Raw genomic sequence first — 72,089 nt, forward strand, 5'->3', positions numbered from 1 at the left:
TGACCGTGATTAATTAAAAAAATACTTTCAATTAAAATTAATGGGATCCCAGGCCGGAGTGTATACATGTCAGTTTTGTGCGGCTGCTATTCATTGAATAGCGGCCGCACAGAACTGACAGTTCACTCAATGGAGAGTGCGGTTCCAGCCGCACTTTTCATTGTGTGCAATGGTGAATTGGGATGCAAGCACACACAGATGCGCCCGCATCCCAGTTCACCAGAAAATTAGTTTATCCGGACAGTACTGCAGCACTAGCCGCGTTAAACTTCACTGACATCGGCCGTTCTGTGACATGGCCAGGTCACAGAACGGCCAGTGTCTTATGATGTGTGAACCTGGCCTTAAAAGGGTATTTTAGCTCAGCAGTCATGCCCTGCAGTTATGCTGTTTGAAAAAAAACATACTTACCTAGCCTAAGTACCCAGCTGCTCCCCTGCTCTTCAGATACTTTTTTCCTCCATCCAGTCCCCTGATCTTCTCTCTTCTTCCTTCTTCCAAGATAAGGGCTGGGGGGTAGGTGAGGTGACAGGTCCTAAACCAAGTGTTTGTCTCCGAAGGAGGAAGAAGAAAGAAAATCATGGAACCCAACAGAAGGTAACAGAAGCTGCAGGGTGGGGAAGCAGTGGGGAACTCGGGCTAGGTAAGTATGTTTTTTTTACTTACCCCTAGTCCTGGCAGAATATTCATTTAGACTGTAATAGTCCTTTTATAGGTGGATTTTTATTCATCCCATAATGCTGAGTTTATGAAGTGATGTGAGAAGGGTTTTATCTAAAATAAACCCTCTACAGAAATATTCATTCAGATATATTCTTCATTTCCTACTTCATCTCTCCACTTGGTTAGTTTTGCCCTCATTCAATCTTTTTGACAAGTTTTCTCCAATGATTTCCTCTTACTAGAGGTGCTTGCGTTTTCCTCTAGAGGTGTTCAGCAGAGCAAGGACATCACGCTTTATGCAAGACGTCTCCACTCCAGAAACTCAATTCACTGCCTTATGTCTTTCTCTTCCAGCTGAAAGGACCGATGTGAAGAAGCTGTTCTGCCTTCTTTCATCTTTCACTATTTCAACCTTTTCTGTTCTTTTACAGAATTCTAACAGACTTTTATAACCTTACCGTGTTCTCAGAATTATTGTGAGAAGTTTTAACTTCCTAATAGAAGAACTGATTGATGAGTAAAATAGATTTTATACAAACTTACATGTGGTATTCATAAAGCGGGTCTGTGGCGGACTGAAAGTGCTCGGCCCGGGCTCGGTCATAGGCGCCTAACCAACCACCTTAGTTACCATGTACTTGAGCCAGGAGAATACAAAGCCTTTCCTCTTGTTTCTATGTTTTAGCTTTGTTACTTTTACTTACAGTCTAGTGCATCTAGGGCTATGGGCCATTTCTGGCCACGAACTCGCTAACTCCCTAATGAGTGATCAGTCAGCCATCCAGGTAATGTATTTACTAAGATGGAGATGCTGTACACAAGCAGTTTACTATCTGGACAGGACTACTGTCTGTCTAAAAGCTTTGGCATTCACTGCTACAGATGACAACTCTTATTTTTATCTTGAGGGCATAAATGTCTATGTGTATATATATATCTGCATGCTATTGCAGATATATATCCGGGGCGCTGGATACTGGTGTTGCATCAGCTGGTGGGCTCTGGTCTTTTGGGGGCATCTTGTCACAGTGGCCAGGACTGGTTATACCCACCCCAGACACACGGGCACCGGATCTTGGTAGAGCTGGTGTGAGGTACAGGTTAAGGTGCAAGGTTAAGGTGAGGTCAAGATTAAGGTGAGGTCAAGATTAAGGTGCAAGGGCATAACTTTACTTAAGAGAGCTTCAGTGCAACACAAAATAAAATAAAAATGCTGCTCACAAGTGCTAGTGCAAAAACATGTAGCACAATACACTTTTGACAGACTTTGGTAGTAGGAGGTAGAAGTAGAAGAAAGCTGTCAGAGTGGTGTAAGGGTCGGATAGGAGCCCTTGTCTAACTAGTAGTCAGTACTCTGCCAAGTATGTGTGTGGCAAGTTTAGAATCTTGAGGAACTCCTCGTAGTCATGTTTAGATATACTTTGGATATCTGACCGCCTTCTGCCTACACAGTCTCAGTCACCACCCTATGTGGTAGTACGAGTCCTAGGCCTTTGTCTCTAGGTTAAGATAACTAGTAAAGGCTTCAAAATGTAGTTGAGCGTAGTGTCAGTAAAGTACTTCAGCTTAGCGCACTTTTGCTTTACTGTGGACCATAGGGGGTGACTGTCTTGACTATAGACTCTTGTAGACAAGGGTGGTCCTGTTTGCCGATTGCCCCACTGCTAAGGTCTAGCAGCGCATAGCTGCTGTTGTTCTCTCTTTCTGGAACTAGACTGAAATCCTGACTACTGGCTGGAGTAGAACTCTCAACTCAACTGAACAGGAAGCCCCTAAGTTATATAGTGTTGTGTGATAGGAAGTGTAAATGAGTGTGGTGTACAGAGTGTACACACAGTTAAGATGACACACAAGGACATAGTTTAACCTTTTCCATAGACTGCAGCTGTGTACAGGGGGAGTTAGACACCTAGTGGCTTGAGTAGAAATCACAGCTCACAGTACTTAGTGTGACACCTAAGAGAGTTATTTTACCTGGGTGGTATAAAACTTTGAGAACTACCTGTGGTATTGTATACATGTTTTACTGCTTCATCATCATGAGGGGACCCAGAATTTAAATAACATGTGTGGTGTATGACCACTGGTGTTTTTCTCTCTTCTGTGCACCTGTCGAAAAAGTCTTTTTCTCTCAGGTTAAAGTGGTCATGAGGTATTCTAAAGTTTTACCACTAGGTGTCAGTATTTTATATTTGTATGTATTGCACAGCTGTAGTCAGTAATGGGTTAATGTTTTATGTATACCATATGCTTTTTGATGACCAATAAGAGGTGCTCTTTTCTTTTGGTCTATTATCGTTCTCTTTTCTCCTGCACACACTCATCCCTACCACCCACAGGCAGGTATACAGAGCCCCTGTAGGAGGAGTTTTACTGGTGGAGGAAGTACAGTTAGTCCTAGTCAGATTCTTAGAGAGGAAAGACACAAAAACACGCAGTCCCTGCAAAAGTTAAGCCAGGGTTTGGCTTATGCCAGGACCACTGTCCTGTTCATTTGAGTATAGTCACCTAAGTGTACGGATGCAGCAAAAGACCAACAGTTTGTTTACTACTGCAACTTTATCTCTTATGCAGTGCTAAGCACACTAAGGGGGGTAACCAAGGAACACCCTGACCCACGCCAGAAACACGTCTACAAAAAGCAGGGCAGTATCCTGACTACAGAGGAACTAGGACAAAGCTACCGTAAAGAAGGTCTATGTATCCTATCACGCAGTGCAGGTAACTGGGACACCTCAGACACCTAGCTACACCCATATAACCACAGCTGGGTTTTCTACTACCCTACTGTGATGGATCCGATAATACCAGGGGGCACAAGGTGGTCTGACCAAAGTCAATACACAAGTACAAGTATCACTTTACTATTGAAGATATCTCCAGGTTACGGCAGAGTACATAGCTACAATGGGTTGGGGCTCCTCTGGCCAACTCCTCTACTCTACTCTACAAACACCTCTACAACTAACTTACACCTCTGGCTGAGCTGACACAACCACAAGTACTAACATTATCCGGTGTCACACCACACATGCACCCGACCTAGACAATCTTTATGGTCCCTGGATTTACAGTCTGGGTGAGAGGGAAGACAGGAAATGTTGATGGATCTTGTTCTTGGGTTTGGTCAGTCTCTGGCGGGATCGGTTCATCCTGTAGTCAGGCAGCCCATTTGACAATTGAAGGATAAACATGTAAGCTGCAGCACTAAGCACATGCAAGGGACCCATTGTGGACTAATGGCCCTATTACACAAAACGATTATCCTCCATACTTGGCCGATTACCAATTGTTCCAGCCAATAATCGTTTCGTGAAATAACTCCCGTTGAAAGGCAACGATCAGCCGACATGCACAATGTTGGCTGATCACCGTCTTTCAGCATGTTCTAAAATCACGATAACCATCAGTCTGCCGCCCGTTGATCTGTGTAATAGAAGTGGCGGCAGCAGACTATTGAGACCTTTCTCATTGTTATCCGTGCACTGTGACTATTAATCCTGTGTTATAGCTTCACAGTGGTTATTACTAGAGATGAGCAAATCTCAAGCCTACTAGGGTTCGTCCAAATCCTATGTTTTGCAGGCAGCCTTAGGGCTTCATCCAACTTCTTTAGCCACCAGTGATCAAATGTAACATGCTCAGGTTTGGACCCTTATGCTATGACATCAGTATTACACCTGTATTATCTCTGCATTGTGATGGCACTGTATTCATTATCTCTGTACTGTGACATCACTGTGCTCGCTATACTCATATCGCGACATCACTCTGTTTATTATCTATGTTGTGGGATGGAACTGGCTGCATTATCCAGGTTCTGTGACATAATTGTGAGAATATATCTTGTACAGTAAGTTAACACATGCATACAAAAGCCTCTACAGCTGCAAACGGAGTCCCTATGGGTCCTTATTACACAGATCTATCCACAGTACGGCCTTATACAGCAATGAATTTTTTAGTTCAAGTACGTCTTTTTGTGAATGATTCGGCATCTACAGAACACATGACTGGCAGTTCTTAAGACAACGGCTACGTGTGCGGCAAGACCAAATGTTTTTGTGAAACAAGAACATCAGATTCCACATTTTGACAAAGGCTTGAACGCGTTCCCAATCCTCTCACATTCTACATAAAGCACTTTGCTTGTCGTCGAAATGTCATCTTTTATAATCTTGCTGACAATGGACTTGCGGTACAAATCCATTTAGAAGAGCTGCCAAGTCCTCCATTGGGACCCCGCTAGTTAATATCACTCAAACCATCATCTGTGAGTAATTGACAGTAAACTCAATGTTCTCCCTCTAGTAAAGAAGGAAAAATAGCCCTGCCTCCTTATAATGATTGTTAATGTCTACCCCGAGGCCGTATGGTAACGGAAGGTTACGTGGTTGCCAATGAGAGCAAATTAATAGGCAATAGATTTTGTTTGAGCAATGAACTTTAATCAATTGATTCTTTGGAGACGACAATTTGGGGTTGCAAATATGTGATGTGTAGATGTTTCCTCTGTTCAGGATTTCATCATGAAATATAAAGGACAGCATGAATATTAACTGAAGGTGCACGCCAAGGATGTATAGTCAGGGCTGACGCATGCCAAGTCGTGCATTTTTTATCATGTTTACTGAATAGCTGCGTATTATTAATAAATGAGAGATTTCATTAAGGAATATGAGATGTGCATTACCAGTCAATGAGGAACGTAATGATCCTTTTTAACATGCATGGCATAGTTATCCATGCTGCTCGTGCTATGCCTCAGATGGTGCTGTAAGTTGTAATGCCAACAGCTACTGCCGTACAACACCTAGGACACGGGAAGACAAGGACATTAGGTCCCAAAGCTAGAGCTACCCAGCTGTCCTTACCTACTTGCCACAACTACCCTGGAAGTGGTAGTGGACAAATGGTCGACTTGCCATCCCTGCGCCAATGATGAAAACACAAAACGCAGAAAAGACAAACAAAAACAGGCTGTAAATAAGCCATGGGTCAGAATCGAGTGACGAAGTACAAAAATTTGAACCAGAATAGTCAAGAGTAATAGCAGAAGGTCAGAATAAACAAGATAGAAAAGACAGCCAGCACGTTTAAAAAAAGACTAGTAGCAAGCACTGGAATCTGAGATAAAAAACTATTTATAGGATGTGAGGAACCTGCCCAGAAGTGACTGGACTGGTCCTTGACATCCCAGCCTCACACAGAAAGGAACAGGAGAAACAAGAGTGGTAGAGAAAGATGTCAATTACAGAAGCAAAACTTAACTGTCTAAAGCGAGGCTATAGGAGGGCTCATGCGCCTCCGCTCTCCTCCTCTCTCCGCTCAAAGAATTGACATGACAATTCTTTGAGCGGAGACGCACGAGCCCTCCCATAGCTGCTCTGTTTGACACTTCCAACTTTCACCGGATTTGCTCAGTGTGAACTGGCCCTAACACTGGAACCAGGCAGAATGTCTGGGTAGGCAGCAAGCGAACAGAAAAAAAAATGTGCACAGGATCTATGGTATGTTATTACACAGGCAACTTGGGCTTCTAGAAAATAGATTATAGTACCAGGACATTGATGGCACTGGCCCTTTAAGTATGTAAGATCCAGCATTCATGCTAAGAATGTCTAGGAAGGACAGCTAGAATAATGCTGCGGCGGATGCAGCAGAAGAGGCCTGGCAGACTTGGATCAGTAAAGAGGAACCCTGCATCCATGAGTGTGACAGCAGGTAGCCTGAATTTTATATTTTACGCCTTTATCCATGCAGATGCCGTGAAGCGCTGTGTCAGACAAACTAAACTCTGTCGGGCACAGGGATATATGAAGAAATTAAAAAGCACAGAATGTTGGACCAACGTTAATGAGATTTCATGGTTTGCTTACTGCTGTGAATAGTAGGAACGAGTCCAATGTATGAGGCAGGAAGCCAATGTTGGCCCTCCTCATTGCTTGCTACATTTAGATAGCATTAACTAACATGAATTGTATCCTTATCCTTACTAGTTTCATATATTGTCATCGGAGCATCTGCGTCTCTTTTCTTATATGATGTCTGTGCTATGTATTTGCAGCAATAGGAGATGTGACTGGGGAGGCTATAGCTTTGTGGCTCTTGCCTTTCCCCTTTTATGTTTGTGTTTCATGTGTAAATCTATTACGGGGCTTTTGTTGAGCATTATCCACATCTCTCTTTCTTCGATGCAAAATTTTTCTTTTTGCGTTAGTTAATAAATGAAACTTTATATGGTGTCAATTACATTCTCAGTTGGTAACTAAGTTTTCTACTACAGTGTCTGAATACACTTTATAATACTATACATCCCTTAGGAGGATTAGCTGTCTGGAGAGCTGCAATTTTTCATGTACTCATCTGTTTATCTAAAAAAAAAAATATGGATTTGTATATCAGACATTTTGCAGGGAAATTACATTTTCATATTGTTTGTCCAGTTATCATGACTCATGGCTGTGGGTTATTGCAATTGTGTACAATTTTATAATTTCACCATAATCTGGTTTATTACTCTTAATTTATATTGTGCCATCCTGGTCTGTATCTACTGTATATAGCATTGTCTCTATTTTTCCTCTACCTTGAGCACTCACAGACACTAAGGACTATGTATTGTAAATCAATGACACTGCAGAGGGAGAATGTGGCCGGTGTTCTCCTGTGTGTTCCCTCTTCCTAAACCATACACATGCTATGCAGTAAGTTGTGCTAACTGTGGTGTCGCCTTACGGAGGTCGACCAGTTACTAGTTAGGTGGTAACGAGTGACGCCGCTGCTGTGGTGGTTGGTCGAAATATAGCTCTGCCAGATGGTAAATTGTTGTGACATCAGTGCCAGGTGGGTCCACAGGTATGGAGGCACACCTGCTTTTAGTTTAGAGTGGCGAGCTACACCCTTTCCCTATTGGTCGTTAACCTGGCGGGCTGTGAGGTGGTCCCTTGGGTACTTATCACGGAGGTCAGGAGTGGAGTTATGACCCACCCGGACTATCGGTACCACCACTCACAGAAAGAGGAGATGACCCAAGGATGTAGTCTCTACTGTGTAGGTGCTTGAGCAATAACCACTGAGTCCCGTTAGCATAAATAAAGTTCAGAGTAGTAGAGAGGAGTGTGTCCTGAGAGTCCCAACCCAGGGTAGAAGTGTGCTCTGCCAGAACTAGAAGAAGAAGTAGTAGTAGAATACTGAAGACTTGAAAGTAGACGTCTACTTGTGCCTGTGTTTCGAACTTTGTTGCTATACCACTTTTGCCCACCAGTGTGGGGTGACCCATCCTTTGAGGGTGACACAAGCCCCAGACCTTGTTACCTGGGTTGAGCAGAGTGGCCAAGATTTCCTGGTTACACAGGTGCTGCGAGATAGAGTACGTAGGCTTCTAGCAACTTTGCTCTATTCGGATCAGTTCCTTTGCTATAGGATACCGTCCTGAACCTTTAGACTTGTTCTCGGCATGGGTTGGGGTTTCTCTGACTTGGCCTCTCCCTTGAGTAGCTTAACACTGCATAGTGTGTAGAAGTTCTGCTTTCAAGAAAATGGTGTCTGGGTCTCCTATGTGCATCTGCTCTACACAGGAACCTGACCAAGAGTCAGTGTTTAGTAATTAGTGATTAGTGTGGGTGTATACTTCCTCTCCCCATGTGACAACTTCCTACATGTGCTATAATATCCCCTGTGAGTGGTGAAGAAAGCATGGAAAAGAAAGGAGTTCTGAAATAGGTAGAGAAGAAGAGAAAGTCCTCATTGGTGTACAGATCACAATAAACAATAACCCTTTGGTGACCTGCAGCTGTGCAAAACATAAGTACAGTTACATACAATAGTGAAATCTTGTGGCAAAACTTAGGTACTACTTCATCACCACAGTTACTTGAAGTACCGACTTTTGTGAAGGGTGTAACATACTGGTAACACATGTGGTGGGACATCACACTAACTACTGAGCCACTGTGTCTCCCATAGTCTTAGGTTATCAATCTGTGATACATGAACCACACTGAGTACGTGCCTCCAAAGAGAACTCATTATGTACAAAGGGAATTTTGCGTTAAAGGGGTACTCCAGATAAAAAAATTTCTTTCAAATCAACTGGTGTGAGAAAGTTATACAGATTTGTAATTTACTTTTACTTAAAAATCTCAAGTCTTCCAGCACTTATCAGCTGCTGTATGTCCTGCAGGAAGTAGTGGATTCTTTTTAGTGTGACATAATGCTCTCTGCTGCCACCTCTGTCTATGTCAGGAACTGTCTAGAGCAGTAGCAAATCCCCATAAAAAACCTCTCCTGCTCTGGACAGTTCCTGTCTCAGACAGAGGTGGCGGCAGAGAGCACTGTGTCAGACTGGAAAAAATACACCGCTTTCTCCAGGACATACAGCAGCTGATAACCTTTTTTGCCCTGTGCATTGAAGCTGATGTGGCAGAACACATTATTTTTATTTTTAAAGAGAAAAAAAAGTTACCAAAATGACAGCACATAGATAAAGAATGTAAATGTTTTTGTCTTTCTATTTTATATAATTCCATTAAGATGACCAGGGATTAGATTAGATAGAAGTATAAATGGTCAGTTACATGTCTATGAAATTTATTATCTGTAATAAAAGAAAGCAGTTGTGCTCCTGACTTGGCCTGTGTGTGTTTCCCACTGTGGGAGATCTTCAAGAGAACTACAATTTATTTATGACTATAGACTTTAAGAATACAATTGCTTCTCTGAGCATTAAAATTGCCAGGAAAGCCTATTCTTATGGTATATTAAAGTGGGCTGGAAATTGTTTTTAGTGAAGCTTATAAGTCAATAGCTATTTCTATTCTCTATTATGCAATCTAAATCCCTTATTATCTATCTAATACTACAGTAAATATTTATTTTAAAAAAACAGAAAATACTTCAAGAAAATTCATTGTCATTGTATATTAAAGGGGTTGGCCACTTGATAGTGAAATAGTTTAGTGTACAGCATTAGTAAGTCTACTCACTGTACAGTCATGGCCAAAAGTTTTGAGAATAATACAAATATTAATTTTTACACAGTCTACTGCTTCAGTTTTTAAAATGGCAATTTGTATATACTCCAGAATGTTATAAAGAGTGATCAGCTTAACAGCAATTACTTGCAAAGTCAATATTTGCCTAGAAAATGAACTTTATCCCCCAAAACACATTTCAACATCATTGCAACCCTGCCTTAAAAGGACCAGCTAACATTGTTTCCGTGATTGCTCCATTAACACAGGTGTGGGTGTTGATGAGGACAGGGCTGGAGATCAATCTGTCATGATTAAGTAAGAATGACACCACTGGACACTTTAAAAGGAGGCTGGTGCTTGGCATCATTGTTTCTCTTCTGTTAACCATGGTTATCTCTAAAGAAACACGTGCAGTCATCATTGCACTGCATAAAAATGGCCTAACAGGGTATCGCAGCTAGAAAGATTGCACCTCAGTCAACAAACTATCGCATCATCAAGAACTTCAAGGAGAGAGGTTCCATTGTTGCCAAAAAGGCTCCAGGGCGCCCAAGAAAGACCAGCAAGCGCCAGGACCGTCTCTTAAAAGTGTTTCAGCTGCGGGATCAGGCTACCAGCAGTACAGAGCTTGTTCAGGAATGGCAGCAGGCAGGTGTGAGTGCATCTGCACGCACTGTGAGGCGGAGACTCTTGGAGCAAGGCCTGGTCTCAAGGAGGGCAGCAAAGAAGCCACTTCTCTCCAGAAAAAACATCAGGGACAGACTGATATTCTGCAAAAGGTAAAGGGAGTGGACTGCTGAGGACTGGGGGAAAGTCATTTTCTCTAATGAATCCCCTTTCTTATTGTTTGGGACATCAGCTCTCTCACAGTCTTGCCTAAAAACACAGCCATGAATAAAGACTGGTACCAGAATGTCCTCCAAGAGCAACTTCTCCCAACCGTCCAAGAGCAGTTTGGCGATCAACAATGCCTTTTCCATCATGATGGAGCACCTTGCCATAAAGCAAAGGTGATAACTAAATGGCTCAGGGAACAAAACAATTTCTGGTCAATCATCAAAAGACAGGTGGACAAACAAAAACCAACACATTCTGACAAAATACAAGCATTGAATGTGCAAGAATGGACGGCTATCAGTCAGGATTTGGTCCAGAAGTTGATTGAGAGCAGCCAGGGAGAATTGCAGAGGTCCTGAAAAAGAAGGGTCAACACTGCAAATATTGACTTGCTGCATTAACTCATTCTAACTGTCAATATAAGCTTTTGTTACTCATAATATGATTGCAATTATATTTCTGTATGTGATAAAAACATCTGACAAACACACATAAAAACCAGAGGGCAGCAGATCATGTGAAAATATAATATTTGTGTCATTCTCAAAACTTTTGGCCATGACTGTATATACTGACAGCAGCTTCCTGTGTACCTCATAGAGGTAAAATCAGACTCCTCTCCTCCAAGCTATGCTGCCCTGCTCTGTGGTGATTCTGTCCATAAAATGGTCGTCATGGAGGAGCATGTGACCATGCCCTGCCATCAGTGTCCTCCATAGGCATATACACGCTCAGTGGTGGACACTGGGGGGCGGGGCATGGTCACATGCTCCTCTATGTTGGCCATCTTATAGACAGCTTCCCAACTGAATAGCGGCCGCACAAAACATGTCAGTTCACACAATGGAGCGTGCGGCTCCAGCTGCACACTCCATTGGGCGCAGCAGGGAATTTGGATGCAGGCGTGCATTCAGAAGAAATGAAGATCATCCGGATGATTTTCAGTAACACCGGCCGTTCTGTGATTTGGCCGGGTCACAGAATGGCCGGGGTTGTACTAAATGTGAACATGGCCTAACAGTTAAAATAATTGAATTACTGCAGTGATACAGATGATGATCACAGCACTGTCCGGATGATCTTTGCTACTAATGAATTCGGATGCGGCCGCACCCATGTGCGCCCACATCCGAATTGCTCGCTGCACACAATGTGACATGCGGCTGGAGCCGCATGATCCATTGTGTGAACTGACAGGTTCAATGAATAGCGGCCGCAGAAAACTGATATGTCAGTTTTTTGCGGGGCCACTAGCAATCCCAGCCAGAGTGTATACTATGGGGGAGATTTATCATCATTATAGACCATTTGTTTGGAGTGAAAATGTCACAAAATTTTGCGCACCTGCATAGCTGCGCAAAATTTTGTGACATTTCACCTACTTAGACTGATCATGCCTACTTCAGCTTAAGCTGAAAGTAAGCATGATTTATCATGTGCGACTATCTAAAATAGTCGCACATGTGTCGCAAACTCACTCCACACTAGAGGTGGTCTATTTCACCACCTATACTGTGGAGAGAGTTTGCTCCGTGGGTCGGGTGCAGTGCACCCGGTCCACGGAGTGTAAAGGGTTAAGTAGTGATGCAGCAGCATCACTACTAACCCCCTGGGGCTGTACAGTACAGCAGGTAACTCCCAGCCCCTACCATTACCCCCCCCCCCCCTCGGAGAGTACACTGCACCAGCAAGGAAGGGGGTTAAGTGCCCCCTCCTTGCTGGTGCACTGCACTCTCCAAAGTGGTAATGGTGGTGGGTGATGGTAGGGGCTGGGAGTTACCTGCTTCTGCTCCCGGTAAGCCCCGCCCCCGTAACGGCCCGCAATGGGGGCAGGACTTACTGTCATGGAGGCAGAGCCTAGCAGGACAGCGAGAAAGCAGGAACAGGTAACCCCCAGCTCCTATCACCCCCCCCCCTCCCCCCATTGGAGAACGCACTGCATCTGCCCCAGGAAGGAAGGGGGCACTTAACCCCCTTCCTTGCTGGTGCAGATGCAGGGCCACAACAGTCTGGTCCCCAGGGGGTTAAGTCCCTGGGAGCCAGACTGTAACTCCCATGCCTATGCTGGAGATCACCCAGCTTTCCCAGCATCCTGTAAGGTTAACCCTTACAGGATCCTGGGAAAGCTGGGTGATCTCCAGCATGGGCATGGGAGTTACAGTCTGGCTCCCGGGGGGTTTACCCCTTACTTGTTGTTTGTTTTTGCTTGTGTTTTTTCTTTTTTTTATTTCCAGATACCGACATGCAGAGGATTACGTTGGATTTGTTTGGACTACGTCGATGACCGGCGGACTTTACTGTTCAATAAAATGGTCAACGAGGGGTGTGGGGGTGTTTTTATTTGAATAAAAACATTTTCTCGGTGTGTTGCGTTTTCTTTCATTACTTTACAGGCTTAGTAGTGGAAGCCGTCTAATAGACGGAATCCATTACTAAGTTGGGGCCTAGTGTTAGCCGGTATAAAATGGCTAACACTAACCCCCCATTATTACCCCAGTACCCAATGCCACCAGGGGTACTGGGAAGAGCCGGGTGCCAGTGGTGCCGGAGCGTCAAAATTGGCGCTCCTGGACCGGGCGGCAGCAGGCTGGTAAGATTTAGGCTGGGGAGGGCCTAAAACAATGGCTCTTCCCACCCTGGTGTTACCAGGCTGCTGTCGCTTGGTTTTTAACCCGGCTGGTTATGAAAATAGGGGGGACCCTATGCGGTTTTAAAAAAAAAAAAATAATTAAAAAAAAAACGCATAGGGTCCCCCCTATTTTCATACATCAGACAGAGAAAATGGTTTTATTCAAATAAAAACACCCTCACACCCCTCATTGACCATTTTATTGAACAGTAAAGTCCGCCGGTCATCGACGTAGTCCAAACAAATCCGACGTAAACCTCTGCATGTCGGTATCTGAAAAAGAAAGGGTGAAGAAAATGCTCATTACCCAGGAGGCAAAGCAGGGCCAATGAGACTATTTAGAGACAATTCTGAGACTATTTAAAGAAAATTCTGAGCCAAACAAATCTGCACCACAGAAAATAGACCAGGCGGGTTAGGGCGCGTTTACACGGACAGATTTATCTGACAGATTTTTAAAGCCAAAGCCAGGAATGGATTTGAAAAGAGGAAAAATCTCAGTCTTTCCTTTATGACCTTTTCCCTGTTTATAGTCTGTTCCTGGCTTTGGCTTCAAAGATCTTTCAGATAAATCTCTCTGTGTAAATGCACCATTATCCCTGATAGTAAATTGCACTTTAAATAGACCAGTCTATTGTTGCCAAAGCACAAATAGACCACATCTAGAAAAATCCCCTGTTGATAAATCTCCCCCTATGTGTATACACTCCGGCCAGGATTCCCTTTGCCTACAGCACTATGTAAATTTATTTGTTGTTGAAAATCAACAACGGCCGTGAATACTGAACTTACGTTGTGTGAACATAGCCTTATTGTGTATTAAAACATTTTATATACCAAATATAATACCTTTTACAGCCCAAGTATCTGTCACTAGCCACAGTAAGAAAAGGCTCCACTACCACCCAACCTGGAAAATAGCCAGCAGAAAGTTTTTCTTCTGCGGAGGTGTCCCATCTGTCCCTTCATGTTGGTGAGTGAAATCTTCCTATTTCAGTGACTGCATTAATAACACATTTATATGTCATTCAGAACACTTGCTAGGTGCATATGTTTATCTCCATGTGTGTGAAGGAACCATATTAATCCCCATCCAGCAGAGATACAACATACAATATGTGTGAATTGCTTAGTCAGATATGGTAATTTAGGCATTTTTCAAGCGGGCTAAACTTATATATCAAAGTTTGCATCACTTTAAAGAAGTTCTGTTCAGACTGGGGAATAAGGGGAATATGAAGAAACATCATTTAAAGGAGAAATCAGGCCGTTTTGAAAATCCGGCCGGCAGGGGTAGGGGGCAGTTTGACAACAAGTATGAACTTACCTCACCCTATGCCCGCGGTGAGTGGTGGGACCGGCCTAAGAACTCCACTGGAAGGTATTTTTTGCTGTCTATAAACCTATGCCATCTGCCACACCTCTTGTTTCTGATTCTGACTATGCTGTCTTGCCACCTGCCGTGACCTTAAAGGGGAACTTAAAGGGGTGAAATATAATTTTATTTATTTATTTTTTTTAAAATCAACTGGTGTCAAAAAGTTATACAAAAAAAATATGTAAATGACTTCTACTGAAAAATCAGTTTTCTTTCCAGTCTGTGCTCTCTGCTGCCACCTTTGTCCACAGTGGGGCCGGCAGGAGGGACGGCTGGAGCGGTCTGGTCGGCCTCCAGAAGATGACGTCGATGATGTTGTCGACCCAAGTTGGCGGCATGGGTCGACAGTGAATACGTAAGTATAATGCACCACACTTCTGGGGTGGGGGGAACACGGGGAAGGGGGCCGTTCACTTAAATAACACACATTACAAAGTTGTATAACTTTGTAATGTGTGTTATTTAGTGAATAAATATAAAACGCCGCACTACCCCTTTAACTTTTCTTGTCTGACCTCTTGGTGCAAACATATGTGTCTTCTGGTCTGCTGGGTCATCCACTACCCACCCTGGAACCACACTTGGCAAGTGACCTGGTACTCTCTAAAACCTAAATCTAGCTTCTGCATCAAGATGAAGGATGAAAACCTAGAAGGCACTCTGCACCTGAATGTGGTCCTAGGCCAAGCCAGTTGGGTATCACAGCAGGTCTACACTCTTTACCCTGTTACAAATAGTACAGGTTCTTATTACCTGCATCAATTTACACAATTGCACTGGCTCCTAGAGTTCTCTGGCTAGCTTCTAAAATCCATTTAATCTGTGCCTTTATATATATATTTCTATAACTAATCTACTTGTAGTATCCCACTATGTGTTTTCTTCTTCTCTATACACCTAGTCAAAAGTGTCTCTGTCAGGTGTCACAATTAGTGCAGTTAACTGCTGTGCTCTATTCCAACCACTAGGTGTCACACTCCCCCAAAGCACAGCTGCAGTTCTAAAGGAAGGTTTAGCTACTCACACACCCCTCTCTCTTCTACACTTCCTATGTTTAGGGAGTTGGTGCCTGGCAGGACCTGTGGAACCTATCTCCAGAGCTAGTGACCGCCACAGTTGTGCATTGCTAGACTCAACCTCAGGGTAGCCAAAGATAAGGGAGCCCCCCCCCTTGTCTACGCAGATGATTCTTCTGAGGATATTCACCCCCTAAAGCAGGAGAGGAAAGATAGAATGGTCCCCAGTAGAGCACAGTGCAAGATAGCCGCTCTCTACTAAACTTCGCTGAGAAGACAGGAAACAACCAGTTAGCCACACCCAGAGATAAAGTACTGGGACTAGTACTACCAATCAGGACAGAAACCCGACACTGAGTGGTAGAAGGCAGTCAGATAAGATAGCTGAGACTGAGGAGCTCTTGAAGTCTCTATATACACTTCACCAAATCCTGTCAAAGTACTCACTATATTAGGCATGGGGCCCCCCTATCTGGCCCCTGATACCCATGTGTCCGGGGGTAGGTGTTACCATTTCTGGCCATTGTGACAAGTAGCCCCCAAAACGCCACCGACCACCGTCTGGTTCAATACCAGTCAATCCATACACATTGAAAGTCCGGCATAGAACTGCACTATTATGTGGACTTTCACAAGAGAATTTTTACACTTCTTTAAAGTGAAACAGATTGCTGAACTCAGGGAGACCAGCCAAATGACAACACTGCCGGCTGCTAGTGAAAGCGCTCAATGCAGTGAAGTCCTAGATGCATTGCCCCCTGGGAAACATGAATATGCAAAAGAAGAGCCCGTGTAGCCTCATTGAAGATTCTCAAAACACAGGACTAGCCAGATATCCCTCCGGGAAGGACCCAGCCAAGGGGTAGCTCCTGTTAGGAATCCACCAAAACCACCATATTAAGTGGCCCTATAAGTCAATGTAATGACAAGGGATAGACCAAGGCTAGGTAACCATCCACATACAGCTGTTTCAGGGTGTTGCCCCTCATCAGTGTGGAGCAGGATTCTGGCTAGGTGGGAGCAATGCCTAGTAGAGCCATAAGAGAAACAGATTGCTGAACTCAGGGAGACCAGCTAAATGACAACACTGCCGGCTGCTAGTGAAAGCGCTCAATGCAGTGAAGTCCTAGGTGCATTGCCCCCTGGGAAACATGAATATGCAAAAGAAGAGCCCGTGGAGCCTCATTGAAGAGTCTCAAAACACAGGACTAGCCAGATATCCCTCCGGGAAGGAACCAGCCAAGGGGTAGCTCCTGTTAGGAAACAGGTGGTTTCCTAACAGGAGCTACCCCTTGGCTGGGTCCTTCCCGGAGGGATATTTGAGTTCAGCAATCTGTTTCTCTTATGGCTCTACTAGGCATTGCTCCCACCTAGCCAGAATCCTGCTCCACACTGATGAGGGGCAACACCCCGAAACAGCTGTATGTGGATGGTTACCTAGCCTTGGTTTATCCCTTGTCATTACATTGACTTATAGGGCCACTTAATATGGTGGTTTTTGTGGTTTCCTAACAGGAGCCACCCCTTGGCTGGGTCCTTCCCGGAAGCATATCTGGCTAGTCCTGTGTTTTGAGACTCTTCAATGAGGCTCCACGGGCTCTTCTTTTGCATATTCATGTTTCCCAGGGGGCAATGCACCTAGGACTTCACTGCATTGAGCGCTTTAACTAGCAGCCGGCAGTGTTGTCATTTGGCTGGTCTCCCTGAGTTCAGCAATCTGTTTCTCTTATGGCTCTACTAGGCATTGCTCCCACCTAGCCAGAATCCTGCTCCACACTGATGAGGAGCAACACCCCGAAACAGCTGTATGTGGATGGTTACTTAGCCTTGGTTTATCCCTTGTCATTACATTGACTTATAGGGCCACTTAATATGGTGGTTTTCTTACAGGAGCTACCCCTTGGATGGGTCCTTCCCAGAGGGATATCTGGCTAGTCCTGTGTTTTGAGACTCTCCAATGAGGCTCCACGGGCACTTCTTTAAAGTGACAGTCCTGTAATCCAAATGTCGTATTCACAATTATCATGTCCTAATTACACCAGATAAAGGAGTTTTATTGTATCAGTCTTGTTCTACACAGTCATTTCTTACTAATTTTTTAATTCTACATATAATCTTTATTAATAGGAAAAAGGACAATTGACTGGCACCCTCTACCTGGCACTGTACAGAGCGGCACCACACCAGGGCGAGTGACCCACAAGACTGTAGAATCCATCTCCATGTGCGGCACCTCATTAGCAGGCTACGGAATCCTATCTGTTCTCTGCACAATATGGGCCATCGCTGGCAGTCATAGTCAGGACTGTGTGAAAGACAAATGGAACAGCTTGACATTTTGGCTCTGTTAAAGAAAATGAGTGAAAAGAAAAAAATATCCATATAACTTGTCTTTAAAAAGAAATGAATGAACTGAGTTTAACACGTAATTATCACTTGGTGAATGGCCTCTGAGACGTCTTTCACTTATTCTAAAGAACAGGTTTAATTTTGTGGAAAATCTTGAACAATTCAATTCCCTCATTTTTTAATTATTATTTCAGGATTTGTTATTTAAACCAATAGCAGACAAGCCTGGATTATTCACATACCTTGTGTATCTCTGTAGGTCCATGAAGAATCTACATGTTCTTTTCCACAATGTCAGGATGGTAAAAGGAGAGGTAAGCTAGCCAAGATCTAGGTTAAGTAGTAGACAAATTAGATGAAGCATAGTGTTGAGCGGACTTCTCCAACTATTCGTGTTTAGTAATGTTCTTTGAACCCGAACGCTCAGCATTTGACTCCCTACAGCTGGAGAAGTTGAATGCCAGGAAAACACGGATACAGCCTATGGCTATGTTCACACAAAGTATTTCCATCAGTCTTCTGGTCAGTATTTTTTCAACCAAAATCAGAAATGGAACTGAAAGGGCAAAATTGTAATAGAAAGATTTGCGCAGTTTCTGTGTTTTTAATCCACTCCTGGTTTTGGTTGAAAAAAAGACTGACGGAAATACAATGTGTGAACATAGCCTATGACTGTATCTATGTTTTCGAGGGCTCCTTAGGGCGACAACCAACTTCTCCTGCCACCAGAAATTAAATGACAAATCTGGACAGTTCAGCAGATCGATACTATTGAACAACTTAAAAAACTTCCATTGCTTTTTGCTATGTCACAGAATAACCATTAAGGGTGAGTTCACGTGTGCCGTATCCACAGCGGATTTCACACTGCGAGTTTGCAGCGAAATCTGCTGCGGATACCTTCCCAGTCATTTTCAATCCGAAGACATACTTGTTATTATCCCGCTGCGAGTATGTATATGCCAGCCCCATAACCCCCCCCCACCCACCGCCTGGGCATACGTTAACTAATCCATGCTCCGACTGCATCTGAGGCTCCTGGAGGTCCCACCCAGCCAATCAGTCACTGCGGTGGGGCCGTACACTGATTGGCTGCACAAAACCTACAGTTGGAAAGCCTCAGATAGAGCTGAAGCGTGGAATAGGTAAAGTATGTCGCCGGTGGGTTAAGGGGGCCGGGATTACGTACTCCATGCGAGGAATCACATTGAAAATGACAAGGAAGGTATTCGCAGCGTATTCTGCTGTGAACTCACAGCGTAAAATCCACTATGGATACAGTACGTGTGAACGCACCCTAAAGACATTTTCCAGGAAAATCTTGATGGCCTATGTAACCTATCAATAGTTGATCAGCAGGACACTCACACCCTTCATCCTCAGCTGTTCAGCACTTGCACTACAGTGAGAAGGGGGCCAAAAACAGGGGACACTGTGCCCAGTGTAGCGTCAGTACCGCATTACTGTAGTCTCAGTCTCAGGGCCCGGATAAGGAGTTTTGGTGCCCTAGGCAGAGAAGGCAAATGGCGCCCCCCCGTTGTAGAGCCCACACATACAATATAGCCTCCTGGCTGCCCCCACTTATTGTATAGCAGGGGTCCCCAAACTTTTTACACAGGGAGACAGTTCACTGTCCCTCAGAGTAGTGGAAGACCAGACTATATACTGCTGCTATATCTGGCCCGTGGGGAGCCGTTGCCGCTGGAAGATGACACTGTCTCTGCCCATGAGGAAGAGGTGGTGTGGAGGATCATACTGCTCAATTGTCTCTGGTCCGGAGGAGGAACATTGGGGGTGGCTTAGGATGATGGAGTTGTAGTTCTACCACAGCCACACAGGATCATGCTCGGAGTTGTAGTTCTACCACAGCCACACAGGATCATGCTGGGAGTTGTAGTTCGACCTCAGCCACACATGTGCATGCTGGAAGTTGTAGTTCTACCACAGCCACACAGGATCATGCTGGGAGTTTTAGTTCTACCACAGCCATACAGGAGCATGCTGAGAGCTGTAGTTATACCTCTGCCATACGTGAGCATTCTGGGAGTTGTAGTTATACCTCTGCCACACAGGAGCATGCTGGGAGCTGTAGTTCTACCTCAGCCATACAGGACCATGCTGGGAGTTGTTGTTCTACCTCTGCCACACAGAAGCATGATGGGAGTTGTTGTTCTACCACAGCCACACAGGAGCATGCTGGGAACTTTAGTTCTACCACATCCACACAGGAGCATGCTGGGAGGTGTAGTATTACCACAACCACACAGGAGCATGATGGGAGGGGAGCTGTAGTTCTACCATAGCCACACAGGAGCATGCTGGGAGCTGTAGTATTACCTCAGCCACACATGAGCACTAACACACACACACACACACACACACACACTCCATTAGCACACACATTCCACTAACACACACACACACACACGCACATAAACACAGATGCATACATATACTCACCCACACAGCAGTAGCAGTGGAGGATGACACTGTTTCTCAGTGGAGGATCAGACTCCTCATCTCTTCCGGTCGGGAGTGGGGGAGCAGGGGTTGTCCCTGCACTTCTCTCTCCTGATTGACTCCGGACGTCATGTGACATCGGTCAGAAGCTTTTCTTCAGCTCCAGAGTCAAGCAGAAGAGAGGAGGAGAGTAGGTCCTGCCGCTGCGGGGCTGGATCCTTCAACAGCTGCAGGGCAGGGCGGGGAAGGGATGCTGCCGTGGGTGAGGTCGGGTGGGGGGATTTTTACTTAAGCATACATTGCACCCCCTGTAATTAAGCAGGACATGGCGCCCCAGGCCAGAGCAAGTAGATCAGCAACTGTTTCACAGAGTTAAACTCCCGTGGCCAGGCCTAGATGTTCGCAAGTCTGGAGGTTCTTTAAAGAAACTGCGGATGACTGACGGACTGTAGTGTGCAACAATTGCCATGCCAGGATCTGCAGGGGAGCCACCACTACCAGCCTAACCACTACCAGCATGAGCAGGCATATGAGTGCTAAACACCCCACTCAGTGGAACAAAGGCCATTCAGTGACTAAAAGTCACACCCCTGCTCCTTCCCCTGTGTCACGTGCTGGCTCTATCAGTCCCCCCGCCCAGGCTCCAGGCACGAGTGCCTCCCACCCTACACCCACCCCTTCACCTCCACTATGCTCCACACCCTTCAGCAAGGTGTCTAAGCGCAGCATTCAACTGTCCCTACAACAGACCTTTGAACAAGCCTTAAATGTGCACATAGGTAAACTGCTGAGCCTGGAGATGTTGCCCTATCGGCTGGTAGAGACAGAGGCTTTTAGGAACCTCATGGAGGTGGCTGTCCCTCAGTCCTCTGTCCCCAGCCGCCACTACTTTTCACGGTGTGCTGTCCCAGCCCTACACCAGCACGTTTCAGATAACATCTTCCGTGCCCTGACCAACGTGGTCAGTGACAAGGTCCACCTAACCACGGACACGTGGACAAGTGCTGGCAGGCAGGGACACTATATCTCCCTGACAGCAAATTGGGTCAACTTGGTGGTGGCTGGGACAGAGCCTGACCCTGGTTCCGCTCATGTGCTGTCCACACCGATGATTGCGGGGCCTACCTCGGTCACGGTCTCTCATAATTTGTATACCTCTTTCTCCTCCTCCTCTTCCTCCTCCTCTCTATTACCCTCCATGATCATGTCGCCTCCATTTTGTAGTGCTATCTGCATAAGCACTGTGGTGGGTAAGTGCCAACAGGCGGTGTTGAAACTACTGAGCTTAGGCGACAAAAGGCACATGGCTCAGGAGCTGTTGCAGGGCATCACGGTGCTGACAGGTCTTTGGCTCGCGCCACAGAACCTCAAACCAGGCATGGTTGTGTGTGGCAACTGGCGGAACCTGGTGGCGGCGTGTTGTCAGAGCGGCTCTTCAGTGCAGCTGGTGCCATCATCACTGATAAGCGCACCTGCCTGTCAACTGACAGTGCTGACAGGCTGATGTTTATAAAAATGAACAAAGCCTGGATTTCACCTGAATTCAACTGTCCACCCAGGGAAAGCAGCTCAACATGAAGATTCTTGGTATCTCCTCTCCTCTCCAATTTTTCTTCCTCCATGCTGTGTCTGGCATAATTTTTGGGAGGCTCACCTGCTACCGCTTCTACCTTGGTCAATCCGTCATCACCGCCATGCTGTGTGTGGCATAATTCTTGGGAGGCTCACCTGCTACCACTTTTACCTTGGTCACTCTGTCATCACCGCCATGCTGTGTGTGTCATAATATTTGGAGGCTCACCTGCTACCACTTTTACCTTGGTCAGTCTGTCATCAACGCCATGCTGTGTGTGGCATATTTTTTGGGAGGCTCACCTGATACCGCTTCTACCTTGGTCACTCTGTCATCACCACCATGCTGTGTGTGGCATATTTTTTGGGAGGCTCACCTGCTACCGCTTCAAGCTTGGTCACTCTGTCATCACTGCCATGCTGTGTGTGGCATAATTTTTGGAAGGCTTCCTCACTAACTTTTATTGGTTCTCTTTGTCCTCACTGCCATGCTGTCTCAGGCCTAATTTTTAGGAGGCTCACTTGCTACCTCACTCACTTTTATTGGTTCTCTGTGTCCTCACTGCCATGCTGTGTCAAGCCTCCTTTTTGGGAGGCTCACTTGCTACCTCACTCACTTTTATTAGTTCTCTATGTCCTCACTGCCATGCTGTGTCAGGCTAAATTTTGGGGTGCTTCATATGCTAACCCTGTTTTAATGGTTCCCTGTGTTCTCAATGCCATGCTGTGTCAGGCTAAATTTTGAGGTGCTTCATATGCTAACTCTGTTTTAATGGTTCACTGTGTTCTCACCGCCATGCTGTGTCAGGCTAAATTTTGGGGTGCTTCATATGCTAACTCTGTTTTAATGGTTCCCTGTTTTCTCAACGCCATGCTGTGTCAGGTAAAATTTTGGGGTGCTTCATATGCTAACTCTGTTTTAATGGTTCACTGTGTTCTCACCGCCATGCTGTGTCAGGCTAAGTTTTTGGGGTTCTTCATATGCTACCTCTGTTTTAATGGTTCCCTGTGTTCTCAACGCCATGCTGTGTCAGGGTTAATTTTGGGGTGCTTCATATGCTAACTCTGTTTTAATGGTTCCCTGTGTTCTAAACGCCATGCTGTGTCAGGCTAAATTTTGGGGTGCTTCATATGCTAACTATGTTTTAATGGTTCCCTGTTTCCTCAACGCCATGCTGTGTCAGGCTAAATTTTGGGGTGCTTCATATGATAACTCTGTTTTAATGGTTCCCTGTGTTCTCACTGCCATGCTGTGACAGGCTCAGTTTTTAGGTGGTTCATATGCCTACCTTTGTTTTAACCAGGCTGTTGCCCAGAATTTGGCATAATGGTGCGATTAGGTAGCCTCAGAGGCATCCAAGCATGCTGCCCCTTCTGTTTCCTGTCCATTTACGTGGTGTTTCCATCATTTTCTAAGGTTGACAGGTTTTCACATGACCTTCCCTCTACCGAACTTGGGTCCCCTGCAAAAATGTTTGAGTTTCTCATTGACTTCAATGGGGTTCATTACTCGAAACGACCACTCGAGTATCAGGGGATATCTGTCTTGAGTAACGAGCAACCGAGCATTTTAGTACTCGCTCACCACTATTGATAACCTATCAAATGGATAGGATACTGGAAACCTCTTTAACCGTTAGGTGTCAGCAGAACACACAACATAGTTTGTCATTTAAGCGTACATATGCATTGTAGAGAAAATGCTAAAAAAACATGGTGATAACTAGAAATGAGCAGCCGGACTTTGGGATTAAAAAAACGAGCCTTCTGCTTCATACAAAGCTTAATAAATCGTGTTTTGCACATGTGTAATTATAATATAATGCAATCTTAAGAAAGAGTGCTATTTTAGGGGACAACATGTCTGACAGCCATGGGCTCCTAGAAATTGACTCTTGATGTCCAGAGTGGACTGTACAAGATTACCAGATGCCCTTAAATCACGTAATGGTTAAGCACACAGTCAGGCTCTCCAAACCGGTATCCAAATTTCTCTAGATGCAGATAATATAATATAGGTAGCCGTTATAGACATTTTATCACATTAGTAAAGGTTTGGATTTCCTTTGCCTTGATGTGACATAACATTTATAGAGTCTTGTTATTCATATTTGAAGTGAGTCTGCGATAATATCAAAGACATCTGCTGTAAAAAAAATCCCTTGCATAACTTTCGAGTTCCAAGTTAATTACACTCATAGGTCTGAACATCCCATCCTCCCAATATATCAGACAGTCATTAGCAGAGCAAAGCTCCGGCGCAGGAAAAAAACACTATAAATCATACTTCATGAAAAGCGTTGATTCAGAAACACTAAACATTAGAGAACTGCATTATGGGCAATTCCTTATGTTTTTATTGGATTGCTAGAAGTATTTAAAATGGCTCTAAACCATGAAAATAAAAAAATGTCGATCTTTATTTTGTTTTATATTTCTTCCAACTTTAAATTTAAAGGGGTACTCTGGAGACTCAAAAATTATTATAATTAATACAAACTACTATATATATATATATATATATATATAACAATATACAGAGGACAAGACTCTGCCCTGCATAGCGCTGTGCCAAGCAGGGGATCGGGAATTGCAGAGCTTAGATAGCCCTGCAGTTCCCAGTTCCCCTTTAAACTTTAATGCATCTGACCCAGGGGCTTTAGACTATGGGTCTTTGGACATAGCTGTAAAACCCAATGGCCAGTCTCACCCTCCCTTTCACCATCATCGTCATCATCATCATCATCGTCATCAAAGGTTGGCCCTACATGCAAGATAGATGACGGTCAAACACTTTTTTCCCCAATAGCTATCTTTCCCAATCACTCTAAATAAGTATCGGGGACAAAAGCCAACAATGGCAATGGTAGATTTCTCTAGCATTGAACTCCTCTTCTCCCCAACAGCTGGCATTGGGGGAAGTTGGGAGGTCACCATACATTTAACAGTCGGCTGCTCCTGCTGAAATCAATGTGTTTGATTTGACTGACACTTTATTCAGGTCAAGGCTACACAGCGATTTGCAGTTGCAAGACCAAGAACCACCTCGTAACAATGCCCATCATACTGCCTGGTTGCTTGACTCCATCACTCACACAGGGTTGTGATTCAGTGACTCACCGTGTGGTGGCTAGTCAGCCAGTGATGGCGGTTGTGGTGCTGCCAGTGCTAGTCCAGCACACAGGTGTGATGTTGGTACCTGTTTTGTATATGGCCAGAAGTGTCCACAAGTGTCCCCAAGTGCCGGGTTGTTGCGGGTCCCTTGGGCTCTTGTAACGGTAGTCCTGAGTGGCAACTGACCCACCTGGACTGTCTTTACCACCACCCACAGAAGGAGGAAAAATAACCCAAGATGTGCGGTGGAGTGAGTATAGGTGCAGGTGCAAACTGAGGATGACAGAGACCTGTTAGTATAAAAATATAGCAGCTTTACTGTAAGGTTTTTCAGTATAACAATACTCGGTTTCACAAGTAAATAAATCTTGACAGACTTGAGTACTTTACCTTAGTGCTTGAAGGAGGTGCTTGAAAGAAGCAAGAGAGGTAGTTGTAGCTGTGCTTGTAGAGTAGGAAGTAGAGGAGAGGATTTTTAGAGGAGCCATAACCCAGTGTAGCTGTGTACTCTGCCAGAACCTGGAGATATCTTTGTAGCACTGTATAGTGAACGTAGTGATAGTTATAGAAGAAGCGTTGGTCTCTAACTGCATCTGGACACGGTGACTAGACTCAACCAAAATGAACTGCCTTGCTGTCCCTGACAGGGGTCCTGGCATCAGCCAGGCCTTGGCTTAATTACAGCAGGAACTTTAGTTTTGTGTGCCCTTTCTCCCTGAGAATCTGGAGAAGACTGAAGTGAAGTCCTCCTCCACCAGTAAAACTCCTCTTACAGGGGAATTCTGTATGCCTGCCTGTGAGTGGTGGGGATGAGTGTATGCAGGAGAAAGAAGAAAGGGGATAGGCTTAAAAGCAAAGAGCACCTCCTATTGGTCAGCACAAAACACATGATAAAAATAAAACATTAACCCATGACCTTCCTCAGTTGTGGAACACATAGGAATACATATACATAAAGAATACTGACACCTAGTGGGAAAACTTAATACCCTTCATCCACCACTTTAACCTGAGAGAGAAGCTTTTTGACAGGTGCAAAGGAGGAGAGGGAAAACACCCGTGGTGGGACACCACAACCGTTTAACCTTAGACCCTATTTACACATCCTGTAATCTACAGATCCGTATTTATGTGTTCGAGTTAGTGCACATTGTTGTCTACTGGGCTATTCGCATGATCAGTAGATTACAAGGATGCAAACTAATACTGAAATAAAAAAGGACATGTCCTATTGCAGACCTAGATTTCTTTAACGGCTCCTGTCATAGAAATCATTGGGATCCGCTATTTTTTACGGATTGTAACCTGTTTGGCATCCGTACTTCCGTAAAAAAAAATATGGATGAGTTATAATCGACATGCTAAAAAAAAAAAAAAAAAAAGCATTTACAGAAATACGGATGCACTACATATGCCCAATCTGTAATTTTTAGCTGATTGTACAGGTGGATAACAGGAGGCATCTATAGACTTAAAAAAGATACTGAATGGCGACGCGTGCATGCAATGATCAGCTAAATCGACGCTCCTTATCAAGAGCCCAGGCCTGTGTCTCTTTTGGCACAGATATGGCCACAGACCCATGAGATACAGCCTATTAGTATAGCTCTTTAAGAAAATCCTCATGTCACCTTAAACTGACCAGTCAAGAAAGCCGTATCATGTGTCTGCCCCTTCACCGAACAGATGATTCTGCCTCCTTAGTGCCAAGTGTACAGATTATTACTACGCTCCTCGCTGTCAATGGAGAATAAACAACTATAAAGCCATGTTGATTTAATTTATTAGTCTGTATTCCCAGGGAACATTTTACTCATCATTTGTCAAGACCTCAAGTAATCAGTCTGACTCCATGTCAAGCACAGCATCTGTTAGCACAACATCACTCCGCTCAGCACCATTTGTTTTTTAATGACTGCGATGAGAGATAAATCACAGGTTTACACCTTGGCTGCCAGATAAACCCCTAGCAGGTGTATGGCGGTGTAGTCAAATCTGTCACCAACGCCATTCAGGTAATTAATGACCTATAGGAACTATAGACATACACATAGAGCACGTCTGTAATCAGGAAAATGGCTGTCATCTCAGCGCCTGGGGTAGTGATACTATGATGACAAATCTTTAACTATATTACATGTAGTATCATTATGTTATTACAGGATAAGTGCGCAGCGCCAGCAAGTGACTGGCTGTAAGTCCCGTCTATTATCTCTAAACCTGAGGCACAGATGTAATACATTACGGCAGACTCATTTATAGAGCGAGAGATGCGAAAGTAGGGTTAATGGTTCATTTTATATGGCACCATCAAAGGGCAAGTGCTTGAGTGGTTTTAAAGACTACACTGGGAGCGATGGAGAACAGGGGATCATCTATAATCCTAATGCCAGGGATGTGTGCTTTGATCTGTGTGATAACCAGGACTTTAAAGGAAAAAATTGGTATTTATGCTGAATATTTTGGGGAAGCACCAAGAGAAATCTTTCCAGAATACCTTGGCTGGTATTGATGCCTTGCAGCATTTGGTTAAAGGGTTTAAAGGGAACCTGTCACACCAGGGGCATAGCTAATGTCTCCTGGGCCCTGGTGCGAGAGGCCAACTTGGGCCCCCCCTCCTTTCACGACCAAGTGATGCTATTGGTGTATATATATATATATATATATATATATATATACACACCAAGACAGATATTACCAATAACACCAGCATATTATAAGAGAAAGTATTATCACCGTACATATTACCGCCATACTGTTACCGACCAAATCCTGTATACTGAGACCAATATTACCAGTAATACCAGTATATAGGAAGGAAACATTACCGCCACACTACAACCACTACCATCGCCACCATATTGTTACTGACCAAATCCAGTATACTAAATCACCTCATCCAGTCATATAGAGGTGGCCCCAGCTCTACACAGGTTCTATACACCATATACAGTACAGTGCAGTTATATCAGGTGACTCACAGGGGACGTCTTTTCTGATCAGAGTTCTTTCCTTTTCATCTTCTTCTCCATCCGTCCTGGGCCGTAATGAGAACTTCCCCGAGCCACAAATCCACAGAATCTGCCAGAGAGACATATTAGTCTCCTCACACTGGCACCATCCACATCTCTATACACACTGCACATCTGTATTGGCCCCTTTACACCCTCATTTAGTGGGTAGCCCTGACTCTATGTGACCCCCTAATAATATATGCCCCCCTCTGTGTATTCCCTCTCCCCCTATGTTGCCCCCCCAAATAGATGGCCCCTCTCCCCCCATGTTGCCCTCCTTATAGATGGCCCCCTTTCCCCCCACCCTCATAGATGGTCCCCTTTCCCCCCCCACCCTCATAGATGGCCCCTCTTTCCCCCCACCCTTATAGATGGCCCCCTCTTCCCCCCTCCACCCTCATAGATGGTCCCCTTTCCCCCACCCTCATAGATGCCCCCCTCTTTTCCCCCACCCTCATAGATGCCCCCCTCTTTTCCCCCACCCTCATAGATGCCCCCCTCTTTTCCCCCACCCTCATAGATGCCCCCTCTTTCCCCCCACCCTCATAGATGCCCCCCTCTCCCCCCCCCTCATAGATGGTCCCCTTTCCCCCCCCACCCTCATAGATGCCCCCCTCTTTTCCCCCACCCTCATAGATGCCCCCTCTTTCCCCCCACCCTCATAGATGCCCCCCTCCCCCCCCCCCTCATAGATGGTCCCCTTTCCCCCCCCACCCTCATAGATGCCCCCCTCTTTTCCCGCACCCTCATAGATGCCCCCCTCTTTCCCTTACCCTCATAGATGCCCCCCCTCTTTCCCCCCACCCTCATAGATGCCCCCCCTCTTTCCCCCACCCTCATAGATGCCCCCCTCTTCCCCCCCACCCTCATAGATGGTCCCCTTTCCCCCCACCCTCATAGATGCCCCCCTCTTTCCCCCCACCCTCATAGATGCCCCCCTCTTTCCCCCACCCTCATAGATGCCCCCCTCTCCCCCCCCCGTCATAGATGGTCCCCTTTCCCCCTTACCCTCATAGATGGGCCCCTCTTTTCCCCCACCCTCATAGATGGCCCCCTCTTCCCCCCCCCACCCTCATAGATGGTCCCCTTTCCCCCCACCCTCATAGATGCCCCCCTCTTTCCCCCACCCTCATAGATGCCCCCTTCTTTCTCCCCCTCATAGATGGTCCCCTTTACCCCCAACCTTAATGATGCCCCCCTCTTTCCCCCCACCCTCATAGATGGTCCCCTTTACCCCCAACCTTAATGATGCCCCCCTCTTTCCCCCCACCCTCATAGATGCCCCCCTCTTTCCCCCACCCTCATAGATGCCCCCCTCTTTCCCCCCACCCTCATAGATGCCCCCCTCTTTCCCCCACCCTCATAGATGCCCCCCTCTTTCCCCCCCCCCACCCTCATAGATGCCCCCCCTCTTCCCCCCCCCCCACCCTCATAGATGCCCCCCTCTTTCCCCCCACCCTCATAGATGCGTCCCAGGGCCGGGACAAGGCGTTTTGGTGCCCTAGGCAGAGAAGGCAAATGGCGCCCCCCCCCCCTATACAAAATAAAAACTATATATATATATATATATATATATATATACACACACACACACCTAGGGGGGAAATTATCAAACTCCATACACCACCTCACATAGTATAGCCCCCACAGTGAATAGCCAGTGTATATACAGTCTCCATACACCCCCTCACATAGTATAGCCCCCACAGTGTATAGGCAGTATATATACAGTCTCCATACACCCTCTCACATAGTATAGCCCCCACAGTGTATAGGCAGTATATATACATCTCCATACACCCCCTCACATAGTATAGCCCCCAGTGTATATACATCTCCATACACCCCCTCACATAGTATAGCCCCCAGTGTATATACATCTCCATACACCCCCTCACATAGTATAGCCCCCACAGTGAATAGCCAGTGTATATACAGTCTCCATACACCCCCTCACATAGTATAGCCCCCACAGTGTATAGGCAGTATATATACAGTCTCCATACACCACCTCACATAGTATAGCCCCCACAGTGTATAGCCAGTATATATACAGTCTCCATACACCCCCTCAGTGTAGCCCCCAGTGTATATACATCTCCATACACCCCCTCACATAGTATATCCCCCAGTGTATATACATCTCCATACACCCCCTCACATAGTATAGCCCCCAGTGTATATACATCTTCATACACCACCTCAGTGTAGCCCCCAGTGTATATACATCTCCATACACCCGCTCACATAGTATAGCCCCCAGTGTATATACATCTCCATACACCCCCTCACATAGTATAGCCCCCAGTGTATATACATCTTCATACACCACCTCAGTGTAGCCCCCAGTGCAGGGCCGCCGATAGGGCAGTACAACTGGTACTGCCGTATGGGGCCCGGACCCTAAGAGACACGGGGGGGGGGGGGGGGGGGGCCCGACCGCTACGCTAGGGGGGCCCGCACGGCCCCCCTTGCCACCTGTTTTTGAGCATCCCACTGATCGCTTTAATGTTCCGCCCGCACAGCGGGCGGAACATTAAAGCGATCAGAATACAGGAGAAGGACCTGTCAGCGTCCTCCTCCTGTATTCTCTCCCATAGGCTGCCGGCACTTCATACCAGCAGCCTATGGGAGGCCGGGCCGTGATCATGTGCCCCTCCGGCAGGCGTGATGATGTGACGTCATCACGTCTGCCGGAAGTCCCGTCCCTGCGGCTCGCAAGATGGAGGCGGAAGAGGAGGAGGAAGAGTTGCTGCCTGCACAGCGCGGATTAGGTGAGTAGGATGTTTGTTTTTTTTAAAGGCACCTCTGGGGGCATTATTAGTATATGGGGGCACCTCTGGGGGCGTTATTAGTGTATGGGGGCACCTCTGGGGGCATTATTAGTGTATGGGGGCACCTCTGGGGGCATTATTAGTGTATGGGGGCACCTTTGGGGGCATTATTAGTGTATGGGGGTACCTCTGGGGGCATTATTAGTGTATGGGGGCACCTCTGGGGGCATTATTAGTGAATGGGGGCACCTCTGGGGGCATTATTAGTGTATGGGGGCACCTCTGGGGGCATTATTAGTATATGGGGGCACCTCTGGGGGCGTTATTAGTGTATGGGGGTACCTCTGGGGGCATTATTAGTGTATGGGGGCACCTCTGGGGGCATTATTAGTGTATGGGGGCACCTCTGGGGGCATTATTAGCTCATGGGGGCACCTCTGGGGGCATTATTAGCTCATGGGGGCACCTCTGGGGGCATTATTAGTATATGGGGGCACCTCTGGGGGCATTATTAGTATAGGGGGGCACCTCTGGGGGCATTATTAGTATATGGGGGCACCTCTGGGGGCATTATTAGTTCATGGGGGCACCTCTGGGGGCATTATTAGTTCATGGGGGCACCTCTGGGGGCATTATTAGTATATGGGGGCACCTCTGGGGGCATTATTAGCTCATGGGGGCACCTCTGGGGGCATTATTAGTATATGGGGGCACCTCTGGGGGCATTATTATTTCATGGGGGCACCTCTGGGGGCATTATTAACTCATGGGGGCATCTCTGGGGGCATTATTAGTGCATGGGGGTACCTCTGGGGGCATTATTAGTTCATGGGGGCCACCTCTAGGGGCATTATTAGCTCATGGGGGCACAGCTGGGAATCCTACATACAGGGGGCATCCCACACAGCGCAGTTACAATGGGAGCCTACAGGGGGGAGAAAGGAAAGGAAGTTGCTAGAAATGTGCGGAGCCTAAATTGTTTGTCTCGCAGGTTCTAAGGGGATGAAACGTATCTGGAAGGACTCATCATGGAGGTCTGGGCCGGATGGAGAGGAAAAGGGAAAGTGACGCCTCAGATCAAAGAAGACGTCACCTGTGAGTCCCTGTATGACACTTTTCTTATTTTGTAGAACATCATTTAGTAGGGGCGCCCCGAGGTGACAGCTACTACATTATCTGTACTCAGAGATATCACTGTGTTATCTGTTGTGTTACATAGGACTGCAGGTGACTACTACATTATCTGTACTCAGAGATATCACTGTGTTATCTGTGGTGTTACATAGGACTGCAGGTGACAGCTACTACATTATCTGTACTCAGAGATATCACTGTGTTATCTGTGGTGTTACATAGGACTGCAGGTGACTACTACATTATCTGTACTCAGAGATATCACTGTGTTATCTGTGCTGTTACATAGGACTGCAGAGTGGGGTAGGGGTTCCCCTGTATTCAGAATGCTGTTGAGTGCTAGGCAATGCCCCGTCTGGGATTATTGAATTTCAAGGGTCTATGCAGAGCAGGATAAAGACACCTCTGCTGCACAAACAGGATCTCCTAGAAAGCGTTCTCACCACCATGTATTCGCTATCACTGGCTTGGGTGAGCTAAACTAGTCTGCCTGGGGGGGGGGGGGGGGGGGGGTGATTTGTATATGCTCACTAACATGGAACAGCCTCATTATATTAGCCTTATCAACATATTCTATGTTAGTGAGCATACCGGGGGGGATATTGGTGAACATATACAAATCAAACAGCCCCCCCAGACCCTCGAAATTCAATAACCCCAAACGGGGCATTGCCTAGTACTCAACAGCATTCTGAATACAGAGGAACCCCTACCCCACTCTTGTATAAGTTTTAGTCTCCATCATAATGAGCCCCGCTGGGCTTGTAGACACGCTATAAATTGTACGTTGCAGGGGTGAATATAATGCACTGCATACAGAGCACAAGAGACTGCTATACAAGTAAGTGTCTATTTGAATTGCACCTTGTTCACATTTAATTTCTACAATTTTATAACTGTATAACAGAGGTTACATTTTAAGCCACTGGGGAAAATGGAGTATATGAGCCAGTTCTCTAGAATTGATCTGAACCAAATTATACCTCCCAGCAAGGCGTGGGGCGAACACACAATTTTTTTTTTTTTTATTAATGTGGGGGGCCCAGACACTTTGGTTGTATGGGGCCCCGAAATTCCTGATGGCGGCCCTGCCCCAGTGTATATACATCTCCATACACCCCCTCACATAGTATAGCCCCCAGTGTATATACATCTCCATACACCCCCTCACATAGTATAGCCCCCAGTGTATATACATCTCCATACACCCCCTCACATAGTGTAGCCCCCAGTGTATATACATCTCCATACACCCTCTCACATAGTATAGCCCCACAGTGTATAGCCAGTGTATATAGTCTTCATACACCCCCTTAGTGTAGCCCCCACTGCCTGATCTGGAAGCAGCTTACCAGGTTACTTCCCCCACTCCACTTCTCTCCTCCTTGGCTCCAGACACCATGTGACATATTAGTAAGAAGCTCATTGGTCAGAAGGTCCAGAGCCAGGCAGAGGGAGGAGGAGTGTGTGTAGATGTCTGCCGCCGCGGGACTAGAGTCCTCAGTAGCAGAGAAGGGATGCAGTGCCACGGGTGAGGTCGGGTGGGGGGATTTACTGTCTGCCGGGGGAGGGGGAGGGAGAGAGAGTGACGACAGGGGCTGATGCAATGTGAGGTGGAGGGGCGGCGCTCGGCAGCGCAGGGCTGGAGCATGCAGCTGCTTTAGGGCAGAGCGGAGGAGCGATCACTATCTGCCCGGGGGGAAGGAGAGAGAGTGAGGACAGGTGCTGGAGAAATGTGAGGTGGAGGGGCGGCCATCAGAAGTACAGTATCCTAGTAAAAAAATTTTTTAAAGACATTCAAATTGCGCCCCCTGTAATTTACCACTAGATGGCGCCCTAGGCCATCGCCTATGCCTGCCTACCCTTTGTCCCGGCCCTGGCCCCCCCTCTTCCCCCCACCCTCATAGATGCTCCCCTCTTTCCCCCCACCCTCATAGATGCCCCCCTCTTTCCCCCCACCCTGCAGGCTGATAAAAAAAAACAAAAAAAAAAACTTAACTCACCTGACAACGCGCTCCCACGTTGATCCTCACTCCTCCTGGTCTGTCCCCGGCTGCTGCACGGCTGCAGGTGGTGTCGCGTCTTATCCCCGGCAGCGCGCGCATCCCAGAGCTCCCTGCGCGCCAGAACCGGAAGTCAGGGCCCAAGGCGCGCAGGGAGCTCTGGGATGCGCACGCTGACGGGGATAAGACGCGACACCCCCAGCAGCCGCGCAGCAGTCGGGGGAAGACGGAGCCGGACTCTTGTGACCGCAAGCAAAACAATGCTTGCGGTCACAAGAGTGATTGATCGGTAGGGCCCGGTCGCGGCGGTAGCTACGCCACTGTGTCACACTGAAAATGCAGTCCAACCTGCAGGCATCATGTTACTGAGCAGGAGGAGCTGAGCAGATTGATATACAATTTTATAGAAAAAGTACCAGGATAACTGGTTATTTAGCCATATAAGTCTCTGCTCATTCTGGGCTAAGTAGTCACATGGGCGGTCCTATTCAGAGATATACAGCTCTCTGTGTGTGTGTGGGTAGAAAGAGCTGTCAATCACTAAGTAGGACCACCCAATTGACTTCTTAACCAACAATATGTAGAATAGACAAGTCAATGTCCCTTGTCAGTGACTGACTACCTGTACACTTACATACAGATAGTTTTCAGTCTTTAAATAGGACCACCCACATGACTACTTAGCCCAGAATAAGCATGGGTAAATAACCAGTTATACTGAAAATTTTCCTACAAAAATATATATCAATCTGCTCAGCTCCTCCTTTTCTATAACAAGATGTTTGCAGATTGGACCACATTTTTAATGTGACAGATTCCCTTTAAGGGGCTTGTACAGTGTTAGGAAAATATGAAAGCTTTAAAAAATGTATGTTGTATTGCATTTAGCTTCATTCACTTCTTTGGAGCTGCAGTACCATAGACAACCAATGGACCGATGTGGCGCTGTTTCTAAAGGAAAAAATAATTCTTTATCTGTCATCACTAACATGCTGCTTGAGCCACGAATCATCATGACAGTCCCCGGTGGTTTCTCTCTGCCCTATTAAACTTGATTGAAAGATTTGTCCCTGTTTGGCTATAGGAAGAAATCTATCAACCAAGGAAGGGAGAAGACACCAGAGACCACCCCCACCATGACTCCTGGTTCACGCAGCATGAACATGATTACAGGTTCATTTTAAAATGTACCTATCTTAAAAAAAAAAAACAAAGAAAGACTTTTGACATATCACAGGATCACCTGAAAAGTTATCAGTAGACTAAAGCCCGTATTCCACGGGTCGTTGGAGGAGCAAACGAGCGCTGTCAGCGCTCGTTTGCTCCTCGTTCGGCGCTCGCTGCCGCCGCTATTCAACGCGGCTGCAGCGAGCGGGTGAGTGCGGGAGGGGGCGGCGGGGAGCTGCGGGGGGGCTGCCCGGGGGATCGCTAGATCGTCCGGGCAGCCCATAGGATATAGCAGCGCCTGCTGCCGATGCTCCTATTCAACGGAGCGACGGCAGCAGATCGCTGCTATATCAGTCGCTTGTTTTTCAACATGTTGAAAAACAAGCGACTGCAACGATCAGCCGACATGAACGATGTCGGCTGATCGTTGCACTCTATTCCACGGAACGATTATCGTCCGTAGCGGTCGATATCGTCCGAAAACGAACGATAATCGTTCCGTGGAATAGGGCCATTAGTGGGAAGCAGCCTGGTAGCATGCTTCACTTCCCTGCTGTCAATTATCTCTATCCAGTGGTCCCATAGACTTACAATGGAGTCTGGAGATCTCCTGATTGGCGGGGGTCTCAGCAGGGAAACCATGACCAGTGTTTGACATGTTCCTGTGACAAGTCAAATTTTTTTTTTTCTTTGCAAAAGGAAGAAATCCATCTCCGGGTGGAAATACAACTTTACTTTTAATATAACATTTTCTTAAAAAAAAAAAAAATCAAAGGAAAGTTTTCAAGTCAAGTTTTATTTTCACCTGGAGCCAGATTTCTTTCTTTCGCAATTAAATCCTCTGGACTTCAGCTTTGTACCCGAGGAAGGTCTGATTCTACTCTCTAGAAGTGAGAAAAACTGATTGTTTCTTATTTCTTTAAAGGGGTAGCTCACTAAAAAAAAATTCCTTCAAATCAACTGGTGCCAGAGATTTGTAATTTACTTTTATTAAAAAATCTCAAGTCTTTCAGTGCTTATCAGCTGCTGTATGTCCTGCAGGAAGTGGTGTATTCTTTGCAGTCTGGAGAGCAGGGGAGGTTTACTATGGGGATTTGCTGCTGCTCTGGACAGTTGAAGTAGGACATACAGCAGCTGATATATATACTGGAATACTTACGAATCTCTGGAACAGTCTGGCACCATCTGATTTGAAAGGAAAAAAAATGTTGAACCACCCCTTTAATGAAAGTGCTTATTTAAAGGGGTTGCCCACTTTATAGTAAAATAGTTCAGTGTACAGTATTAGTAATTGTACTCACTGTATATACTGACAGCTGCTCCCTGTGTGACTCATAGAGCTTAAATCCGACTCCCCTCCTCCAGGCTGTGCTGCCCGACTCTGTGGTGAGTCTGATCATAAGATGGCCGACAGGGAAGAACATGTGACCAGGCCCCGCCCCCTAGTGTCCACCACTGAGCCTGTATATTCCTATAGAGGACACCAAGGGCGGGACATGCTCCTCCATGTCAGCCATCTTATGGACAGCCACACCACAGAGCAGGGCAGCCCAACCTGGAGGAGGGAATTCTAATTTTAGCTCTATGAGGTACGCAGGGACCTACTGTCAGTAAGTTATGTGAATACACACAAAACAATTTTACTATAAGGTGGCCAACCCCTTTAAGGATATACATATGTACTATAAGATGAAGATTTCAGCGATCAATTCTCATCACATTTATGCAGATATATTCTATCCACCACTATGCAGATATATTCTATCCATTGATTGTAAGAGATGCTATACTGGAGTATCTTAATGAAAACAATCTTATGACGCAGCACCAGCATGGATTTATGAGGGATCGGTCCTGTCAGACTAATCTGATCGGCTTCTATGAAGAGGTAAGTTATAGACTGGACCTGGGGGAGGCTGTGGATGTTGTGTATCTGGACTTTTCAAAGGCATTTGATACTGTGCCGCATGAAAGGTTGGTCTACAAAATGAGGATGCTGGGACTTGGGGAAAAAGTTTGCAAATGGGTAAGTAACTGGTTGTGTGATAGAAAACAGAGGGTGGTCATTGATGGAACATATTCAGATTGGGTTTTAGTTACTAGTGGGGTACCACAGGGGTCAGTGTTGGGTCCACTTCTTTTTAATATTTTCATTAATGATCTTGTAGAGGGGCTACAGAGTAGAATCTCCATTTTTGCAGATGATACTAAACTGGGTAAAGTAATCACTACAGAGGAGGATAATATCATATTACAGAGGGATTTGGAGAAGCTAGAGGCTTGGGCGGAGAAATGGCAAATTAAGTTTAATGTGGATAAATGTAAGGTTATGCATTTGGGCCATAGAAATAATAAGTACAGTTATGTGCTAAATAATAAAACACTGGGTAAAACTACTTCCGAAAAGGACCTGGGGGTATTGGTGGACAGTAAACTCAACTTTAGTGATCAGTGCCAGGCAGCAGCTGCCAAGGCTAATAAAATAATGGGGTGCATCAAAAGAGGTATAGATGCTAAAGATGAGAACATAGTTTTGCCTCTTTATAAATCACTGGTCAGACCACACATGGAATACTGTGTACAGTTTTGGGCACCGGTATATAAGAAGGACACAGCTGAACTAGAGCGGGTGCAGAGGAGGGCAACAAAGGTCATTAAGGGAATGGGTGGGTTACAGTACCAGGACAGGTTATCAAGCTTGGGGTTATTTACGCTAGAAAAAAGACGACTTAGGGGCGATCTGATCACGATGTACAAATATATGAATGGACAGTACAGAGATTTTTGTAGTGGTCTTTTTACTCCTAGGTCTGTAACAATGACAAGGGGGCATCCTCTACGTCTAGAGGAAAGAAGATTTCATCATCAGCATCGACGCAGGTTCTTTACTGTACGAGCGGTAAGACTGTGGAACTCTCTGCCACATGAGGTTGTCATGGCTGATTCATTAAATAAGTTCAAGGGAGGCCTGGATGCTTTTCTTGAAAAATATAATATTACAAGTTATGGGCATTAGATTTCTGGTGATACGTTGATGCGGGAATTGTTCTGGTTGCCATTGCTGTCGGGGGAGGGGGGGGGGGGGGAGTTTCTCCCTGTGGTGGGGCGTTTGTCTCCTGCCCCATAGGGGTTTTTCGCCTTCCTGGATCAACACAGTAGGATTTTCCTAGGTTGAACCTGATGGACTCTTGTCTTCTTTCAACCTTATTTACTATGTTACTATGTTACTATGTTACTAATATATAACCTACCCACCAATAAATTATAGGTCTTGGCAAATGGCAGTGGAAGAAAAAGCCTCATATGTAGGGAATGTATCACCTTCTATCTATGCATCTAAACATATTCCTTTTATTAGCAATTCTATTGTTCTTGAACTTTGTCCCAGAATTAGGCAGTTTGTAGCATACATCTTTGTAGTTAACTCCTTTGTGTAAGTTATGGTGACTTCAAGCGCTTTTGGTACTAATGCAAGTGTCACAATGCAGAGATAAAATTACACACAACTTGCTTACAAACTTGGAAAACGTTACTCAGACAAGGCACTTCAGATTTGGTTACAGGGAATTGGTGTTAAAGGGGTTATCCAGTGCTACAAAAACATGACTCTTCAGGTGCGGTTTGCAATTAAACTTCATTCACTTCAATGGAACTGAGCAGCAAAACCCGCCCAAGCTGGAGATAAGAGTGGTGCTGTCTCTGGAAGAAAGTGGCCATGTTTTTATAGCGCTGGATAACCCCTTTAAGCAATCACTAAAATGCTCTAGTGCTTGTTACTCAGGTCGAGCATTTTTCAATGCTTGGATGCTCCACTTAAGTAACAAGCCCCATTAAAATCAATGGGAGACTTGAGCATTTAACCAGATGCCTAGAGGGTGCCTAGTCCACCTTCAAACTGTCTTGCAGTTAGGCATTGCATTTTTTTTGTTATAATTTTTCTACATTTTGTTTACACATCACTTCAAGGGATGTAATATGCAAAAACTGAAATAAAAAAATGTAATACCTAACTGCAAGACAGAAATCCTGAGGTATACCCTCAAATGAAAAGGAAAAATTGGCATTTATTGACCGCTTGCTGATTCGAGCCCCGCAGGTGTTGTGTCAGATGCCGCAGACCTTCTGTCTGCTCCGGTCACAGGTAGGTAGGAGAGCCTGGCTGGTCACTCCAAACGTCTTCCACCAGGACCCCCGCACTCCACAATCACTCACCACCGTGCATCACCATCGAAGAAGGCTGAAGGAGATGCCCTAATATCCACTATTAATGCCAGGTAGCCGCAGGTGAGGGTAAAATGCTTTGTCAGTACAGTAGTACGAATATTTAAATAGCACCCTGAGCACCACAAGGTGCTTAGATGGGCATTAAGCTTTCTTACCACTACAGGGAACAGTCAGATAGATAGATAGATAGATAGATAGATAGATAGATAGATAGACAGGTCCTCAGTGCTTGGTTGATCTTACTTAGAGGAAATTACAGTTTCTGTTGCAATGGCAGTATTTGGTTCTGTATGGCAGAGTCTCTACATCAAGCCTCTGAGCCAGGGGTATAGTGATACTCTACTATCTACTATGACTCTTCAGCCAAGGGGTCAATATCTCCAGCACCAAGGGCACACTGTAACACAGTCTTTCAAGCTTTCTCTGATGCCCCTTTATTTAAGACATAAAGATGTTGTCCAAGAAAAACAACTTTTCCCCTATCCACAGAAAAAGACCCCCCCCCCCCCAACGATCTCCGTATGAAGCCCCCTGCTTCTGTATTATGAATAGAACCGCGGGTACGGCAAGTGACCCACAGCTCTATTCATTCCTATAAAGCAATGGAAAGAGCCAAGTACGCTGGAGGAGCGCTATACTCGGCTGTTTCCATTGGCTCCATAGGAGTTAATAGAGCTGTGGGTCACATGCCGTACCCGCAGCTCTATTCATAATAAAGAAGCAGTGGGCCTGATACAGAGTTCGGCGGGGGTGGAGGTCTGACCCCTCCACGATATTACACGTGATATTACACGCACAGACAGCAAGCGGGAAGCCCGATCCTTAGATCGTTCGGGTGGCCCATTAAAGTCAGAGGTGGTCTGCTGCCGCCACTCCTATTACATGGAGCGCCGCACTTTTCGACATGTTGAAGGACCATGATCAGCCGACATTATGCATGTCAACTGATCATTGCCTTTCAACATGTGCTATTACTCTGGATGATTGTCTGAATGGTCGGTAATTGGCCAAATAAGGCTGATCATTCAGTGTAATAGGGCCTTAACACTAGTGATCAGTCTGTAGGCTGCCCAGGACCACTAACTATTGATGTCACTGATGGTACTTCAATGTTTCTTGCTCTAGGAGCCCTCTGGCCTCATCTGTCTTGCTGGCTGCCCTCTGGATAGGCATCGCCATAACCTCTGTTCTCTTTGCCACTGATGGGGACCCATGTCTATGAATTTTGTGTTGGAGCTCAGCCCCTTACAGACAATAATGGTGCTGTCCTAAAAAAAAACAACTTTTTCCATATACCGGTACTTGTGGACTCTAATACACATCTTTAATAACGTAGTACATGGAATTGTGGGAGCTTAATAAAAAAAATCCCATTCTAATAACCCAGGTACTCAATATTTAAAGTGTTCCTTTAAGAGATAATATGATAATATAATCGGTTAGACAACTTACATTTTAGGAAGCAGATTTTATCCTTCAATATCCTTTTTTTTATCCTTAAATAACCTTTCTTAGGATTTTGCTTTACAAAATCCTTGTATTATAAATAAGTAAGTAGATGGACGTCTTGCCAAAGATCATTGATGCTTGCCTCGGAAAGCTGAGACATGGGGACATTGTAAAAATAAGGTGTTGTTCATCTTCTAATAGCTTTCCTTTTGCTGTTGATTTCCTCGGGGGAAAAAAAAGGATGAGACCTAAGTGCTATATCCGATGTCACTGGCACAATGATAAAATTTAATGGCCATCTTTTTCCAGCGTCATACGGTACTGAAGGACTGATGCTGATGGATTCCGTCATCTGGATGAAAAGACAGACTGGAAATGCTTCAAACCCTTCCGTCAAATATATAATGCAGTCTCTAGGGTCATTCACTGCTTCTCTATACTAGAGCTATTGGGTCTGGTGCTTCTGTGGAAAATAATGATTATTGTTTTAAGGCCCTATTACACAAAGTGATTATCGGCCATATTTGGCCAATTATCGACCATTACGGCCGACAATCGCTTAGTGTAATAAAGGCAATCATGCACAATGTTGGCTGATCATTGTTTTTCATTGTCTTTCAATATGTTAAAAGACAAACAATCTTGATAGCAACAATCTGCTGGCGCCACCTCGTGTAGTAGAAGTGGTGGCAGCAGACTGACGCTATCTCTTAGGGCCCTATTCCACCGGACGATTATTGTTCAGATTATCGTTAAATCGTTCGAATCTAAATGATAATGCACAAGCCAAGAAGACAGAAATGGCTGCACATCGCACCCATGCCTGACACGAAAGCTTATTCAGCTATATTTAAAACCAACATCAGAAGTTAGTATATAATTTGGCCAAACCATATTGCCTCATGTACCACGTGCAGGTCTTCTGATACACATAAGTCCCTAAACCAAAAAACATCACTGTGCCGGTCAGCGACCACAATCCCCGCAAAACGTGCGCAAGCAGAGAAAGGGAGCCACGGAATGGCCCTGCAACCCCATTGTCACAGGACCAGACCCTAAAGGGCCCCCCCGGACCCCGCAGGCACCACCGGCGGAAAAAGTGGACGCCAAGCAACACAAGTGTGAACAAGCTCTTACCTCTCTCTCCATTCCTCTGCAGCTAGAATGGGAGAATACTAGGAGATCCTCCCCTTATGTATACAGGTGCTTCCTGCTAATTTGGATTACATGGGTCTTACAAAGCACGAGTGCTAGCCACAATGAAAAAAAGGGACAGAATACATAAAAAATGCACAAGCCAAGAAGACAGAAATGGCTGCACATCGCACCCATGGCTGGCACGAAAGCTTATTCAGCTATATTTAAAACCAACATCCGAAGTTAGTATATAATTTGGCCAAACCATATTGCCTCATGTACCACGTGCAGGTCTTCTGATACACATGAGTCCCTAACCAAAAAACATCACTGTGACGGTCAGCGACCACAATCCCCGCAAAACGTGCGCAAGCAGAGAAAGGGGGCCACGGAATGGCCCTGCAACCCCATTGTCACAGGACCAGACCCTAAAGGGCCCCCCGGACCCCGCAGGCGCCACCGGCGGAAAAAGTGGACGCCAAGCAACACAAGTGTGAACAAGCTCTTACCTCTCTCTCCAAATGATAATGGTTCGGTTGAAATGCAGTTAACGATTAACGACCGAACAAGAAATCGTTGATGGCTTTATAAGACCTGGACCTATTTTTATCGTTGCTCGTTCGCAAAAGGTTCGCAAATCGTTCGCATTGAATAATACGTCGTTCGGTTATTCGCAGTAGATACGAACGTAATAGCGAAGAAAAAGCGAAGAAAGAACGATCGCAAATACGATTATAAGTAACGAAAAATCGTTCCATGGGAATGAGTGAACGTTTACAGGTCTTTCGCAATAGCGGTCGTTTGAGATCTTTAATCGTTAACGATTATGCAAACGATAATCCGGTGGAATAGGGCCCTTATAGCCTCCCCAGGCGTTCTAAAGATCATCTAAAGGAGTCTCCTCAGCAGCTCTCGAACTTGCTGTCGGCGCGTGTAATAGCAGCGGCAGCAAACAAAGGGCAAGCGAGAGCTGACCTGACTGGTCCCACTGATCTGCTTGCTCCCTGTGATCACCCCATGTAATAGGGGCTCTAAGATGACCATGCACTTTCAGTATCTGTGGACCAACCAGCTATCTTTCCTAATCTCATACACATGCACACTTGGCATGGGTTCATGTGTAATTTATGAAGCGAGGAAAAGTGAGCTGCTGCTAGACAGCTCCGGTGTCTGCTTACCTCTCTAAGAATAGAAATCCAACATGACCATGATGTGGCAGGCACACCGAGCCAATATACGGATGAGGAGGTACACAGCTGTAGCCACTGATTGGCTGTGTGGGGCTGCAACGTCACAACAACAGGTCCCGGAAGCAGCCACAAAGCGGGTGAGATGCAGGAGCCAGGGAGGTAAGTGTGCTTTATTATTGCTAAACACTGCAATCCTGGGAAATATCAAAAAGTGTGGTGCATTAAGTATCTATTCATAAATTTTTACAGTATATGGGGAAGTATGATATGGGCTCAGGAGCTGAGCCTGTTTCAAACATGGTAGGTTCCCACCGCTACTAGCTGACAGTCATTGCCGCTAATCAGCTTTGGAGAACAGTCTGATGCAAGTTACTAAACTCTTAAGACAATTAATAGCTATTGCGGCATCTAGTGAGTTTTTTGACAGGTGTCCGACCTGTGAGAGTTCTGAATAATGACCTACCCCGCAAAGCAACTGCAAGGAGCTGATTGGTTGGCAGCCTGAGGCCTTCTGAAGGCAGGTAGGGTGTACTAGAAGAGTGCCAATATACAGTAACTGTTCAATGTAGCAGAGTAGTATTGCATTGATCTGTATAAGAAAAAGACTAGGAGGAGGACTAAAAATGTTTTTAGACAAAGTAAAAAAAAAATAAACTGACAGTGAATTTGTCCCTTGATCATTCTTTAACACCTTAACGACTGCTAACGGATATATCCATTGTAAAGGCAGCCTGAGGGCCTCTTCTAGGCCTGTAGCCTGTAGCAATTGAGTGTCCAGATCATAGATCAATGCAGTACATCTAATGCATTGATGTCTATGAGCAATCATGGTATTGCTCATAAAAGTCTCCTAGGGGGCTACAAAAGTGTGTAAATTTTTTTTTTATGTAGGAAAAAAAATCCATAATATAATAAAATTTTACCCCCCCCCATTCTATTTTTTTAATTAAACAAATATTAAAAAACTAACATATTTAGTATCACTGATTGCAGAATCACCCAAACTATTAAATGATCACATTCCTGATTTTGCAGGGTTAGCAAAAAGACACCAGTGTGTATAATTGCTTTCTTGGGGTCACATCACATCCCAGAAAAAAATAGAAAAAAAGTGATCAAAAAGTTGCATATGTGCAAATGTGGTACCAATAAAATCTACAGGTTATGGCGATAATAATAAGCTCTCACACACCCTATAGACTAATAAATCAAAAAGATTATACGAGTCAGAATGGAGAACTTTGAAGCATATTTATATAAATAAACTTAATTTTTAAGTAGTAAAATAATGTACAAGGTATATAAATTGGGTATCATTGTTATTGTACTGACTTGAGGAATATATATATATATATATATATATATATATATATATATATATATATATATATATATATATATATAAAACAGTTCAGTTTTGCCACATGACAAACAGGGTAAAAAAAATTCAAAAATGGCTGCTTTTTTTTTTTATTTCTCCTCTAAATTTTTTTTTTCCAGTTTTGAAGCATATTTTATTGAATAATTAAGCATGCCATTACAAAGTACAATTGGTGTTACAAAAAAAGACCTCACATAGGTCTATAGATGTAAAAAAGTATAGCCTTCTAAACACGAGGAGGAAAAAACAAAAGTGAAAAAACGAAAATTGGCTTGGTCATTTAGGGGTTAAATAAAAAAGAATAATATACTTGGTATCGCCATATGCAGAAATGTCTGAATTGCTGATTTCTGGCTGCCTCACATCCAAGAAAAAAATAGAATAAAAAGCAATCAAAAAGTCTCATCTATCCCAAATTGGTATAAAAAAAAACTACAGATGACTAGAGATAGGGATCAGAGCATGGCAATGCAAATCAATAATTACTATTATTTTTTTAAGTAGTAGAGCAAAAATATATAGATTCAGTATCAACTCTGTCGATGGGAAAAGAACAATGTTATGGTTCTTACAAGGAGAGGAGGGAAAATAAGCATAAACCAAAAATTAAAATTCACCAAGGCAGGAGGGGGTTAAATAAACCCCACTAATATTATTATCAATAATCAGTGTCATATTACAAAATATTATTCTAATTCCTACAAAACATATAGAAGGTTTGTTAAAGAAATCTGCAGGATTAGAAGGAGCCTTGCAGATTTTGTGTGGTAGGGATCTCAGCAGAATCCTCCATATGTTGCTCTGCAAACGTCCTTCACACAACCTGTAGAAGCAAATGTTCCCATTACTCAGAGCCGCAGTCTCTGCCTGATGCATCTGCCTGAACCCAGATTGCATTGTGTGAGGAGCGGATTACTGGGAGCCTCTCATGTATCACAAGTGTCAGAACCTTCATCAGCCGCACAGACACCAGACCTGCTAGATTCTTGGCACAGATCTCATTTACTAAGTGCAATGTTTAGCTGGCAATCTTTCCTTCCATAGAAAGTTAATCATCACTTACCTCCATTTTTGTTTCTACCCAAGTGCTCCTCTGACTGAGCACAGTTATGCTCAGCCAATCGCGGCTGAGCAGCTAATGACGCGGCAGAGGGGGGCCGGCATGAGGGATGGCTGGAGCGGTTCGGCCGGCCTCCCGAAGATGTCGTCATTGTCCCAAAATGGCGGTCGGGGGTCCACAGTCATCTGGTGAGTATACTGCACCACACTTCCGGGGTGGGGGGGAACATGGGGAAGGGGACCATTCACTAACATAACATACATTACAAAGTTGTATAACTTTGTAATGTGTGTTATTTTACGAATAAATGTTTAGCGCCGCACTACCCCTTTAAGTCCTGGAAAATGCCTATGAACAAGCCAACACTGATCCAGCACTCCTGTAAGCTCATTTCTCTTGATACAGAACCAGCTTCATTTACACCAACTGTCCAGTCCCCCCCCCACTATGCCAGCCGTGGAGTGTGACCCGGCCTAGTGGAATCCCTCATGCCAGATGGATGAATCAGTATACTGAGGGGTAAAGGGGCACACAACTTATATTCTATTGCCCCAGTTCACATTCACACTCATATCACAGTCAGCAATCTCAGGGGCACATCACCCCTCCTAAAGGGGTTATCCAGTGCAAAAAAACATGACACACCAGAAACAGCCCCACTCTTGTCTCCAGCTCGGGTGGGGTTTTGCTGCTCAGTTCCATTGAAGTGAATGGAGCTTAATTGCAAACTGCACTTGAACTGGATACAAGAAAGTGGCCATGTTTTTGTAGTACTGTATAACCCCTTTAATACTGAGTATGGAGCTATGGGTTCCAACTGCCTAAGTCATTGTGTCATCATTGTCCATGTGTATAGTAATAGGATCACAAATGAAATATTTGCAAAGCTGTATTGTATAAACCCGGCCTTCCTCCTCTTCATCCCAACCACTCTCCATCTGCTTCTTCTCTGACATTATCCTCCGCTCTTTTCTCATCTGCCCCTTATCTCTAAATAGATTTCTATCCTTCTTCTTTCTCCTCTCCCCTCCCCCTCGTATCTCTCTGTCTCTCTTCTGCTATTTCTCTCTTCCTTGAAGTTATAGCTGATCAAATGATCCTTCTAGGATTTCAGGATTTGATATTCCTGATTCTTTATGACTTTAGTTACAATAGAGAAAGACACTAAGCAGTTGTCTCCCTATAGTTATTGATGTGATAGATTATGCATCCCATACCTGTAATGCTCCCGGGCAGGGGCGTAGCTAGGATACATGGGGCCCCATAGAAAAAAAAACGGTATGGGGCCCCCTCCCCTACACACTTAAATATATATAAATAATAAATCTCTTGTGGCCAGAGGCAAAATCCTGTGTGCAGCCACAACAGTGACTGGCAGAGCAGAAAGCCAATGTCCATCCACTGTATTTAACTATAACAGCCTATTAGGAGCCTCATGGTTATATACATAGGTGCAGGAACAGACTACCCTTTGCTTAACCCCTTATTTAGTGCAGTGTGTAAGTGACCCAGTGTTCTCTTATGTGCTGCAACACAAAAAAGGGTTAATATAGAAGACAATTAGCTCTCTCCTTCACTACTCCTGCACTGATAACCGCTGACCTCTGCAGGAGCTCAGATCACAGAGGTCAGAGGTTATCAGAGTAGTGAGGCAGAGAGCTAATTGTTAACCCTTTTTGTGTTGCAGCATGTAAGAGAACACTGTGTCACTTACACACTGCAGTACATAAGTGGTTAAGCAAAAGGACACAGGAGGCTCTTATCTTCCCTTTGCAGGGCCCTGTTCCTCCAAGGGACCCATAGCAACCGCCTTCCCTGCCTCTATGGAAGCTACGCCACTGCCCCTGGGTTAAAACGCTTCTATAACTATCCTATGTTTGCACTATACATTGACTACTATCTCCTCACATGTCTGGTGGAACTTGCTGCTGATGAATTCTGCTGCCTTATTTGACTTCTGAGCCAAGTAGAGAGGGACTTACTAAGGGGGAGATTTATCAAACATGGTGTAAAGTGAAACTGGCTCAGTTGCCCCTAGCGACCAATCAGATTCCACCTTTCATTTTCCAAAGAGTCTGTGAGGAATAAAAGGTGGAATCTGATTGGTTGCTAGGGGCAACTGAGCCAGTTTCACTTTACACCATGTTTGATAAATCTCCTCCTTAGTTTCACCATTTAAAACACAGGTGTCAAACTCAGGCTTTCCAGCTGTTACAAAACTACAATTCCCATCATGCCTGGACAGCCAAAGTTTTAGCCCAGTCATGATGGAATTTGTAGTTTTGCAACAGCTGGAAGGCCTGAGTTTGACACCCCTAAATGTGGCTGGTGTTATTGTTCCCTACAACATCGGGGTACCCCAACTCCCATCACACCTTACAACACTACTGGGTTTTCACTGGGGGAATGAAGACTAAAGGGCCCTTTTACAGGGGGTGATTATTGTGCGGAAAATCCTTATATCGTTGGAATTTAAAAAATAATAGTTCTGTGTACTTGTAGACAACGATCGTAAAATTGTTTGTGTGTCGTCAATCGTTGATTTAGATCTGACCCTAAAATCATTGTTAATGGTTCACTAATCATTCGCTGTAGTCCTACATTCATTTACTAATGATTCTGTCAGGCGGGAGAGGTAGGGACAAGACACAACAGTGAGCCCTGATACTGAGCCCACCCACTGTCCCCTCCTACTTGCCTCAAACGGCCCTAGGTAGTCGCGGATAACCACAAAGGCGGTGCCTGCTCTGGTATAGGTGAACACAGAACAAGACAGACGAACAAACACAAAGGGAGAGCCAAACAAGCCAAAGTCCAAACCAAACGAACAACGCAGTACAAAATCGGTAGTCGGTAAAGCCCCCCCCCCCCCCCCCCCAAGCCACTAGCCTGCCAAGGAGATGTGGGACACCTTGCAGGATCCCTCAAGGTCAGCTCAAGGTCCGGCTTCATAGAGCACAGGCTCTATGCACAATGCTCTGTGGGTTTCTGCTCATGTGTTTGGCTTGAAGAAGAGGAACCACATAGTATAATGTGGCGAAAACTACATAACAAGTCTATAAAAATTTGCAGAAAGATGACTTTTGTTTTTCGGGCATAGTCCTTGGCTGTTCTTCACCCTGTCACTTTGTGTATGGCACCTTAAACGTTTACTTGGCTCTTCCATCAAGACATAGACATCTGTGTGCACCCACCTTTCAATCATCTTCTATATGAAAAAATATGTTTGGAAAATAAACTTACTGTTCCTGTGCAGAGATATATATATAGTTGAGCTCCCAGAGGCCTGTTTTACAGATCCTGTAAGATAGGGATCCCTATCCTAGAACAGGGGCCGTATCTACCATGTCGCGTTCCTGGTACTGGTGTCTTCCCTTCAGGTCCCCTACAGCACCAGGACCCAGTTGCCACCCATAGTTCTGCATCCCCCGCTATCTTCCAACTCTCACAATCTGTTCTCCAGCAGAATAATAAATGTCCATCAAAAAGATATGGTGGACCTTAGTGAGAACTGCAATGTTAATCTGGGAAGAAAAGAAATGGGGACATAATGTGACATATTATCACTGTACCTTATAAATCTGAAGTGTTGCACATTAGACTTCCTCCAAGATGCTTTGTTGGTGTCTAGCAGATACGCCATGAATTATTTCCCAGTTACCATAAATAAGCAGCCTTGATTTTCAATGTAATTACCTTGGGATATCTGGGGGTATAAATCACGGCATTAATGTTCAGCGCAGCTTGTAGCCCTCCCATAAAATGACTTCTCAACAGACTGAGAGAGGACTACAAGATTGTCAGCAGGTGTTACCCCGCAAAGAGTACCCCCCCTCTCACACACACACACACACACACACACATACACACACACACACACACACACACACAATGTACTGTGAATAAAGGCTTTGGTGATATTAAGTTTCCATTATTTTCATCTCGTGTCCCCATTGTAAGTTTCATCTTATGTTCCCTCTAGAGAATGGAGAGAAGAAGAGAAGAAATGCCCTCTAAATAATGATAGATGAATCAAATGAATATAATTTCATTAAACAATGGCCGTAGTTGCAGTTTTGCAACCATGGCGTTTTTTTAATGAAATTGCCAATCACTTAAATTACTATGGGCGGCTGGGATTCTAAGTGACCACATGAAAAACCTGACATGTCAGTTTTGTGTGGCCACTATTCATTGAATAGCAGCCGTACAAAACTGGCAGTGCAGACAATGTAAAGCGCGCCTCCGGACGCTCTTTACATTGTCAGCTATGGTGATTTGGAATGTGGGCACATTGGAATGTGCCTGCATTACAAATCAAAAGAAATTAAGTTCATCCAATTGGTATTACAGTTCTGGCCAGGACGGACAGGACGGCGGGTCACAGAACAGCCGGTGTCATACATAGTGTGAACCCAACCTATGACTGTATCCATGTTTTCCAGGCAGCCTTAGGGTTGCATCCAACTTCTTCAACCACGGGTAATCAAATGCTAAAAGCTCAGACTCCAAAGAACTCGCGCATGCTTGAAACAACATGCTGAAAGTTATGGCCGCAGACAGAATGATGTCTGGTCAACAGTTATCTTCTACACATGACCTATGCCAGAAGAGCACCACACAACTCTTTAACAGCGGATTGTAAGGCTTTTTTAAATTTATTTATTTAATGAGAACCTGTCATGAAAAATTACTTCTGACAATGCATTAGACAAAAAGCAAACCAGCACAGTAGGAAAAAATCCAGCAAGGAGTCAGGGTTAAGTCCACAGACCAGCAGAATACAGGGGTAGAGACTTTTCAATAAAGGTCTTTACTGTGAATATTATATCTTCTTTTATTTTCACAGACATCTTTTTCACAACTCATCCTTTTCATGACTCACGTTTCATACCTTACCTAAGCAGTATCTGCGTTCTGTATAATATCTAGGTATTATAGACCATGCCTAGGGGAGGTTCTGTATACAGCACATTAGAATAAAGCCAGACATGTAATACTTGGATTGTCAGGCATCCTATAGATCCTGTTACAGTCTATGCTCCATTGATGAGCATCTACTCCTGCACCCATCACTGCAATAAAGCTTTATTGCAGTATCCTCAGGCATGAGATGCTAGGAAGCTCCTCATTCTCAGGCTTTACCCTTTATATATATTTCAGAAAAGATTTAAAAACAGGAAAAGTCTCTGTCTGAATATGTATCCTCTATTTATGATCCATTCCTCTCCCTGGTTCAAATACTCGAAAATAGAGCATCAGCACGCAGCTGCTTTACATCCCAACACTTTATATTACAATTCAATACTTTTTCTTATAGCTGCAATGGCCCAGATCCAAGATATGTAAACTGGGTGGTACTATTCCCTTGAACCGTGTCACCATGTTTTAACTGAACTTAGATTTTAAAGTTATGTGAACAAAAATGTTTTTTTTTTTTTAGTTTTTTTGTAGCAATCTGGATCCTGTTGTTGGCTAGTTTTCAGTTTTTTGTTTTTTTTTTGGGTGGGGGGGGTGGGTGGGGGGTGTGGGTGAATATTTACAGATATAGCTATAGGCCATCAAAAGTTAAACAAGGTGCCCACACCTAGCTGCTAGCACTACAGGAAGAATGGAGTTGGAAGTAGTTGGCTCTGTGAATAGGCTATCAATTATTTTAAAGAGGTATTTTACTCAAACATAACTTTCCATATGTTGCAGCCCATGGTGAGACTAATAATTTATTCCATACATTTTATTATATATTCAGCCTCCTTACCCCAGTTCTCAGCTGCTGCTTTCTGCTGAAAACAAAAAAAAAAACTGTGAGCTCTTTTTTTCCTCTCCCCCTCCTAGCCTACCAGGGACTTGTTTACATCAGCTGTCTCAGAAGGGAAGCGGGAGGAGAGGGAGACGGAAAGAAAAGCTCACACACAGTTTTTTCTGTCTTCAGCAGAAAGCAGAAGCTCAGAACTGGGGGGAGGAGACTGAAGTATTAAGGGACATAAAAAAGTATTACTGCAGCATGCATCGTGCACCATTGTTTTTCTACAATATGCAGTAGCCATACTGTCTATGGGCTGTTGAGGTCTTAACGCCTGGGCTACTTCTTTGTTCCCCAAATGACAAAAGGAATAGTAACACACCATTGTCAATATTTCCAGTAGCAATAACAGAGGACCAGCACTGTGCATCGTTCTAATGTGCAAGTACTTACCAATAGACCAGAAGTGTAAGTGAGTGGAGCATCTCTGGTCACTTACCGATCGGGACCCCCGCAGCGTGTCTGCAGGGGTCCCGATCGCATGGCCTGACTGCCGGAGGTCTCTTACCTTCCTCCGTGCAGTCAGGTCTTCCATCTTCTGATAGAGTCTGCCACAGGCCACAGGCCACAGGCAGGCTCTATCAGAAGATCACAGATAACACTGATTCATGCTATGCTACGGCATAGCAGGGATCAGTGCATTTAATGTATTGCATGAATATGAAAGTCCCCTAAGGGGACTAAAAATGCGTAAAGAAATAAATGAATAAAAGTTTTTAAAAATGCCCCAAAGCCCCCCCCCCTAAAAGTCTAAATCACCCCCCTTCCCATTTTTTACATAAAACACATAAAAATAATAAAGTTAATTAACATATAATATACCGTAGCTTGCGTACTCGTCTGATCTATTAAAATAAAACAATATTGTTCTCGCACGGTGAATGGCGGGAACAAATAGCGGTAAAAAAAAATGGAGGGATCGCTTTTTTAAAATTACATTTTATGTATAAAAAATTAATAAAAAGCGATCAATACATCTGATCTAGAAAAAAATATTAATTACTAATAAAAACTAGAGATCATGGCGCAAAAAATGACACCCCATATGACCCCATAAAATAAAAGTGCTGTAAGAGTCATAATAGGGGCATTTTAAATACACCTACAGTATTTGCAAAAAAAAAAGTTTTACTGCTAATAAAAATAGTAAAATGTTAGAAACCTAGTAAACTTGCATATCGCTGTGTTCAGAGCGACCTATAGAATTTTTTTAAAAATGCCAGTTTTACCGTAAAGTGCGTTACGTTAACATGGAGCCCACCCAAAATTTGCGGAATCGCATTTTTTGACACAAATTCACCCCATAAATGATTTGGGGCGTTCCGTCATTTATTTTATGGCAGATTAAAGGATGCCATTACACAGTACACCTAAAAAAACAAACCCTCACATGTCGCTGTAGGTGGAAAAATAAAAGAGTTACGGGTCTTAGAAGGCGAGAAGGAAAAAACGAAAACGCAAAAGTGACAATTGGCCCGGTCCTTTAGGCCATTTTAGGCCCGGTCCTTAAGGGGTTAAAAATAGGTACTAGGTACAACAGGTAACAGATGTGGACTTGTACCCTCTGGGGGGTAAACACTTAGACATCTGCTCTATTACATTTCACCCCTTTCTTACTATAACAAGTTATCTAAAATCCGAGTGATGTAAACAAAATGGCTTCACACCATAGAAAGTGAAAAATCTGTGACATTGTGCTAAGTGAATAACAACTGTTTCCTGTGTTCTCTGCAGGAAGCCCCAGAAACCTAAATTAAACATGAATTCACGCTCGTCATTTATTCAAGAAGTCTCTGAGAAAAAAAAATCTAATGCAGCGTTATTTATTCATATTACACATAATTATCTTTTTGAGCCGAGGATATGAGGGCAGAAGAAGCCTGCATGAACATGAAGGGGATACGCCGAGTGCGTCTTCTGACAACTTTGTTTTCATCTCTTTTTTAGTTGTCTGATAAGAGTGCCCTAATTTTACGGTCACAACTTATTTTCTTAATCCCCTACTGGATTTCTTACTGAAGCAATTGCATTCACAGTTTTGTAGATTTTAGTACAGTATGACACTTAAAGGGAACCCGTCACCATGAAAATGCTATCTAATCTGTCGCCATCATGTTATAGAGCAGAAGGAGCTGAGCAGATTGATATATATCTTAATTGATAAAGATTCAGTATGACTTGTAATTTATTGATAGAAATCTCTAATGTTTCCATGCTAAAGAGTCCAGTCCATTAAGTGACACCGCCCACTGGACTCCATAACACAGAATGATCAGGGATTTCCATCAACAAGTTACAAGTCATACAGAATCTTCTCCCATAAAGTTATATCAATCTGCTCAGCTCTTCCTGTTCTATAACATGATGTTGATAGCTTAGGCTATGTTCACATTCTGTATGAGACCGGCCGGGTCACGGAATGGTCTCAAAAAAGATCATACTGGCATTACTGGCCGCATGATCTTTTGCGCTACTGAGTTCTAACGCAGGCGCATCCGTGCTGGCCCGCATTAGAAGTCTCCACTGCACATTATGGAGTGTTCAGTGAATAGCGGCCGCAGAAAACGGACATGTCAGTTTCTCTCTGTGCTGCTAGGGATCCCGGCTGGAGTGTATACTAGGTGAGGATTCCTTGGGCCCGCAGCACAACGTAAGTTCCGTACCAATCACAGCCGTTGCAACAACGGCCGTGATTGGTACGGAACTTACGTTGTGTGAACATGGACTTAGATAGCATTGTCTTGGTGACAGGCTCCCTTTAACGTATATTTAACGTATGTATAGTAAAATGTACTATAAGGCTATGTTCCCACTACATAAAAGTACGTCCGTTATTGCCATCGGCAACAACAGCCGTACTTTCTGCGGAGTGGAACACTGCCTCTGCTTCATTGGGATCCCAGACGGAGCGTATACACATCGTATACGCTCCGGCCAGAATCCCCTGCGGCGCCGCAAAGAACTGACATGTCAGTTTTCTGTGCCCGCAATTCAATGAATTGCGGCCATAGGAAACCCTGTCAGTTCACACAATGAAGCGAGCGGCTCCGGCCGCTTGCTTCTTTGTGTGCTGTAGGAGGTTCTGATGCGAGCGCGCGGAAAGATCATCCGGGGCGGGTGATGATCCGGGCAGAGACCGGCCGTTCCGTGACCCGGCCGGGGTCACGGAACGGCCGGTCTCATACATGGTGTGAACATAGCCTAAAAGTGTGATCAGTACGGTTTGAATGTTAGGATCCCAGTGATCCAATGAATTACGTGGTGCTGATTCCTATTCTCAATCGATATGCAGCTGCCGCATTGCATCATTCACTTTTTCTCTGACAAGCTTTTCAATAGGGATGTGCAGAGGAAAGGTCTTAATTTAGGCCCGGCCCCCCTTTTCCTGGCCTGACTCACTAAATCCGGCTGGCGTGCGCCCGATGCTACAAATCTGCATCTGCTTTCAGAAGGTGTACATGTGGATCATGATAAATGAGGCCTGGGAGGAGGCCACATCGCGTACGCAAGGGAGAAGAGGCAAATCTGTGCCTTCTCCCTGGTGCACGCCTCGGACGGACCTTTCTTAAATGTCTTCCCCTTAAGCATTCTCAAACCTGATCGTTCAGCATTTGAATACCGGTGGCTGAAGAAGTTGGATGCAGCCCTAAGGGGCTAAGGGCTGCATCCAACTTCTTCAGCCACCGGTATTCAAATGCTGAATGATCGTACTGGCTGCGAAAAAGATAAAAGCCTTGACAGAACTTAGATCCCCATCATGTTAGCCGGATCCACTGGGCTCCATGAAGAACAGATCCAGCATTGAGTAATGGCTTTCCTTATATATAGAAGCCATAGTGCAGATAACATTGCGATTTGCTAACAATATAATAAATTATACCTGAAAAGCTTACTCTAGTTACGTCTTGGTTCCTCGCTTATAAAAGGAAACTAATAGAAACATTGACCAAAAAAAGCCTATTCTATTTATCACCTCAACCTGGTGCTAACAGCTGGGAAGGAGAAGAGCATTGTGCCAGATGTTTCCCAGCTGCCGAGCGCCCCTGGAGACATGGAGCCACAACTGCTATGCCTGCAGCTGCAGCTATAGGACCTAAGGATTGCACATCATCTTCAGCAAGTTCTTTAGAATCTTATAGAGAAGAAGATTCCTGAAGAGGAACAATAAAACTGGGGAACAATATGCTGATAGCAGCCGCCTGACACAGAGCAGCTATACTTTCAAGTGCCTCATAAATAGAAGAGCTCATGTATCGAAGTGTTAGAAGTCACCTGCTGTCTTTCTTGGTCAGGTTACGTCAAGTCTTTAAGTCTTTATTTCATTTATCAGATAATGAGGAAAGTCATTATATCCCATTATAGACAATTGCTTTAAAGGGAATCTGGGCCCTACCTGAGGTGCTGACAGTGTGCTGTAGCTGGCAGTCCCCTAGTGAGCATGGTGACTTTTTGGTATTTTTCCATGCAGCAGATTATACACAATCTCATGTCTCCTACTGTAATGAAGTGTCAAAGAGGAGTTGTTTGTGCCACACTCTGGCACACCTCTCCACTCCTTATTCCTCCCTCCTCTTCATGAATAATCATTGCTGTCCGGCCTCCTGCTCGCTCAGCTGTCAGCCAGTGTTGCAGATCAGTCCTCTGTAGGCAGTTTATGTCTGAAAGAAACACTCAGATATAGTTGAATCTCTGTGGCTAAATGTGTTGGAGCTGTGGTCTAGGGGTAACTCACGTGTCTAGAGACCTGCAAGCAGATCATCCTTTGGTTCAAATCCCCTGATGGAAAAAAAAATAGAGGTTCCTTTTTTTCACTCATTATTGTATTGTATTGTATCATTTTCGCATGATCATTATAGATGGCCGTCTTTGGCAAATAGCGAACATCTTTCAGCAAAGATGGCCGCGAAATCACGTAGTGTGAGCTTAGCCTAATATGCATTGTCTCAGCTTTTGAAAAAACTACAGTACTAGACAATGTAAACTTATACTAGACATAAGTTTACCTGCCCAATTTAGCAATCAATCTGGAGCATTCTTACACAGTGTAGTTTAGAAATGGCCATACACCCTCAATAGGTGTCCGGCCCCCATCCTCCTCATACACTGGAATGCTTGCACGGGCAAGCGATCCTGTGTTCTCTATAAGGAGGGTTAAGCTGCAGCCATAGAGCTCTGGAAGCAGCTTATTTTTCCCAGAACAAAGGGAATGGGTGGTGATTTTCCATCATGCCTCACCCCTATCTCCACCAACATTCTCTGTTGTTGGTTGGTTGGGAGAGCCCCATACACCCTTTACCGATGGCTGAACCAGCTGCAAGTGGGTACAGCCAACAAAAGTATAAGGTGTATGGGGACCTTTAATTCAGATCAACTATCAGTTGGCTTAAATTATTGCAGAAATCTTTTAGTTCAAGTCATTCTACGCCCAGTCAGGCCATGACTTGTGCCAATAATACAGATGCAAATGTGGTGACCCCCAGATGATGTTGTAGCAGTGGGACGGCTGGTCACTTGCTAGATGGAAGTGTGACGCCACTACTATGGTGGATGGCCGAGAAACAGCGGACCTTAGGGTTTTGTCACGTGACACAAGTGCCTGTGGGCACACAGGTGTGTTGGCACGCCTGCTTTTAAAGTGTAAGGACTGTTGTACCCTTTTCCCCTGTGGTCGGTGTCCTGTCAGGTTGCTGCCGGGTCCCTTGGGATAGTGTAGTCACAGGTGGCCAGAGCGGTGTAATGACCCTCCCAAATAATAGTAGGATCCGCCACCCACAGAAAGGGGAAATGTCCCAAGGTTGTGGTGTAAATGCTGTGCAGGTGGTAGGGAATAATCACAGACTCAGTTGATAACGTTGACTTGGTTTACTATTGGCAACAGGTAATACAAAGGTGCTTAGGTATACACTTGATAATAAACAGTGAGATGTAAAACCACCAGATCTGCTTGATAAGTGCTGAGTAGGATGTAGTAGAGTTGATAAGGTTATACTGAGGTAGCGTAGTAGAGAGGAGGGTGCCGTGAGAGTCTCAACCCAAGTAGTAGTGTGCTCTGCCGGGATGTTGGAGTGTATAGAAGAATACTTGTAGAAGAAGACAACTTGTGCTTGTGTTTTGACTTTCCTATAGTCTTCACACCACCTTATGCCCACTAGCTTTGGCTGAACCGTACTAATGGGTGACACAGGCCCCAGATCTTGTTACCTCGGATGAGCAGAGTGCTGAGAGTTTCCTGCTGACACTCGCGTTGCTAGATGGAGTTCATAGACTTTCCACTAACTTTGCTCCACCCAGATCAGTTTCTAGCTCTTTGGCTTTTTAGTAGATACTGTCCTGTACTGTGGTTACTCCTAGTCCTCGGCATGGGTTGAAATGATCTGTTGGCTAGTCCTCTTCTGAAGGGTTTAGCACTGCATCACACAGCGTATAGGTGTTTCAGGAAAGAGGTTTGAAAGAGGGCGCTGTCCTGCTTTTAAGACTAAGAATTTTCTGTAGTGGGGACCTGGCAGAGGGCCAGGGCCCAGGTAGAACCACTGTGGAGAGCTATCTGAGCTGTGTCCTTTCTCTACCGAAGCTTAACTAAGACTCCTCCTTCACCCAAGGGACTAACTTGCTAACCAGCGTGTAAGGTACGCTGTGATTGGGATGAAACAGTGCAACAGGAGAGTAGAAAGGGAAGAGGTGATAGGACAGAAGAAAGTAGAGATCCTACTGTTTCACAGAATATGGTACATAAAAATACAATAACCCTCTGAGGCACTTCAGCTGTGCAGCTTCCATACTTTACTATACAATACAGCGGCATCTAGTGGTCATGTTTAATAATATTTTGGCTGCAATAAGACCACAAAAAGTACAGACTTTTACGAAGGGTGTGAATAATAACACCCCTAGTGGGACACCACACAAATGCAATGCAATGAAGAATTATTTGCAGCCTGTTAAAATGGCGACACATCAGTCTTTGTAGGAGCTGTATACACAAAACAATATGTGGAGAGCTGCTTTATTTTCTTTAATGTTAGATTTATTGTCATGATAAAAACGGTTGCGAATGTGTCCAGACCCTTACATTTCTCATAGGATAGCCTGGGGTTTCTTTATTTGTTTTTTCCAAATGAAATTAGATCTTTGTAATGAAAGTGTGCACCAGGGACATGGTGACGGCTCCTTAGCCAAGTGATACCTGACAGGAATTACAAAGTAGTGTGGTTTAGACTTTGGCCTACAAAGACCTTACAATGATCACTCTCTAGTAATTGGATGCCGTCTGGACTTCCCCCGGCCATTGTACAGTAGACAAGCTTGATCATGCTGTCACCACTATGGTCCTTCTCATGGGGCACCTGCCGGCTAATAATCTAGTACCGCACCGGATAGGATGTTTGTACACCAGAGGGTTGTAGATGTTCTGTACAGGAGACAAGTTGTTGTTGAAGAAAAACAAAAGATTTTTGTCATTTTTAAACTTTTTCATTTTCTTGGTTTCTTTGAGTAAGGTTCAGTAGGAATCAACTAGCCTGAAAATATCACATGTAATTGCAGGAAAATGTCCTTTTATTACCACTTGAATTTCTTCATATACCTCGAGATCTGATCTACTTAAAGGGATATTCCAAACTTAAAGGAGAAGTCTGGGGATTTTGAAAATCCGGCAGCCAGCAGGGGCAGGGGGGAATTTGATAACGAGTAGGAACTTATCTCTCCCGAAGGACACGATGAGTGGCAGGACCAGCCTCTGGACCCCCGCTAGAAGTCTGTCACCGATGATGCCCCCGCTCAGCCAATCAGTGACTGGAGCTGTGTCCCGCCCCAGTCACTGACAGGCTGAGTGGTGATGTGTACACCCTGGAAATGCCGGAGCCCAGCGGGGGTCCCGAGGTCAGTCCCTCTCACCACGGGCACAAGTAGAGGTAAGTTAAACCTACATAAGAACATCAACCTCCCAATCGTATTCAAATACGAGATTTTTACCAAATACATATATCCCCTACAAGAAAAATCCCCCAAAAATTATTATTGTCCACCACCATGAATTGAGAAAAGTTCATAAATTTTATTTCAGACAAAACCAGTCCCCCCATAAAAAACATATACACTACAGACATTTAAAATCACTGCACATACACATTGGAGGTTCCATTCAGTGGAATTGGATGGGTTCAGCCAATGCTTATTAAAAATGATTATCTAGAAGTAGGAAAGGTACAAGTTTTCCTTGTTCCCTGACCTCACTGTCTCAGAAGAATAATGGGGTGGGGGAAATATACAGTATTGTGATCAACACATGAAGGCAAAGCCATTCCCCTATACAGTAACAAGTGGTTGCACAATGTTGTGGCAACATTGTATAGCTATTGGCCACTGCATGCATACACCTCCCCCCACCCCCACCCCCATTTTGACTTTTGGGACCACAGCAAGTGAAGCTGTATCTTTTTCTGATACACAATAACCCTCTAATGGAGCTGCGTCACAGAGGGGAGGGGATATGGTCACACGGGGGACCGGTGCACAGCTAAAGAATGGCGTTGCTCACAAGAATTGGATGGCATTTCAAAAAAAGGACTGCACCACCAGGACCCCAGCATGAGGCACCGATCGGCTCATGTAAAAGGAAAAAAAAAGCAGATGGACCTTTAAAGGAGAAGTCCGTGAATTTTTAAAATCTGTCAGCCAGCAGGGGTGATTTGATAACGGGTACGATCTTACCCCCCCCCCTTGCCCGTGTGAGTGGCAGGACCGGCCTCGAGACCCCTGCCGGAAGGTACTTTCCCCAGAGTTGTTATGATGTCACAGCATGGGGGGAAATGCCTGTCCCGGTTGATGGACTGGCCGCTCAGGCAATCAGTGACTGGAGTGGCGTCTCACCCATCAGCCAGGTTGTGACATGTGCAGTGCCAGAGATCCTCGAGATCCCGAGGCCGGTCCCACCGCTCAGCACTGGCATGGGGAGAGGTAAGCATACAAATTCCCCCCTGCCAGCTGCCGGATTTTGGGGCTTGGAGTCATGGCAAGAATTAAAGTAACCACATAACTAGCTGTTTAATGTGATCTAACTGCTGAGACCTCCACTAATCATGAACATAGAAATTGGTTCTCCCCCAAATGACTGCTCAACTGACTCTTTCTTCATTCCCTATTTGATTTCCGAACTTTACCAAACTATGTGGGATTCCAATAGACAGAGAAGGCGTAGTGGCTCCATTTCAGTGATAGGTGGGGTACCCAGTTAAGGGGATATCCCCTTTAAGGCTATGTTCACACAACGTAAGGTTCATATTAATCACGGCCGTTGTTGCCGATTTGAACAGCCGTGATTTATACGAACCTTATATTGTGCTGCCCTCTGAGGGATCCCGACTGGAGTGTATACAAATAAGCGGAGATTTATCAAACATGGTGTAAAGTGAGACTGACTCAGTTGCCCCTAGCAACCAATCAGATTCCACCTTTCATTTTCCAAAGAGTCTGTGAGGAATAAAAAGTGGAATCTGATTGGTTACTAGGGGCAACTGAGACAGTTTCACTTTACACCATGTTTGATAATTCTCCCCCATAGTATACACTCCGGCAGGGATCCCTAGCGGCGCTGCGAGAAACTGACATGTCAGAAAACCCTGTCAGTGCACACTATGGAGCGTGCGGCTCCCGCTGCACGCTCCATAGTGTGCAGTGGGGAGTTCTCATGCGGGGGCGTGCACGGATGCGCCCACATTAGAACTCAGTGGCACGAAAGATCACCTGGCCGGTACTGCAGTACTGGCCAGGATGACCGGCCAGGATGATCTTCTCCGGCTGGGTCACGGAACGGCCGGTCTCTTACAAGGTGTGAACATAGCCTAAGACTGCATGTCACCACAATTTTACCTTTACTTGTAGTGAATCATTCTAAAACCCTAAGCGGATTGAGCACTGGACCCCTGATGCTGAACATGACTGAGCTTGGTATTAATACATCCATAGTCGGGTGTTATGGTTACACTGATATATAGTGTTACCCCGGTGTAAAGATTAATGTGTAATTGTGCAGAGATGGAATGGTAAGGGGGGGGGGGGGGGGGGTTCTCTTATTGAAATACTGAGTGATATGTTTAATAAAACTGCGTCCCCAAAAGATGATGGAAATCTCAATTATGAATCCTACATATCCAAGCGCTATCAAATCTGAAGGCAAGCGGCTTGCTGCGATCCCCAAGTAATTCCTGGGTAATGTACAGAGAGCTTATTGTGGCTGTGAAATCCACAATGGGAATTAGAATGTCATAGTGGAAGTGCTTGCTTTGTCATATAATTATGTCGGTGGCATTTTAAATGAAGCAATTGTCGCTCTCAGTCGGTGATGGGAGGTGATAATTGTATTTTCCCTGATACATTTCGCTTTATTCCCAGTGTTAGTTCTAGAAACATAAATATTTGTCATTTGCTGTAGCCGGCGCACTGTAAGGCGCACTGCTTTATATGTGATATGTAAGTCATATCATCCGTCCATGATGGACATCATCCTCATCACTGTAATACAAGGTAATGGTCATCGCCCAGTGGGAATTTAGGAGTGTAAAGAGATTAAAATAGATGTAGGATAATGCGATACAGCATGTTTATGCTATTTTTGGAAAATGTATGGCTTTATTGCATAGTAACTTAAAGGGGTAGTACAGAGGGGAAAAAAATCAAATCAACTGGTGCCAGAAAGTTATACTGATTTATAAATTACTTCTGTTTAAAAATCTCAAGTCTTCCCATTATTAGCAGCTGCCGTATGTCCTGCAGGAAGTTGTGTATTCATTCTAGTCTGACACAGTGCTCTCTGCTGCCACCTCTGTCTATGTCAGGAACTGTCCAGAGCAGTAGCAAATTCCCATAGGAAAGCTCTCCTGCTCTGGACAGAAGAGATGATCGAACCTCAGGATTTTGCAGGTTCGATCGAACTCGAATGTTCTCATACCTTCCGTATTTGATTCCCGATGCCTTCCCGGTCCATGGGGAAGGAGGAGACAGCCTGAGTACCACCTGGATTTCCGGGATACAGCCTAGATAATGGGCCGTATCCCGGAATTCCAGGCGGTACTTGGGCTGTCTCCTCCTACCCCACGGACCGGGAAGGCATCGGGAATCAAATACGGAAGGTTTGAGAACATTCGAGTTTGATCGAACTTGCAAAATCACGAGGTTCGATCATCCTTACTGGACAGTTCCTGACATGGACAGAGTGAAGCAAGCATGGCCAAAGCTTTAAAGCGACTCTGTACCCACAATCCACCCCCCTCCCAAACCATCAGATAGCTGCTTTTAATCTAAGATCTGTCCTGGAGTCTGTTCGGCAGGTAACTTTTAAACTTACAACCCTGTGTCAAATAGGATTTCTCCTATTCATCACTTGTCTGAACACTGCACCTGTGCAGTGTTCAGACAAGTGATGTATAGGATAAATTCTGCCCAAGGATGTTCCTAATAGTGATGAGGGCAGGAAGGAGGGACAAAGAGGCGGTGCAGGCCTAAGGCACAGACACTCTAGGCCACGCCAATTTGACACAGGGCTGCAAGTTTAACAGGGCTACCGAACTGACCCCTGGATAGATTTTGGATTAAGAGTAGCTATCCAATAGTACAAGCGGTTTGGGGGGGGGGGGGGGGGGGGGGAAGGTTGTGGGAACAGTGTAACTTTAACAGCGGCCCATGTGGGTACTACAGGCAACAATTCCCATCATGCATTGCAGACATCTACTGCAGTCTACCCTCTTCTTCCTTTATTCCCCTAACAGCCGAGTCTCCACACTCCAAGATGGCATCATTTAAAATGATCCTGTACTTGTCAGCTGCCGTATGTCCAGCAGGAAGTGGTTTATTCTTTCCAATCTGCCACTGTGCTCTCTGCTGCCACATCTGTCCATGTCAGGAACTGTTGAAAATATCATCTTTTTAAGTTTAACACATATTTCAATGCAAGAACCTTAAATATTCTTTATAACCTTTGCAGTTTATCTCCTTCCAAGTAACATTCATTTAATAGAAAAGGAAGAGTCACTTGAAACTTTTCTTCCTTTACCAAATGCCACAATGGAGAAGCACTACAGTCCCAAGTGTAACGTCTGATCTTGTCTAGCTGTCCTTCACATAGAAAATATTCCATTGACCCCATCGGCCGTCAGGTTTTGTACTATCGGCCTTATTCTTTTTTATTTACTACAATGAGATCAATAGTCATCCAGCCTGAGTCACATAGTGATGAGTGTTTTGCTGTGGAGATGTTCTGCGGCCGCTCTATGAGGCGTTCTGAACCGAGATATTAGAAGAACTTTGTTTCACAGAGACATGAAAGTAAATCTATTAATTAGTTGCTGTACATTAGTATTGATTGCCGCTCTTAATGGGCACCATGTGTCACGGTGAAGGACGCTCATACATCCTGCCAACCTTCTCATATGGATCTGTAATGCTTGTATTCCATATTCCATACTAATCACTGTAAATTTCTGATGTCACTATGCGTATTATCAGCGTATGTCACCCACAGCTCCCCTTTAAGAAATCAATCACGTCAGTGCTCTGCCATAATTGCCCTTAGAAGAGTGGAGCCCATATCTATGAAAGTCACCTGCTCATTTTAATCCAGACCACCTATATGCTTTCAGCCATTATATTGGGGTATTACTAAGTCACTGTAATGAAGTATTATACAGTCACTATGTGGCATTGTTATACTGTTATAGTGGTAATGTATGGTTACTGTTCCGCAGTATTAGTCAGTGTGTTATTACACAGTTCAGTCACTTAGTAGCTTTAATGCATATATAATCATATACATTGTATAGTAGTTGTATTTATTCACCGTATGGCAGTAGAGATGAGCGAACCTTGAGCATACTCGAGTCCATCCGAACCCGAACTTTCGCCATTTGATTAGCGGTGGCTGCTGAACTTGGATAAAGCCCTAAGGCTATGTGGAAAACATGGACATAGTCATTGGCTGTATCCATGTTTTCCAGACAACCTTAGAGCTTTATCCAACCTCAGCAGCCACAGCTAATCAAATGCCGAACGATCGGGTTCGGATGGACTCGAACCTGGACCCGGTTCGCTCATCTCTATATGGCAGCATAATTAATTCAGGAAAACAATGGGTAGCTAGTTAAAGGGGTTGGCCACTTTATAGTAAAACAGGTCAGTACAAAGTATTAGTAAGTGTACTTAATGTACATACTGACAGCAGCTCCCTGTGTACCTCATGGAGCTAAAATCAGCCTCCCCTTCACCAGGCTGGGCTGCCCTGCTCTGTTTTGTTTCAGTCCATAAAATGGCTGACATTGAGGAGCATGTGACCAGGCCGTGTCCCCTGTGTCCACCATAGACATATACAGGCTCAGTGGTGGACACTGGGGGGCGGGGCATGGTCACATGCTCCTCCATGTCAGCCATCTTATGGACCAAAACACCACAGAGCAGGACAGCACAGCCTGGAGGATGGAGTCTGATTTTAGCTCTATGAGGTACACAGGGAGCTGCTGTCAGTATATACAGTGAGAACACTTACTAATACTGTACACTGAGCAATTTTACTATAAAGTGGCCAACCCCTTTAAGGTTTTTGTTTTTGCCATCCATGTAGATCATCTTTTATGTCAATTCCTGATGTCATTATTTGTTTACTCATGTATTCATCACCATTTTTTCCTGCCATTTTATCTAAGGAGCTGTATATTACCAGGGGCAGCACTGGATCGAGTAAGGTAAGTGTCACTTGTTGTTGTTTTGTTTTTTTTACTTATCTTCTTCTTGAGCATATATCTAAAAAGAGTCCTGCCCTAACTGCCCTTTAACTGATGTTATGACTCAAACACCTTATACATTTGTCAGCCATACCTGCCATAAGTTGTATGGGGCTCTTCCCACAAACAATTAACAGATGATGTTGGTGGAGGTAGTGGTCTAGCATGATGGAAAATCACTGCCTGTTCCCTTTGTTCTTGGAGACACAAAGCGCAGCCAGAGCTCTATGGCTGTGGCTTAACCCACCCCTGCCCCTCACTCAACTGTGCTAAACGGACCTGTGTATAGTGAGCCTGGAGGACAGACGGGAGAGTTAACTAAAGATTGTCTGTCCATCAGTTATTTAAGGTATATGGTCCCAGTTATGAAAGTGATCTTGAGTAGTGAGTTGATCTATGACATATCTGCTTGTGCACATTACTGTTTTGGTGAACTGTAACTAACACATTACCTATTCTGGATAGAATAGTAAGGTGTTCTTGTTTACAGAAACAACCACCTGAGAGTTTATTTCTCAACCTGACCTCCCATAATGGACCGAGCCAATTATACTGGTGGGCACTGAGGGTCTTTATGTGCTAGCACTATAGTTATTCTCTTGATTTCCAGTTATGGGACAGAAAACAAGCGTATCCAATATTGTCTCTCATTGAAACCCTTCTAACCACCTATTTTTTATCCACAAGCTATACTTCTTCTTGATGGATTCTTTTTGTTTGCCTTGAAATAGAGCATAACCATTAAAAAAGGGCTCCCTTCAGCGGTTTTGTAACGCTGAGTTCCCAGACCCGCCACCGGACACAACTCAGCTGCTCACCAGCCCAGCCATCACTTTGATTCCATTCACTTGAATGACAGAAAACATGGAATCACTTGGATAAATATAAAATGAGTGTCCTTTGCATTTCCCCTGGCTGTAAGCAAGTGGATGCAATAAACAAGCTCGCCTTCGCAAGACCAGTCATCACTGCGTATTCATAAGATGCTAAATATTTATCACGAGAGCGTATAAGCTGATGAATGCCGTGTTACAAACCTCGCCAGGAGCTTCATTCTTAGCTAACAGAATGAACGAAAAGTTATTGAAAAGACAAACATGTTCTTTTCTTACCCTTAAAGGGGTTATAAAGCGAAAATCTTTTTCTTTCAAATCAACTGGTGTCAGAAAGGTATATAGATTTTTACTTCCATTTAAAAATCTCAAGCCTTCCCATACTTATCAGCTGCTGTAGGTCCTGCAGAAATTGTTATTTTCTTTTCAGTCTGGCACAGTGATCTCCACTGATATCTCTGGCCAAGACAGGAACTGTCCAGAGCAGGAGATGTTTTCTATTGGGATTTGCTACTGCTCTGGACAGTTCCTGACACAGACAGAGGAGGCAGCAGAGAGCACTGTGTCAGACTGGAGAGAATACACCACTTCCTGCCGGACTTACAGCAGTTGTTAAGTACTGGAAGACTGTAGATTTTTAAATAGACCTGCACTAGTATATAAATAGTAAAACATAAAACGTACAAGTGCAACATGGCCCCTAAAAAACAAGAAATTTAAACCAACAATACAAATTTTGACCAATGAGGCAGAGATGCATTACTGCCTAGTGCGACGCTCAGTGCTCAGCAATGTTTAAAGGCACCATGGGGACACGTCACTTATTTGCGGTGAAACTTCCTGCTGGAACTCTGACGCATCATCATCCTGTGGATAGGGGATAACTATTTGGAACGGGACTGCCCCTTCGGGCTAAGCTCACAGAATGTAACATTTCTATTAATAACGGCCATTGTAACAACGGCCGTCATTAATAGAAAGTTCACATTGCACTGCAGTCAGAGGGAATCCCATCCAGAGTATATACACATAGGGGGACATTTATTAAGTCCGGCGTTTTTTTACGCCGGACTTAAAAATGTCCCCGCATCTCCAGCGCTTCGGGGATTTATGTAGAGGCGGACTGCCTCTACATAAATCCCGTGCGTTATGAGGACTGGAGTAGGTTTTCGGCGTATCTTTTGGCGGAACTCTGAGTCCGCGCCCTCCGTTCCGCCCCCGTCACACCTCCTCCCCGCCCCCCGGCGTACTCGGCGGAAAGTGCCGATTTGCGAATATTTTATTCGCAAATCGGCCATTTGCAAATAAAATAATGCGCAAGTCGTCACTTTCCGCCGAAAATCATCCGTACGCCGGAAGATACATGTCCCCCATAGTATACACTCCAGCTGGGATCCCTAGCAGCTGCAGTAAAAAATTACGTCAGTTTTGTGTGGCCGCTATTCATTGAATAGCGGCCGTACACCACTGACTTTTCACACAAAGGAAAGTGCGGCTCCTGCCGCACTCTCCATTGTGTGCAATGGTGAATTGGGATGTGGGCGCACACGGATGTGCCAACATCCAAATTCAATAGAATTGAAGTTCATGATCTTCACAGACACCGGGCGCTCCGGGGTCACAGAACGGCCGGTGTCTTACAGTGTGTGAACCCGGCCTTAAAGTGGTAGTCTTTTTTGACAATTCCTTTTCCTAACAATAAGGTGGTGTTGCTGCTTTGATTCCTATCAGTTATCTGTGGACTGTGTTGAAACCCAACAGCAAGTGTTCACTTTCCTATACAGTGACACCTCAGGTGAAATAAAGAATTACACCTTGGTCAACAAAATGAATAGACTGTCCACATAGTGCAATGACGTAATGGGTCCTCCAGTGTGAGAGACACTCTTTGTATCTATTTGGGTCAAGAATAAGAACCACCATTGCTCACCCTAACCATGTTGTTTTTTTCTTTTTCTTTTTTTTTACAATTGTAAAGTTATTAGATTTGTTAATGAAGATCTTTACATCTATGGGTGACCTTAAACTACGGCGTAAAAATCCTTCAACCCGACGGCTTTCATTCCTCCATAAATACTACACAAATAAACAGTTAACTCCCAATGAAAGATGAAAAGACTTCTGTTCAGTCAATTTTCAAAGGCTCCCTCACACCTCCCACTGCCTGCCTTTCACACCAGCTTTTTTTATTCCCTCACAGATGCCAGTGTATTCATTTTACCCTTTAAATCTTCCCCGAATGTACTGTCAATTAAATGTTGATTTATTTAAAGTTAAACCATTTCTTGCTACAGAAGAATTCCGACATACCAAGTCTTCCCTTTCCCCGTACACTTCCTGGGCGGAATACATAAGGTGCGTGTCGTGAGAAAGAAGCCATAGAGCAATAATGCAGAATGAATGCTTTATTAATGATCTGCATAGTGTATGGAGAGACGGAATCTGTTAGATCTATCATACTTACTGTATGTCAGGTAAGCAGTTCATCACAAGGGAGCCATTATTCTACATACATGAGGTTTTTCCAGTTCACCAACATTGTAGGATGAATTTCTAGGTCTCAAAGGAATTGCTAAATGTAAAGCTTATGAACATGCATGTTAGGTTCCCCCCATACATATGCACACTAGTCCATCATACATATGCATGCTCTGATCAGGTTACATGTATTCCTCATGGGAAGAAGGGAGAAAGCTGCTTCCTGACCTCTTTGGTGGTGGCTTAGCTACCAGAGAACAAAAGGATTAGGCCTTTTAAAACCCAACATGCCTGATCCTTGTCTCTCCAAACATCTGGCACTGAGGTAGTGTTGGGAGACCCCATACACGTTAGGGTAAGTGCACACTATGGAATCCGTGCGTAGAACTTCAAGTGATTTCCACCGCATGCCACCACGTGCCCCCGCTTGAAATTCCACTAGTCCCCATAGTTCCACCCGTCCTGCAGTGTGCACATACCCTAAGATGGTCAGTCGATTTTGTTAAAATTAGTAGGTACTGCCAGCATATTTGTTAATGTTCATGGCCAGCTTTAATGTACCATATCCTACAAATTAAATTGGTGTTTTTTTTATCTTGCAGAGAGGGCTTTAAAGGGGTATTACAACCAAAACTTTTTTTTCCAAATCAACTGGTGTCAGAAAGTTATACAGATTTGGGCTATGTTCACACAGTGTAAAACACCGGCCGGTCTTTGTTGAAGATCATCCCGGCCGGTACTGCAGTACCGACCAGATGATCTTCCTCTGTGCTGAATTGGGATGCGGGCACATCCCTGTGCGCCCGCACCCCAATTCACCATAGCCGAGAATGGAGTATGCGGCCAGAGCCTTGTCAGGCTTGTGCAGCCGCTATTCAATGTTATTCCCTCAGCTTGCAGTGCGCGTAAATTTTGAATTTATCATGGCCGTTGTTGCGAATCGGCAACAACGGCCGTGATTAATTCAAAACTTACGTTGTGTGAACATGGCCTTGTATTGTAAATTAGTTCTACTTAAAAATCTCCAGTCCAGTCCTCCAGTATTTATCAGCTGCTGTATGTCCTGGGGGAAGTGGTGTAGTCTCTTCAGTCTGACACAGTGCTCTTTGCTGCCACCTCTGTCTGTGTCAGGAACTGTCAAGAGCAGTAGCAAATCCCCATAGAAAACCTTTCCTGCTCTCCAGACTGGGAAAAAATATAGCACTTCATGCAGGACATACAGCAGCTGATAAGTACTGGAAGACTGGAGATTTTGAAATAGAAGTAAATTACAAATCTCTGGCACCAGTTGACTTAAAAGAAAGATATTTTCGCTGGAGTAACCCTTTAAGCCCCCTCTGCCATCAAGCCAAGGTATGACTAATAATTTTCTAATATACTACTACTACTACTATACTACTACTAATATATCACACCCTATACCTATACTCCTCATAGTGACAGATGGCTTAAACAGAAAGGGAACGTGTCAGATATTACTTGGGTAGATGACAATTGTGAACTACTGAATCGCAATACATAAAGTGGAGAAGGCATAGTAATACACATGGGTAGCGGCTAATGCCACCAGAAGGAATTATATACATTGCTATGTTCTACAGATCTGTAATATGGCGCCCACAGCCTCTTATAGCTATACAATATACTGTACTTTTGGTGTTTTGATCTGTTCTGACAAAGCTAGGCAATCAGAATTATAGGGGGTGGTCTATCTATCTATCTATCTATCTATCTATCTATCTATCTATCTGATGTCTTATACTGTATATACATATATATTAATATATTTTTTTTTTTTTCAGGATCTGAGTGTGGTCACTTGTTGCTATTGACCTGCATGGGATAGCCAATGACCACAAGATTTTACCAGAAAAACAGTGCAACCATTTTCCACCACATGTGGACAAGTTTCTGCACGTATGCCGCAGCCGCTAATGTGAGTGTATCCATTATACACCAAGCACTGCCAATAGGTCATGAATTCAATCCTCCATCTACACCTCTACTAACAATGAAATCAGAGCTCTGTATATCTAGTAATGAAAAGGTTCCAGACATTTATAGATAATACATGAGAAGGATTTCTTTATGGGCGCCCTGACCCTCAGCTTATATCCAGAGAGATCAAACCATTCCTATTTTTATTCATAGCGTTCACGGCTACAGTAAGTAGTTATTATCTATACAGGCTGCAGATCCTGCAGGAGATATATAGTCTTTTATATAATAGTATTCTCTATGTCTTTTATTCATTTACTGACATAGACTATGTGTGACCCCCAAATCCGTAATCAAAAAAGGAAACGGAGACAAAAGAGAAAGACAAAGCGCCCATGGAGGTGATGGTCACAGAAGAGTCCTTGCGATCATTACACATTACAGGGAACAAATTCAAGAATATTTGTGCAGGGAAAAGATATAATATGGAAACTAACATTAAAAAACGACCTGGATATGATGACATATGGGAAACAATAGGAGTGATTTTTCTTTAACCCCCTCCTGCTGTTGCACTGTAAATTAACGTTGCTGCAGGCTATGCCTGAAGCTGCAGCAAGATTAATTTATGATTGAGGATAACACAGGCGCAGAACCTGTGCCTGTGTTATCCGCGGCAGGTCCCGGCTATCAATGATAGCCGGGGACCCGCCGCAACTCTCAGCATGTGGAGCCTCAGGCTTCTGGTTTCCTGGCTACGAAGGCCGGCGGTGGGAGGGAGAGAATGCAGGGCGGGCGCAGGGCACGCGGCCATGCGCTCATGCACTCTGCCCCCTCCCTTCTCTCCCCTGTCACTATCACAAGATTGTAACAGCGGCAGGGGAAAGAAGAGAGGGGGCAGACATAGGGACATCAGCTTATGGGATCATTATGATCCCATAAGCTGATGACCAAAAACATCAATGTATCAATGACCCCAGGACATGAAAGGGTTAACATGGGTCACACAAATTGGTGTAACAAAAAAAGTGCGCAAAAACCATACAGTCGTAAGGCAATCTTATGGCTATGTTCACAGTAAGAAAAAAGAAGTAAAACGGCACACGCTTTGTCTTTTTAAAATGATGTCCGTTATTACCACATTTTGATTGACCTTATTGCAATGTATTGAAGTCAATAGAATGACGGATGTCTAATGCACACAGTGTATTCAATTACGGACGTTGCCTGCACAGATGTCAAATTAATGATCATGACAAATATTCATGAGTGTCTTTTGCAAACAACAGACGTAAATTTTTAGTTGATGGCACATGGTTCTTCTTTTTTCACCTTCCTTTCACCGTCTTTACTATTAAATTCAATGGACTTTTCAATTAAAAACACACCCAAAAGGCAATCAGTCCAGCTGAACTAGAACAATGTACCAACACCAGTCATTGCACTGACGGTCAGCTAAACAGAGAGATGATGGACGCCATTTTAAAAATAATAAAAGGAAAGTAAAAAACGTCTTGTGAACATAGCCTTTGGTCGTGTGAGATTTGCGGTAGCATAGGGAGCATCGGCTACACTACAAATAGTTCTGAGCGATCCCTATTAATTATATTAAGGTCTAGCGATGCTTCTCCTTTTACAACTTCTCTAGACTCCAGGAGTCAAATGACGAGCGTTCAGGTTTGGAGAACGTTACCAAGCTTGAACAGTTCGACAAGTCCGCTCAGCACTTTTAAAGGGAACCA

General features: G+C 44.6%; 1 long non-coding RNA gene across 3 annotated transcripts; it reads right to left on the reverse strand.

Annotated features, from left to right (window-relative positions):
• Positions 1-17,590: 17,590 nt before the first annotated feature.
• LOC138800379 (uncharacterized) lies at positions 17,591-47,544 on the reverse strand. 3 transcript variants are annotated; one of them, XR_011364449.1, is made up of 4 exons: positions 47,438-47,544; positions 25,082-25,286; positions 18,093-18,180; positions 17,591-17,845 (listed from the first exon to the last, which is right to left on the reverse strand). It is a non-coding gene; the product is annotated as an uncharacterized lncRNA (long non-coding RNA). The 3 variants fall into 3 exon arrangements; XR_011364447.1 differs by having other exon boundaries at positions 25,003-25,286; XR_011364448.1 differs by lacking the exon at positions 25,082-25,286.
• Positions 47,545-72,089: the final 24,545 nt, after the last annotated feature.

Source organism: Dendropsophus ebraccatus, chromosome 9 (genome assembly GCF_027789765.1).
Source record: "Dendropsophus ebraccatus isolate aDenEbr1 chromosome 9, aDenEbr1.pat, whole genome shotgun sequence".
Taxonomy (NCBI): Eukaryota; Metazoa; Chordata; class Amphibia; order Anura; family Hylidae; genus Dendropsophus; species Dendropsophus ebraccatus.